The sequence below is a fragment of the Heteronotia binoei genome, chromosome 21 (assembly GCF_032191835.1).
Source record: "Heteronotia binoei isolate CCM8104 ecotype False Entrance Well chromosome 21, APGP_CSIRO_Hbin_v1, whole genome shotgun sequence".
Lineage (NCBI taxonomy): Eukaryota > Metazoa > Chordata > Lepidosauria > Squamata > Gekkonidae > Heteronotia > Heteronotia binoei.
Genome location: NC_083243.1, coordinates 199,309,247 through 199,381,335, shown reverse-complemented (window position 1 = coordinate 199,381,335; position 72,089 = coordinate 199,309,247). Strand labels below are relative to the sequence as shown.

Sequence of the window (72,089 nt, the reverse complement as noted above, 5' to 3'; positions counted from 1 at the left end):
GCGGCCATGGTCACCACCCGTTCCCAAAAGAAAAGAGAGCTGGAGGGGATCAGCCGGGAACGCATCGCCCTAGAAACCGAGAGGGAGGGAGGCGAACGCCCCGAGGGGGTGCAGAAGGGGAAGGACGGGCTGTGGTACAAAGGAGAAAAACTTTACATCCCGGAATGCTTGAGGAGAGAGATATTACAACTCTGTCATTCTTCCAAGCTGGCGGGGCATTTTGGCTACGTAAAAACACTGCACCTGGTAAACCGACAATTCTGGTGGCCACCCCTGCGGAAGGACGTGTCAGGGTTCGTCACGGGCTGCCCCGTGTGCATAATGGCCAAACGGAGGGGGGGGGAAACCACCCGGACTCCTACAGCCGCTAGAAACGGCAAAACGGCACTGGGCGGTGGTGTCCAGGGACTTCATAGTAGAACTTCCCCCCTCCCGGGGGAAGACAGTCATCCTAGTGGTAGTGGACACCTCTTCTAAACAAGCGCATTTCATCCCTGCCCCCAATTGCCCACGGTGAAGAAACTAGTGGCCCTATTTTTTGATCACGTGATAAAATTACACTCATTCCCTGACAAGGTCATTAGCGACTGCAGGCCGCAGTTCGTTGCCACCTTCTGGCGGGAGTTCTGCAAATTAGTAGGAATTGAGCAGGGGTTGAGTTCAGCGTACCATCCCCAGACGGACGGACAGACGGAGAGGGTGAACGGGGTGTTGGAGCAATACCTAAGATGTTTTGTGAACCAACGCCAGTCCGATTGGGTAGATTTGCTCCCCTTTGCCGAGTATTGCTATAACAACAGTGTGCAGAGCTCCACCAAAGCTTCCCCCTTCTCCACAGTGTTCGGCTATGAGGGGAAGCCGATCCCTTTGCTACCTGGAGGGAACAACCAGGGGACCCCCTCGGCTTTTGAACAATGGTGGCAGGGGCCGAGTAGCAGTTGGCCAACCATCAAGGAAAACTTAGAGGCAGCAAAAGAATCTTACAAAAAGCAATATGACAAATCGCACACCCCAGCTGGGGAGTTCAAAGTAGGGGATTCCATGTTCCTGTCGACCAAAAATCTGCCCCTAAACCAGCCCTCCAGGAAACCGGCTTACAAATTCCTGGGGCCCTTCCGAATTAAAAGGGTGATCAATCCAATAACTGTGGAACTAGACTTGCCACCCGCTTTGGGTAAAATCCACCCTGTGTTTCATTGCAGCTTGCTCCGCCGGGACCCCGGGCCGTCGAGTTGGCATCCTCCCCCATCAGGGGCCCTCACTGCCCTGCCGGTCGACCGCTGCCTCATCAACCAAGAAGCCGGGGATTGTAAAATAACCCAACCTCCTCCGCAGCCGCGCGCCATGGAGGGGGCTTAGGGGGGGCAGTATGTCAAGTCTGCTATAATTTCTGTGTGTAGCTAAGTTGCTTCTTTGGTTCAGGAAAAGGATCCTGGGTAAAAACCACACTGTATGCCAATGCTGCTAGCTCGAACTCTCCTCTCCTCCCTCCCACCCTTTGTTATGTAGCAATGCTTTGAAATGGGAATATGGGAACAAGATTGTAGAGCCTTCTCAGAGGAGCGTGGGGGAAGCTGGTGCCAAGAAGACGCTCAAGGCCAACTCAGGCCTGAGAACGAAATAGTAACATCAATGTGTGAATGTGCCCTGCATAGAGTGCCCCTCCCTCAAGAATCCCTTTGATGTATACCTTATATGATTGCTTTGTTTGTATACTTGCCAGTCTTTCAATCTCATTCTATGGTCTAACAACATGTTACAATAAACTAGAAACTTTTATCAAGAAGGTCTCGTTATTGAAACATCAGACTTGACATGTGGATGGTACGCTGAGCTCAGACCTTGTTCTATACCCATTAGTTTGCAAAACTCCCTCCAGAAGTTGGCAACGAACCGTGGGCCCCGGTCACTAATTATCTTGTCTGGGAAAGAGTGGATCTTTACAATGTGATGGAAAAACAAATAGGCTAGCCTTTTGGCCGTTGGCAATTGCACACATGGAATGAAGTGTGCTTGTTTTGAATTACGGTTTTCCCTTGTGAGGCTGGTAGCTCTACTACCAGAATTATGGTACTACCAGAATTACGGTTTTCCCTTGTGAGGCTGGTAGCTCTACTACCAGAATTATGGTACTACCAGAATTACGGTTTTCCCTTGTGAGGCTGGTAGCTCTACTATAAAGCCCACGGACACTACAGACCAGGGTCACGTGGCCGTTTCCAGAGGTTTCAATAGACCGGGGGGTTTCCCTCCCCTCCGTTTGGCCATCAGGCAAATAGGGCAGGAAGCCACGAATGCAGAAATGTCCTTTTTCATAGAGGGCCACCAAAATTGCCTGTTAATTAAGTGCAGTGTCTTCACATATCCAAAATGCCCCGCCAGTTTGTTAGAGTGGCAGAACTGAAGAACCTCCAAGTGAAGGTTGCCTTCTTGCCTCTGAATTCCAGAGCAAGAAGGCAACATCAGCCAAAGGCCTCAGCCTCTATGCCATGTTGTTTGCTGTCCAAAGGAACTGGTTGGCCACTTTCTGAGACAGAATGATGGACTAGATGGACCATTGGTCTGATCTAGCAAGACTTATGTTCTTAAATTTCTGTAACAGAAAAAAGCTATTGTTTGGGAAAAAATAAAGCAAGCATAAATTAAAACATTTTCCCATCCCAAAATCTTTTTTGCAGTGTAAAAGTAATCTCTTGAATTGCCCCTGCTCATGAACCTCGTAATCTTTTCTTCTAGTTATAAGTTGTTTCTGTGACTAGAATAGCTCAACATCATGTCCTGTTTTCAAACTTCTTCCTCTCAAAGCACACTGCATTTCATTTGTGGCTGAGCTGTTTGCGTGCTAACCAGAGTATTGGCCGGGCTGTGACAGCACCTTTCCAGTTTCCTGCACAGCTCCTGCAACCTCCACCCCCACTGAGTGTTCCAACCCCAGCCAGGGGGCTGAAGAGGGAGAACTGACTAGCTGGTGAGTGTTGCTTTCTCAGTGTTTTCCAGCCTTGCTGCATGTCAGCTCTGGGACTATCTTCAATTAAAGTAAGCCTCCAGGATGATCAGAAGGTAGCTTTATTGATAGATAGAAACAGTAGCAGTATATGATGGTGTCAGAACTGGCTCACCTGGAAGGTGACCAGTACTTTATACCCTCCCCAAGGCCATTATACAGCCCACCAAAAGTTACAGTGCAAAAAAGCCCACACAAAGCAATACAAATGGGTTCACACTATCCCTTCACCCATCCTAGACAGTAAGCAGTTTGAGCTGGCTCTTAGATGAGATAAGGTGACCTTGGGATGGCAGCTCCAATAAAGTGACCTTGGGGCAGCAGCTCTAATCTTCTCTACCAGGCAGAAATGGATACTTATGGTTGTTACACAGAGCAAAGCAGACACAGCTCATCCTCCCCCAGATTCCCAAAACAAATGAGCAAGTCAGTGTCAAGTCGGCTGAATTCAATAACGAGTCTCTTGATAAAGTAGCAAGTTTATTGTAATCAGAACTGTGGACCATGGCAGAGATTGAAGGACTGAAACACATATGCACTAATCCAGTATTTAAAGTATGAATCTAAAGGATTCCTACGGGGGGCAATCTATGCAACACATCTTCACACTAGGATGCTACTTCTTTCGTTCCCAGACCAAAGTCTTGACACCCCATACTCCCCACAGAGAACAAGGCTGGGAAGGCGCCACTATCTTGTTCACAGGTTAGCATTTCAAAGCAGGTTACACAACAAAGGCATTTCTAGAGAGGGGGCAGGAGAGTGAGCTAGCAGCCCCCGGTGTACACTGTAAAGTACCCAGACTCCTTCACTTCAGAACCAACCTTAATACAGATATTGAGTAACCCACAGCAGACTTGACATACTGCCCCCCCTAGGATCCCCCTCCTGCCGGGCGGCCTTGCAAGGAGGGCGAGTCACATTTATGGCTCCGGAACTCGGGCCCCGAGAGGCTCCGGCACTCCCCCTTCGAGGGGAGGGTTGATGAATCTTGTGAATGCCATTTGGACGGCCCCGGAGATCTGCGCAGTAGGCTGCAATGAAAAACAGGGTGGACTTTACCAAGAGCAGGGGGGAGGTCTAACTCTACTGTCACCGGGTTGATTACCCGCTTGATTTTGAATGGCCCTAAGAACTTAAAAGCCAATTTCCTAGACGGTTGTGCCAGAGGCAGGTTTTTTGTTGACAGGTACACGGAGTCCCCCACCTTCAAGTCCCAGACTGGCACATGGCTTTTATCGTACTGTTTCTTATACGCCTCCTTGGCCAGCTTCAGGTTTTCTTGAATGGCTGGCCAACATTGGCTGGGACCTTGCCACCATTGCTCGAAACTTGAGCCCGTCAATCCCTCCCCCCCTGGCAGCATGGGAATCGGCTTTCCCTCATACCCGAACACTGTTGCAAAGGGAGATGCTTTTGTGGAACTGTGAGCGCTGTTGTTGTAAGCGTATTCAGCGAAGGGGAGGAGGTCCACCCAGTCCGACTGGCGTAGGCTCACAAAGCACCGTAGGTACTGCTCTAGCACCCCGTTCACTCTCTCAGTCTGTCCGTCCGTCTGGGGGTGATAGGCAGAACTTAGCCCCTGTTCCATCCCTAGTAACTTACAAAACTCCCGCCAGAAGGTGGCAACGAACTGAGGCCCCCTGTCACTTATGACCTTGTCAGGGATGGAGTGATGTTTGGCCACGTGGTCGAAAAATAAAGTCGCTAGTTTCTTGGCCGTGGGTAATTGGCTGCAGGGGATGAAGTGGGCTTGTTTTGAAAACGTGTCCACCACCACCAGCATGACTGTTTTCCCCCGGGAGGGGGGTAGCTCGACTATGAAGTCCATGGACACCATGGCCCATGGCCGTTTTGCTGTTTCCAGAGGCTGTAGGAGTCCCGGGGGTTCCCCCCCCTCCTTTTTGCCATCACACACACCGGGCAACCAGCTACAAAGTCCGACACATCCTTCTTTAGGGACGGCCACCAGAACTGCCGGTGCACCAAGTGCAAGGTTTTTACATAGCCGAAGTGCCCAGCTAATTTGGAGCAGTGACATAGTTGGAGAATTTCTTTCCTTAATATTTCCGGGATGTACAGTTTCTCCCCCTTGTACCAAAGAGCGTCTTTTCTTTTCTGCAACCCCTCTGGCCGCCCACCTCCCTCCCGTTCGGCCTCTAGGGTGATTCGTTCTTTGCTTAGCCCGCTCAATTCCTTTTCCCTCTGCGAGCGGGTAGTGACCATAGCCGCCACTTGTGTGGGGGGGATCAGGGAATCTACCACTTCCTCTCTCTGGCTCTCATGCTGTGGGAGCCTGGACAGGGCGTCTGCTAGGAAATTGCGGGTCCCCGGGATGTGTTTCAGGGTGAAGTCGGATCTGGAGAAGAAGCCCGCCCACCTGATTTGCTTTTCACTCAATTTTCTTTTCCCTGTTAGTGCCTCTAGATTTTTGTGGTCCGTCCATATCTCAAAGGGCACCCTGGCTCCCTCCAACCAGGACCTCCAAGTTTTCAGTGCAAACATGACAGCGAAAGCCTCTTTGTCCCACACTGACCAGTTCCTCTGCTCCTCCGAGAACTTTCGCGAAATGTAAGCGCAGGGTCTCAGCTTCCCCTCCTCATCCCTCTGCATGAGAATGGCTCCTACGGCGACGTCGGAGGCGTCGCATTGGACCACAAACCCCTTCCGCTCATCTGGGTGGCTTAAGACCGGCTCGCTTGTGAACAGTTGTTTAAGCCGGTCGAAAGCCGCCTGACAAGTCGGTGTCCAATTCAGCCTGGCCCCTGGTCGCTTTGCCTCCTCCCCCTTCCCCTTCGTCTTCAGGAGGTCTGTTAGGGGCAGAGCGATCTGGGCGAACCCCTCAATGAATGTCCTATAGAAATTGGAGAATCCGAGGAAACTTTGGAGCTGTCTACGTGTCCTCGGGGGGGCCCACTCTAGAACTGCCTGAACTTTGGCTGGATCCATGGCCAGCCCATCCCCAGACACCCGGAAGCCCAAATAGTCTAGTTCCGTGCGGTGGAACTCACATTTAGACAGCTTGGCGTAGAGCTGGTGCTTCAGCAGGGTGGCCAGCACTTCCCTCACTAGTTTCACATGGGATTGTTCGTCTTGCGAATAAATAATGATGTCATCAAGGTACACCACCACCCCCTTGTACAGAAATTCCCGCAATACATCATTTATGAAATTCATGAACACCCCCGGTGCCCCTTGCAATCCAAACGGCATGACTAAATATTCAAATTGCCCCATCGGGGTGTTGAACGTCGTTTTCCACTCATCCCCCTCCTTGATGCGCACTCGGAAGTACGCGTCCCGCAGGTCAAGCTTTGTGAAAATCTTCCCCCCCGCCACCGTGCTTAGCAAATCTTTGATGAGGGGGATGGGGTAGGCGTTTGACATGGAAATCGCGTTAATCCCACGAAAATCCGTGCAAAGCCTAAGACTGTGGTCCTTTTTCTTTCTAAACAACACAGGGGCCGCGTGGGGGCCGTCGCGGGTCTGATGAACCCCCTTTTCAAGTTCAAGTCTAGGAATTTTCGCAGCTCCTTCTTCTCAGCCCACCCCATTTGGTAGAGCTTGGCCCTGGGAAGGCTTTCCCTGGGGATTAGTTCTATCGCACAGTCTGTGCTCCTGTGGGGGGGTAGCTGGTTGGCCTCCCGCTCACTAAATACCTCCATCAGGTCGCGGTAGGCGTCCGGGACATGGTGCACCTCTTCCACCAGGACGCACGCCCTCTCCCGAGCGGCTGGCGCTCGTGGCCCCCATGCTGCCTGCCAAAGGTGCTGGTTGCAACTTGGGTCGGGAAATCTGATGGTCTGGGCTCTCCAGCGGATGAGGGGCTCGTGCTTTTCCAACCACCCCACTCCCAGGACCACGGGGTAGCCGCAGGCGGGCGCGATCACAAACGTCTCTGAGTCCCAGTGATCCTCAATCCCCAGGGGGCACGGCTCAGTCTCTTGCGTGCAGGGTTCCCCCCCCATTACTGACTCATCCATCTGTTCAAAGTGCATGGGGTGGGGCAGTTGTAAGCGTTTCAATCCCAGAGCCTCCACCACCTTGGGGGAAATCAGCTCTCTATTACAGCCCGAGTCTATGAGGGCCCGGATCTGTAGGAACCTTTTTAGCTTTGGGTTCAACAATTTGACCACTATAAAGTACAACCTTCCCGTGGGTCTCACCGTGAGCGGTGCCTCCTCTCGGTCGACCTGCTGGTTGGCACCGTTCAAAGCAGGTCGGCGTCGTTTCCCGCCGGCTCCTCTTCCCACGCCAGCTCGGCCAGCTCCTCTGACAGACGCACCTCCTCCTCTTGTAGGTCGTCTTGCACCAGGAGCGCGCTGCTCTTCGCCGCGTCCTTAGGGCGGCCGGTGGGTTTCTTGGGGCCGGGGGTGCCCGGGCGGGTGGCTCCCTGCGGTGGGGCGGCCCCGGTGGCTGATTGGGGGCAGCCGGAGGCTAGATGGTTGGGGTCCCCACACCGAAAACAACGTCGGGGCCCCCCCGGGGCAGCCACCGCCTGCTTCTTGACTTTAGGTGGCTCAGCCTTCCCGGGGCTTGCTTTCGGCGTTCCCCTGCCGGCGGCCAGTGCTTGGCGCAGCATCGCCACTCGTTTCAGGTTGGTCTCCACCTCCCCCGCCAGCTGAATCCACCCCACCAGGGTATCGGGGCGGGCTTGCGTGAGCGCTCTATCCAGGATGCTCGGGTTCAGCCCATTGGTGAAGTGCTCGATCTTCATCACCTCGTTCCAGTTCCGAGCCCGGGCGGCGTTGGCCTGGAAGTCGGCCGCGTACTCCCGGATGGATCGGGCCCCTTGCTTCATGTTCCGCAGCGCCGCCAGCGCTCGGGTTTCTTGCAGGGGGTCCTCGTACTGGGTCAGCAGGGCCTGCACGAAAGTGTTTACGAAATGGAGGACCGGGCTGTTGGTTTCGCATAGACTCACATACCACTTCTTCGCTGCGCCCCGTAGCTTCGACCCGAGGTAGTCCACGCGGCTCATCTCATCGGGGAATGAGTCCCCCCAGTAGTGCATGTAGCTGTTTGCTTGGATCGCGAAGTAGTTCACTTCCTCCGGGTCCCCGTCGAACGTGGCGTCCAGCTCCTGGCCCCCCCCCCAGGTCTCTTTGTCTGACCGGGGCAGGGGGGGGCGCCGCTGGGGCTTGCGGGGCCGCTCCGGGTGGAGGAGCGGCGGGGCCCTGTCGAGCCAGGGGTCCCCGCGGACCCGCCGGGGCTGGCTGTTGCTGGCGAGCCCCGGTCACCCCCAGCGCTCTGCCCAGCTGCGCGGTCAGGGTCTGCATCTGGTCCTTTAGGTCTCTCACCGCCCCGTCGATCTCCCTGCGGACCATCGCGCGAAACGTCTCGTACTCCTCATCGGTCTGGTCCTTGGGGCTCGCCCCTCCGTCCTCCGCTCCGCACTCGGCCCCTTCGCTTCCACTCTCGAGGTCCTGCGCCCCCGCGGCGCTGGCGCCTTCGCTCGCCTCGCCCGGGTGGACAGCGGCGGCACATCACAATGGCAAGGCCCCTTGACATACTGCCCCCCTCAAGCTGGCCCCCAGGTTTATTTGCAGAGGTCCATCAGTGGCTATTAGCCACAGTTTATTGTTGGAACTCTCTGTCTGGAGTAGTGATACTTTGTATTCTTGTGCGGGGGGGCACAGAGGAAGAGCTTCTAGCCCCACTGGTGGACCTCTTGATGGCACTTGGGGGGGGGGCGGGGTTGGCCACTCTGTGATACAGAGTGTTGGACTGGATGGGCCTGATCCAACATGGCTTCTCTTATGTTATGTTCTTATGTGGATATTTAGCCTGGAATTTTTTTTTACAGGCAGGGCACATGGACATATTGGCTGTCGACCCACTCATTATGCAAGGGGGGAAATGAAGCCATTTGATTAAATAGTACAGAGTCCCCCTTTTGAACTTAGAATTCAAAATTTCTTCAACTTCATGATGAGTCTGATTCCCCACAATGATGGCTTCAGGAGCTTCTGGCTGAGGGTGCCAAGAGTTGCTCCCTGGGTCTTTCTTGAGCAAACTGGAATGAAACACAGGGTGCAGGTTACAAAAACTTTTGGGGAGATCTAGCTCCACAGTTACTTTATTGATCACTTGTCCCAACTGCTTACAGCCTGAAAACTAGGCAAGTTCTTGGTGGATAGGAACACGGAGTCCCTGATCTTAAGCTCCCATATAGGAGCATGTGTCTTATCAAATTGTGCCTTGTACATTTCCTCTATTCTTTTTAAATTCTCCTGAATTAGCTGCCAAGTTTTGGCCAAGGAAGTGTCAGACATTGTAACTTACCTGTTTAATGTGCCTTACCCCTTGCCCTGACTAACTCCATTTTGAATGATTCTGCTAACCCTGTAGATAGAAGCTTGCATTTCAAACACTTTTACAACTGTCACTAGCTCCCATGGGAATTCCTTGCATAGCACTAACAAATGTTTTTTCCCTGCAGCCGCTGTGGCCGGACCTGCCTGTCCCACATTGGTCTTGTCAGCCACCAGCGAGCCTGCAGCAAACGTGGACTATTGCACCCTTCTTAAATCTTCGTTCGCGAAGCCAAGCCGAGAGAGAGACTAACAAATGTAAGAGAGCTTTTGAAGATAGTGAGCCTCAAGGTAACCAGCAGGGTTCCTTCCTTGAGAAAGAGATAAGGAGGCCTGGGAACCGGCTATTGCCTCCCCTAGGTGTGAGAATGGTTTTATTGTTTAGCTTTTGATGTTAGAGGTTAAAATGGCATGCTCTGCTTTGAATTGTATCAATCTCAATCCGACCCTGTCCTAGACAACTAGTTCTCAAATAAATGGATTAAGGTGCTACAAACTATGGTCCATTTTACTTTGAAGTTCCAAGTCTGACAGGAAGTCCACCAAGTTGTAAAGTCCACAGGGAATGTTGGGATACCTCCTGGCAAGCTGGGAAAGGGTTTGCCTCAAGCCCATAACCAGAAAATTGTGGGTGGAAGGGCCCAGGAAAAAAACAATTGGTGGGAGGGAGGGCTGCGGGGCTTGACTGCTTCTTCCCTCCAGCTAACAGCCTGCCCAGCTCCAGTTCTCTCTCTCCCCCACCTCGCTCTCTCACTCTCCCCTTCCTCCTCCAGGCCAAGGCCTGGCTGGCTTGGGAAGTGCAGCATGAACACCTGGAGAGGTTGGGAGGAGGACCCCACAGCCCAGAGGTGATCGCTGGAAAAGAGCTCTGGAGCAGGGTGTTAAGCCCCCCATTCTTTCATCCTATTTGGTTTACAATTGCTGTGTGATTATTCAGGTTTTATTAACCCTTTCTGTGTTGTGTCTACAGAAGAATGCGATGTGTCGAAGTTATAGCCCTCCTCTGCATTTTCTCAAAGTCCCTTATCAGCCCAGAGCTTTTGTAGAATTGCTTTGTAGAAGTTTTGTAGTGAGCTATAGATGTTAATGTAATCCCTTAACCTTTAGGTTTGAAAAGTTACCGCCATTTGTTAACAGCTATCCCACATCTATCTAATGCTTCCCCTGGCTTTTGTTTCTTAATCTTCTCACTGATGTCAGTGATGACCTATCCTATCTGAAATAAATGAATCTATTTGAAAATAACAAAGGATCTCATTATTGTTAGCAAGGGAGACTTGACACAGGGGTGAATCTGGGGTGGGGGAGGCATGGAAAAGGGCCCAGGAAGATGGAGATAGAGAGCAGGGGCAAAGCATGGCCACCTCTGGGGGGGGCAGTGCACTGGCCAGCCAGGGATGTACAGCGGCAGAGCAGTATCTACTCTAAGTTATTAATCTTGGGGGACATCAATGCCCATGCTGATGAGGTGGCCTCCACTCAGGCCAAGGACCTAGGGTCTTCCATGGCAGCACTAGGGCTCTCCCAATTTGCAGTAGCCTCCACAAATCAAGCAGACCATGTTAGATCTTATTTTTGGACTGGTGGTAGACGTGGATCTAGTGCACGTGGATGCGGTGCTGTGGCCAGACCATTTCACTCTTAAGGTCCAGCTAAATGTCCCACAACCTCCCTGTTTAGGTGACGAGCTCATTTATGCTCATCCATTGAGACTTATGGATCCAGATGGTTTCCTGAATGCTCTTTGGGAACTGATACCCCCTGGTGGTTCATTGGATGAGCTGGTGGAAGATTGGTGTAGCCAACTTTCTAAAGCTATCGACAAAATCACCCCCACTGGTACTTCTCCACCCCCGTGCCAAGTTAGCTCCCTGGTATACCTCAGAGCTAAGGAAGATGAAATGGGAACCGAGATGGCTAGATCAAGTGTGGTGTCATACTTGTGACAAAGCTGCAAGAACATCATATAGATGTGAGACCTTTTGAGATGGCAATGAAAGTCACAAAGAAGGAATTCTATGTGACACTCATTGCGTCCATGAGCTCACACCCAGCCCAAGTATTTAGAACAATTCAGTCCTTGATATCACTGCCACAGGGCAGACAAAACAGTAGGGAATTGGATGTTGATTGTGAGACATTTGTGATTTTTTTCACAGATAATGTCTTGACACTCTGCTGTGATCTCCCTGCCACTATTGATACAATAGCAGAACTGGAAGCTTCCTGGCTGCCTTCTTGTCCTGTTTTGGACCATTTCAGCTGTCTCTCACAGGAGGAGGTTGACAAGGTCCTTGCAGCTATGAGGCTCACTGCTTGTCTTCTTGAACTGTGCCCAACTTGGCTGGTAAAGGCCTTGTGGAGACACATTGTAGACCCCCTGTTATATTATCAACATTCCTCATGTCAGGGCCTTTCGCAGCATGGTTTAAGAAATCAGTAGTGTGTCCACTCTTGAAGAAACTATCTTTGGATCCGATAGTCTTCCGTTTGATATTGGGTAACATAGTTGAGAGACTGGCAGCCAAGCAGCTGCAGATTTTTTTAGATGACGCCTCCATCTTAGATCCCTTCCAGTCTGGTTTCTGACCTGGCCATGGGATTGAGATGGTGTTGGTCACCCTTACAGATGATCTCCAGAGACAGCTGGACTAAGGCAGGTCAGCACTGCTGTTACTTCTTGACCTGACAGCAGAATTTGACATGGTCAATCATGATATTTGGCCCATTGCCTTGCCAATGTGGGGATTTGGGGGTCTGCCCTGCAGTGGCTCTCCTCCTTTCTCCAAGATCAAGGACAGAAGGTGACACTGGGAGAGAAGGTGCCTCTGCGGTTCCCATTGGACTGCAGCATCCCTCAAGAGGCGATTTTCTCCCCACTTCTTTTTAACATCTATATGTGCCCCCTTGTCAAGGTGATCCAGGGGTTTGGGCTATGGTGTCAGCAATATGTGGATGAAACCAAGCTCTATCTGTTAATGGATGACAATCCAGACTCTGCTCCAGACATTTTGAACAGGGCTTTGTGTGCTGTGGCCAGTTGGTTGCAGCGGAGTAGGCTGAAGTTGAATCCAATGAAGATGGTGTCAAGTCGGCAGATTCAATAACAAGTCTTTGTTGAAACAAAATAACTAGTTTATTGATATCGTTGTTCTCGACTACGTTGAGATTGAAAGACTAAAGATCAGGCAGTAGAATACAATCATATAAGGTACACTTCAAAGGGATTCTTGAGGGAGGGGTACTATGCAGGGTACATTCACACATTGATGTTACTACTTCGTTCTCAGGCCTGGTTTGGCCTTGAGCGTCTCTGGCTCCAACCTCCCCCAGTGCCAGGTCTGAGAAGGCTCAGATAAACCGTTCACATATTCCCATTTCAAAGCAGTACTACATAACAAAGAAAAGGAGGGGGGTATGGAGAGTTCAAGCTAGCAGCAATGGAATACAGTTTGGCTTTACCCAGGATGCTTTTCTCCTGAGCCAATGTTAGGTACAGACTTGACCAGAGTTTTAAGCAGACTTGACAGATGGAGGTCCTGTATTTGAACCATGGGCATTTGGAGAGGAAATATGGCTTGTGGCCTTGGGCAGGATGCCATTTCTGCTGGTACTGAGGGTGAGAAGCCTGGGTGTGATATCAGATGCTTCCCTAGCTACGGGGGCCCAAGTCATTGTGGTTGTCAAATCAGCTTTTTCCCATATTCAGCAGGTGCAGCAACTGGCCCCATACTGCTCCACCCATAACTTGGCTACAGAGATCCATGCAACAGTCATTTCCAGATTGGACTATTGTAACTCACTGTATGTGGGCCTACCATTGCATCTGACCCAGACATTGTGGCTAGTGCAGAACACAGTGGCACGTGTGCTGACAGTGATGTCTGTGCAGGCTCACCTACAGCCTGTGCTCCACAAATTGCACAGGCTGCCAATCTAATTCCAAACTCAGTTCAAGGTTTTGGTAATAACCTCCAAGGACATGGATGGCCAGGACCAACATACTTTCAGGTCCATCTCTTCCCATATGTGCCCCATCAAGCCTTGCTCTCAGCAGATCGATGTCTTCTGGAGATTTTGAGCCCATCTAGCCTAGGCTAAGACCAGGGTGTTTTTGGCCCTGGCCCCAGCCTGGTGGAATGACCTTCATTTTGCGGCTAGGGCTCCACGAGACCTTTTACAGTTCCACAGACCCTGCAAGATGGAGCTCTTCCACCAGGCTTTTGAATGAGGCAGTAGACATCATTTATCCATCATTTATCCATTTGGCACCAGGGACCGGTTTCATGGAATACAATTTTCCACAGACCAGGGAGGGTGGTGCTGGGGTTTTTGCCACCCCAGGCTGTCCACCCACCCAAACCCCTGTCCCCCATAGGGGTCCTTAAATGGGGGGGAGACTGGGTCTGTTTCTGCCGCCTCCCCTCTAAGTGGAGAGGTGGCAGAAACAGTCGATCTGCCTTCTCCTCCCATTTAAAGACCCCTGCCAATCAGTTAATTGGTGGGGGGTCTTTAAATGAGGGGTAGGTGAAGGTTGTTGCCACACTTCCTCTTCCACCCACCTGGGACCCAGTTGGACGAAAGAGGTGGTATGGCCTTGCTCCAAGGCTGCCTCCCCTTACAGAGGGAGGCCACATCACCTCTTTCGTCTATCCGGGTCCTTCGCTGGCAAAAGGGGTGGCAGGGCTGCTGCTCTGAGGCTGCCTCCCTTCCAAGGGGAGACAGCCTCAGAGTGAGGTCATAATGCCTTTTTCATCTGTCTAGGTCCTGAGTGGGCAAAAGGAATGGTGCAGCACCTTTGCCTCACTCAAGGCTGCCTTCCCTGAAAGGGGAGGGAACCTCAGAGCAAGGCTGCTCTCTTCTGAGCCCCACTGGGAAGCCGGGCTCAGAGAAGAGCACATGCTGGTGTGCCATTCTGCTACTTTCAGCTTCCCAGGTCTGCGACCCAGGAAGCCAAGAGCACCATGCCTGTGTGGCTAGGTTGCTAACAGGCCATGGACCTGCACCAGTCTGTGGCCCAGGGACTGGGGACCCCTGGCTCAGAATATATGGTGACTAATTTTGGTCACAATCATTGTATATAAATTATGGTTTTAGATATTGATAGTTATTTTATCTGTTTATATGGCTATGTTGTACCCTGCCCTGAGCCCACTCACAGGAAGAGTGGGCTAGAAATCAAATAAATAAAATAAAATAAGTTCTCATTGTATTCCCTTATTCATTTTTGTTACCACAAGTCATGTTGTCTCCCATTACTTTTTGTCTTGTGGGTGAGTCGAAGCTGCAGTTAGCATTTGAAAAAACAGATATTAAAGGTACCCTTAACTGTCAAGAAAAAACAAAAATTAATAAAGAAAAAGATCCCCCCTTCAAAAGTTATATTCTTATCTTAAAAATCTTAATCATCAAAAATTGTCCAATGTCCTTTTATTTTCCACTCTTTCTCTACATATCTTCTGAATTTCTTCCACTCCCGATTAAAAAGTTCTAAATCGCAGTCTCTTAGTTTTCTTGTTAATTTGTCCATTTCACTCCATGACATAACTTTTATAGTCCAATCCCATTTTTCTGGTATTTTTTCTTGCTTCCACAACTGCGCATACAATGTCCTAGCAGCTGAGAGCAAGTACCATATTAAAGTTCTATCTTCTTTTGGAAATTTTTCCATTTGTAATCCCAGCAAAAAAGTCTCTGCTTCTTTGTTGAATTCATATCCCAGGATCTTAGATATCTCTTGTTGAATCATTTGCCAAAACATTTTCGCTCTTTCACAAGTCCACCACATATGGTAGAAAGAACCTTCATGCTTTTTACATTTCCAGCACCTATCTGGCATCTTATTGTTCATCTTTGCTAAATTTTTTGGAGTCATATACCATCTATACATCATCTTAAAACAGTTCTCTTTAATACTTTGACATGTTGCGAGTTTCATAGAGTTTTTCCACAGATATTCCCAAGATTCCATCTTTATTTCTTTATTTACATTAATTGCCCATTTTATCATTTGAGATTTCACTACTTCATCTTCTGTAGACCATTGTAAAAGTAATTTGTACACTTTTGAAATTAATTTCTCATTATCTCCAAGCAGAACTCTTTCCATTTCTGTTTGCTCTTTCCTTATTCCTTCAGCTTTGATATCATTCTCCATCAAACTTTTTATTTGTTGCATTTGAAACCAATCATATTTATAATTCAATTCTTCTGCAGTTTTCAGTTCTATTTTCCCACTTTGTATTTTTAGTCGTTGGTTGTATGATAGTTGTTTTTCCTTAACTGTTTTGGCCGTTAACTTTATCACTTCAGCCGGCACTATCCACAAAGGTCTTCTCTCATCGCCATATTTCTTGTACTTTATCCACACATTTAATAAGCTGCTCCTTATATAATGGTGAGAGAAAAGACCGTCCATCTTCTTTTTTCCATAATACAAGTATGCATGCCAGCCGAATTTTTTTCCATGGCCTTCTAACACTAGAAGTTTTTTATTTAATAGCGTTATCCATTCTTTCAACCATACTAAACAAATTGCTTCATGATACAGTTTCAAATCTGATAATTGGAATCCACCTCTCTCTTTTGCATCTATCAGGACTTTCATTTTAATTCTAGGTTTCCTTCCGGCCCACACAAATTCCGAAATTTTTCTTCTCCATTTATCAAATTGCTTAACATCTTTCACAACGGGGATGGTTTCAAACAAATACATAATCCTTGGTAAGATATTCATTTTTACTGCAGCTATTCTGCCCAACAATGACAAATTGAGCTTGTTCCACTTTAGCATATCTTCTTCTATTTTACGCCATAGCTTTTCATAATTGTTCCTGAACAGATCAATATTTTTCATTGTTATCTCTACCCCTAGGTATTTTACCTTAGAGGTAACTTCACAACCCGTTAGTCTTTGTAGTTCTTGTTGTCTATTTTTCTGCATATTCTTACATAAAATTTTTGATTTTTCTTTGTTTATGTAAAGTCCCGCCAACTCCCCAAACTCTTGTATTCTCGTTAGCAACAATGGTGTAGCTTGTAAGGGATTTTCATTTATAAACATTATATCATCCGCAAATGCTCTGTATTTATAGGTATACCCTTTTATTTGTAGTCCTTCTAAATCTTTTTCATCTTGGATCTGCATCAGTAAAATTTCAAGAGTCATTATAAACAACAATGGCGAAAGCGGGCAGCCTTGTCTAGTACCTTTACTAATTTTCATTTCGTCTGTAAGATCTGCATTGATGCACAACCTTGCCCTTTGTTCAGAATATATTGCCTTTATCATTCTTATAAAACTTTCTCCAAGCTCCATTTTTTCCATCACTGCAAACATGAAGTCCCAATTTAAATTATCAAATGCTTTTTCTGCATCCGCAAAGAATAGTGCTACTTCCTTTTCTGGATGTCTTTCATAATATTCTACAATATTTACAACAGTTCTAATATTGTCTCTTATTTGTCTTTTGGGAAGAAAACCAGCTTGGTCCTCCTTTATAAAATTTATCAGATATTGCTTAAGTCGTTCCGCCAGAATTCTTGTAAATATTTTATAATCATTGTTCAAAAGTGAGATTGGTCTATAATTTTTCACATTTGTGACGTCTCTTTCTTCTTTAGGTATCAAAGAAATAACAGCTTCCTTCCATGTATTTGGTACCTTCCCTTTGGCTCTTATTACATTCATCAGCTTCTGTAATTTTGGTATTAATTCATCTTTAAAAATTTTGAAATATTTAGCTGTATAACGGTCTGGCCCGGGAGCTTTATCATTTTTCATCACATTGATTGCTGCTTCAATTTCTATTTTTTCAATTGGGTCATTCAAAATTTTTCTCATATTTTCAGTTAAAGGCTCAATTTTTATTTTCTGTAGATATTCATCTATCTTTTTTCTCTTTACTTCAGCACCTTTAAACAGCTTGGCATAATACTTAAAAAATTCTCTTTTTATTCCCTCTTGAGTAACTACATCTCTTCCATCTATCACAATTCTACTAATTATTTTGTTTTCCCTCTTTTTTTTCAGCTGCCACGCCAAGTATTTCCCCGTCTTATTTGCTCCTTCAAACGATTTCTGCTGAAGCCTTTTCAAATTCCATTCCACTTCTTTGTTTAGTAAATGTCTTAATTGAGTTTGCAATATTGAAATTTCCCTTAGAATCTTCTTTTTCCCTGGTCTTTTCCTCAGCTCTCCTTCTTTTTTCTTTGTTTCATTTTGAATATCCAATAGTTGTTTTTCTTTTTCCCTTTTATCTTTGTTGTTCAGAGTAATCAACAACCCTCTCATTACTGCTTTATAAGTATCCCAGACCGTCTGGAAGTCAATATCTTCTTTATCATTCACTTGGAAAAATTCCTTAGTTTCTTTTCCTAGGAAAGTCACTGTTTCTTTGTTCTGTAGCAAATCTTCATTCAGTCTCCATCTTCTCAATCTTTTGGACAATTTTGTAATCCACATTATTGGGTTATGGTCAGCACCAATTTTAGGCAAAATATCTATCTTCCTTGTTGCAAGGCCTAAGTCTCTGGTTCCCCACAGCATGTCAATTCTAGAAAAGGTCTTATGTCTTGCAGAAAAAAAAGTATAGTCCCGCACTTCAGGATTAAGCTTTCTCCATATGTCTTCCAAATTTTCCTGTTTAACTAATTCAAAAAAAGACTTTGGCAATTTCCCTTCTTTCCCACTATTTTTTTTCCCTCCGGATCTATCCAATGAGTTCTCAACTGTTCCATTAAAATCTCCCATTAAGAGTATTTGATCATAGGTCAACTCATCTAGTTGTTGTATAATGTCTTTTAAAAAAGCATCTTTTGCACCATTAGGTGCATATAGTCCCAATAACAGCGTTTTTTTCCCATTTGATGTTATTTCCACTGCTACAAATCTTCCATCTTTATCTTTAAACACCAATTTTGGCTCCAAGTCCTGTTTAACATAAAAAACTACTCCCCTTTTTTTCTGTTCAGCTAATGAAAAAAATTCCCTTCCCAGTTGTTTGTTCCATAAAAATTTATAATCCTTTTGTTTGATGTGGACTTCTTGCAAACAAATTATATTACAATTTTGCTTCTTGATCCAATGAAAAGTTGCCCTTCTTTTTTGTGGTGAATTTAGTCCATTAACATTCCAAGACAATAATTTGTAATCCATCATGGTGCAAATTCTTTATTTTCTTCAAAAAATCTCCTCAACTCTCTGGCATTTGTAATTGTAACTCTCTTCCCCAGAAGTTCAAAGCTCAAACCCTCGGGGATTATCCATCTGTACCTTGTGCCATTGTCTTTCAATTTTTCTGTCAACTTTTTATATGTTCTCCTGTCATTTATCACTTCTTTAGGTAGCTCCTTCATAATTCTCACTCTGCTACCTCTTACTGTCAATGACTGTTCAAAGTTTTTCTTCATAATCCTTCCCACCATTTCCTTTGTCATGAATCTTACAACGACATCTCTTGGTAAGTTGTTTTTTTTGGCATATAACGAATTGACTCTATACATGTGATCATACATGCTTTTAGTCTTGTCAGGGTCTTCATCTAAGAATTCTGCAATTATGTTTATCATATATCCTTTCAGATCATCATTCTCTTCCTCAGGTACTCCTCTCAAGCGTATCTGATTTTCCATTAATTTGCAGTCGTGGATCGTCACTTTTTCTTGGACTTTCAGCAAGGTGGTATCATGTATTTTAACTTTCTCCTCCACCTCCTGTACTTTCTTGTCTATTTTCCCAATTTGGTCTTTGAGCTCATCCACTTCTTTTTTAATTACTGTGACAAGTTCTTCCTTCATTTCTTCCATCATTTTCTTAACTCCTTTCATAATCCTGGCTTCCATAGCCTCCATTTGGTCCTGCATTTTTTCTAATGAGAGGGCTCTTGTTCGGGGCTGCCTGGGCTCTGACATTTAGGCAAGGAGCAGGGAGATAAAATAGAAATACCAAAAATTTCCATCTCGCAAATTGCAAATTTGGCTACCAAGTTCAAAAGGTCTGAATTTTCTCTCTTATTTAAACTTTGTTCTGTTTTCTTCTGAGCTTCCCAGGCCCAGATATAGATTTTTAAAGAATTTTTCCCCTTTAAAAAAATGATGAAATTTTTGACTTCACCAATTTGAAATCTGACAGTCAGATTCAATAAAGCAGAGCCTGCCCTTTCCAGCAAGCCTAATTTCGCTGGTTTCTGAGCCTCCAAAGCCAAGATATTTATCAAAAAAGTCTTCAAAAATTCCAAAATGGCGGCCGCGATTTTTTCCCCTTTAAATTTTTTTCCCTTTTAAAGTCACCCCAGGAGCCCACCAATAATGTAGTCAATAGTTCTTGTCCTCTTACCCTTTTTCCCGTCGATTCTGTCAATTTTTAAAGACCCAAATCTTTTTAAAACAATGTTTTAAATTGGACCTCCCAGCAATGGCTGCCGATGTTTCTCTATGATGTAGAGTAGGCTTTTTTCTTTACTGCTTCCTGTCTCTGTCACCTTCAACTCTCATGGAAATCTCACGATACTTGACGCACTTCCTGTCTTGCTCAGAAGTGTTGTAGAACTGTTCCAGTATATTCCAATGCAACGTGGCTGTTTACTTTTCACAAACCACAAACCGCAAGTAGACAAAACTATTATCTCTTTTCAATTTTTAGCAGTTTTTAACACTGTCTTTTGTATTAAAACAGTCCAAACTTCTCCATTTCCTTCTTCTAATTGCAAGCTTTATATTTTCCCCTTCTTCCCACCTTTAATACGTCCCTTTAGTCTGTAAATAGCTCCGGAGTGAAAAAAGAGCTTCTGTACCTTTTTTTCTCCACTTATCCAAGTTCCACTGGTCTTCCAAAGCTTTAGTTGTTTAGAAATGTCCCAGAAGGTTAGGATCCTGACGAGCTTATGCCAAATCAATGGCTCTGAAAGATCTTGCAGACGATAACTATGCAAACTTCTGAGACCCCTCAAAGCCTCAAAGGAACCCTCTACAGGGCTCCTTTTCAGCCAAGGTAAATCTCTTCCAAAGTTTTTAGTGCAAGTCTTGGACCTTTCTCTCACTGAGAAAGGTAGGCAGTGGGCTTTGATTTGCCCTCCACTACCCCGAACAAGACCTTCAGCTTGCTCCCGATGTGAGAGACAACTCAGCTCGCCATTTTCCTCCCCGGAAGTCCCCGTGATGACTCTGATTTCCAACTACCACGGGCTGGGGGGCGGGTGCTCGGGGATGCCAAGCCGAAGCCCCGGAGTCTCGACGGAGAAGGCTGCAAACAAAAACAGGGTGTACTTTACTAAGTGCCTTGGGCAGCTCTAACTCCACCGTCACTTGGTTTATGACTCTTTTGATCTTAAAGGGCCCCAGAAATCTGTAGGCTAGCTTTCTCGATGGTTGGTTGAGAGGTAGGTTTTTGGTAGACACGAATACTGAGTCCCCCACCTTAAAATCCCACGCTGGGACATGGGATTTGTCATATTGTCTCTTGTAGGTCTCTTTGGCAGCCTCCAAATTCTCCTGGATGGTTTTCCAACTCCCATACGGCCCTTGCCACCATTGCTCAAAAGCTGTTTGGTCTGAGGGGGGCTCTCCTCCCGGCAGCAAGCGCATGGGCTTCCCCTCGTAGCCGTGAACGGTGGAGAAGGGGGAGGCTTTGGTGGAACTGTGCACTCTGTTGTTGTACCCATATTCGGCAAATGGGAGCAGGTCGACCCAGTCGGACTGGCAGTGGTTCACAAAACAGCGCAGGTACTGCTCTAGAACCCCGTTCACCATCTCCGTCTGTCCGTCTGTCTGGGGGTGGTAGGCAGAGCTCAGGACTTGCTCAATTCCTACCAAGCTACAAAACTCCCGCTACCAAACTACAAAACTCCCGCTAGAACGTGGCAACGAACTGTGGTCCGCAGTCGCTAATGACCTGGGAATGAGTGGAGTCTGACCACGTGATTAAAGAATAAAATGGCTAGTTTCCTCGCGGTGGGCAGCTGCGCTCAAGGAATGAAGTGGGCTTGCTTGGAAAAAGTGTCCACCACTACCAGGATCACAGTTTTCCCATGGGAAGGGGGCAACTCCACAATAAAGTCCATAGAAACCACCGACCAGGGGTGCTTCGCTGTTTCTAAGGGCTGGAGGAGTCCCGGTGTCTTCCCCCCCTCCTTTTGGCCATGATGCAGATGGGGCAACAAGCCACGTACTCGGACATGTCCTTTTTTAGGGACGGCTACCAGAACTGTCTTCTGATCAGGTGCAGGGTTTTTACATAACCGAAGTGCCCCACTAGCTTATTGGAGTGACAGAACTGCAGCACTTCGGCCCGTAAGCTCTTCAGGACATACAGCTTCTCTCCTTTGTACCAGAGCCCATCCTTTCCCTTCTGCACTCCCTCGGGCCGTTCCTCACCCTCTCTTTCAGTCTCCGCGGCTAGCTTTTCTCTCTGCAGCCCCTCGAGCTCTCTCTTCTTTTGCAATTTGGTAGTGACTGTGGCGGCCACTTGCAAGGGGGGGAATTAGGGAATCTACTACTTCTTCCCTCTGGCTCTCGTGCTGGGGAAGACACGAGAGGGCATCTGCTAAGAAATTCCTTGTCCCCGGGATGTACCGCAAGGTGAAATCAAATTTGGAGAAGAACCTCGCCCACCGGATTTGCTTCTCACTCAATTGTCTCCAACCAAGACCGCCACGTTTTTAGAGCAAACATTACTGTGAAAGCCTCTTTGTCCCACACTGACCAGTTCCTCTGCTCCCCCGAGAATTTCCGGGAGATGTAGGCGCAGGGTCTCAACTTCCCCCCTTCGTCTTTCTGCATGAGAATGGCTCCTACGGCCACGTTGGAAGCGTTGCATTGCACAATGAAACCCCACTGCTCATCGGGGTGACTCAGGACCGGTTCGCTAGTGAACAGGCGCTTCAGTTTGTCGAAGGCCGCTTGGCACTTCGGAGTCTAATTTAGGCGGGCTCCCGGCCGTTTGGCATCGGGCCCCTTCCCCTTTGTCTTTAGGAGCTCTGTCAAGGGGAGCGCTATCTGGGCGAACCCCTCTATGAAGGTCCTGTAAAAATTTGCGAATCCGAGGAACGATTGGAGCTGTCTACGTGTCCTCGGGGGAGCCCATTCCAACACCGCCTGCACCTTAGCTGGGTCCATTGCCAGCCCTTTCTCTGACACCTGGAACCCTAAGTAATCTAATGCGGTCTTGTGGAATTCGCACTTTGATAGCTTAGCGTATAGCTGGTGCTCCAGTAGGGTGCTGAGCACTTCCCTCACAAGTTTTACATGAGACTGTTTGTCTTGCGAATAAATAATGGTGTCATCCAGGTACACCACCACCACCACCACCCCCGGTACAGAAATTTTCTGAGTACATAATTTATAAATTTCATGAACACTCCCGGGGCCCCCTGCAGTCCGAAGGGCATGACCAAGTACTCGAATTGTCCCATTGGCGTATTGAATGCGGTCTTCCATTCGTCCCCCTCCTTGATGCGCACCCAGAAGTACGCATCACTTAAGTCCAATTTGGTAAAGATCTTGCCCCCCAACACTGTGCTCAGTAGGTCCCGGATGAGGGGGATGGGGTAGGTGTTGGAGGTTGAAATTGCGTTTATCCCATGAAAGTCCATGCAAAGCCTATGCGAGCCATCCTTCTTCTTCCTAAACAGGACCGGAGTGGCGTGGGGGGCCGTGGCCGGTCTAATGAACCCCCTCTCCAGGTTCTGATCTAGGAACTTGTGCAGTTCCTTCTTCTCCGCCCACCCCATGGGGTAAAGCTTCGACCGGGGTAGGGTGCCCCCAGGGATTAGTTCTATGGCGCAGTCTGTGTCCCGATGGGGGGGTAGCTGGTTGGCTCCCTGCTCGCTGAACGCCCCCATCAGGTCCCGATAAGCTTTTGGGATGGCGTGTACTTCCTCTACGGACATGCACGCCCTCTCCTTGGCTACTGGGGCTCGCGGACTCCACGCGGGGTTCCACACATGCCTCACGCAGAGGGGATCTACGAACCTGATGGTCTGTGCCCCCCATCTAATGCAGGGCTCTTGTTTTTCTAGCCAATCCACCCCCAAGACTACCGAGTAGGAGCAGGAGGGGGCGATGACAAAGGACTCCTGATCCCAATGCTCCTCGATCCCCTTCAGGCAGGGCCGGGTACCTAGCTTGCAGGGCTCCCCCCTCATCGCTGACCCGTCCATCTGTTCGAATTGCATGGGGCAGGGCAGAGCCACGCTCTCGAGCCCCAGTGCTTCAACTATTCTGGGGGATATCAGTTCTCAATTGTACCCCGAGTCCACTAAGGCTCGTATCTGCATGAACCTTTTCAAGCTAGGGTTCAGCAGCTTCACTGTCACAAAATACAAACGTCCCGTTACTCTCACCCTCACTGGTGCCTCTTCCGGCTCGACCTGCTGGCTGGCACCCTTCAAAGCAGGTCGGTCTCATTTCCCGCCGGCTCGGACACCCAGGCCAGGTCTCCCAGCTCCGCTGACAGCAGCACCTCCTCGTCCAGTTCCTCCGCCATGGCGATGCTGGTCTTCACTGCTTCCTTAGGGCGGCTGGTCGGCTTCTTCGGGGTCGGAGCGCTGGTCTTCGTCCCCCCTTGTGGGGCCCTTGGGAAAGGGGGGTTCGGGCAGCTAGAAGCCAGGTGGTTCGGGTCGCCACACCTGAAGCACTTACGAGGCCCCGCGGCCGCTCCACCTCCTCCTGCCGTCTTCATCGGCTCAGTCTTGGGGGGGGGGGGCTGATTTCTGCTGGCTCTTCCCCGACTGGTGCTGCCGCTGCATTGCCACTCGCTTCAGGTTCATCTCGACCTCCCCCACCCACTGGATCCATCCCACCAGGATGGTGGGTCTGGCTTGGGTGAGGGCCCAATCCAGGATGCTGGCGTTCAGGCCTCAGGTGAAGTGCTCGATCTTCATCAGCTCGCTCCACCCCCGGACTTTCGCCACGTTGGCTCGGAATTGCACGGCGTACTCCTGAATGGTTCGGGACCCCAGTTGCATGTCTTGGAGGGCTGCCAAGGCGCACATCTCCTGGAGAGGGTCTTTGTATTGGGCCATCAGCGCCTGGAGGAACGTTTGTACATAGTCCAGTTCCGGGCTCATGGCTTCGTACAGGCTCAAGTACCATCTCTTCGTGGCCCCTCTCAGCTTCGACCCCAAATAATCCACTCTACTGAACTCGTCAGGGAAGGTGTTCCCCCAGTAGTACATATAGCTGTTTGCTTGAATGGCGAAGTAGTCCACCTCCTCTGGGTCCCCATTGAAGGTGGCCTCCAGCTCTCTGTGTCTCCTGCCATTTCGCGGGGCCACTGGGCCCGCTGGCCTCAGCCCTGGTCCCATGGTTGCGGAGCCGGTTGAGCCCTCCGGGGCACGCCTAGTCCCAGAGCTCACCCAAGCTGAGCGGTCATTGCTTGCATCTCGTCCTTAAGCCCCTTGATAGCCCCATCGACCTCCTTCTGCACCATCGCTCTGAACATGCGGGTGTACTCCTTGTGCATGTCTTTAGGCAGGGGATCGCCTTCCCCCCCTCAGGCGCACTCGGGGTCATCCTCCGGCACCTGGACGATGATGATGCTATCCACCTCACCTGGTTTGAGGGTACCCGGGTCGGCGGCCTCTGGTTTGGCCATCTGCACCCTCCAAAGGTGGCGGGTCATGATGGCATCCCGACGGATCGGGGCCTCATCCATGGCGGTGGTTGAGGTCCGCTGATGGTACTGCTGGGGGGGTGATCACCAACTGGAACTGCGGAGGGGAGGCAGCTGCTCTCCTGGTGTCTAAGATGTGCCAGGGTGCCTCCTGCTCCCCCTCTTCGTAGGGAAGCTCCCTGTCTCCCAGAAACTTTTCAGCCATCTGGTTACAAAGTTGCCAGGATGGTTGAGCTTCAGTTTGGGAGTCTTTCAAAATGTCAAGTTGGCAGAGTCAATAACCAGTCATTTGTTGATACAAAGAAACTAGTTTATTTCTACAGGTATTTGAGACAAAGCCAGCATTGAAAGACTAAAGAATATACCTTGATACATTGCATTTAAGGGGGTACTTCTGAGGAATTCCTAAGGGGGGGATTATGTAGGGCACATTCACACATTGATGTTACCAATTCATTCCCAGGCTGATGGCCTTGATCGTCTCGAGCTCTTGGCTCCTTCCTGAGAGCCAAGCCTGAGAAGACACAGATAAGGCTTTCACATCTTTCCATTTCAAAGCAAAACTATCCGCTACAGGAAGGAGGGGATGGGAAAGGTTTGAGCTAGCAGTATTTGGTTATACTTTGGTCTACCCAGAATGCTCTCTGGCTGAGCCAGAGTTTATGGACAGACTTGACAACAGGAAGTGACATCATAGAAATATCGCTAGACTTCTTTTTCATAGAGAATGAGACTTCGTGGCAAGAAAGGAAAGTGGTGACCATTAAGAGAAGGGAAAGAATAAACCTCCTAAGCCTCTCTAGGATTATAATCATAGAGAAACATCAGCAGCCATTATAAGAAGGTAATTTAAAAAAAAATTTTTTTAAAGAACGGCACTGTTAAAGAGTGGAGCCAGCTAAATGAAAACTAAATGAAAATGATGATGTCCAATATCAAATGGTGTGGGATGCATATAAAGCAGTAATGAGAAGCATTCTAATTACATTGAATAATAAGGATAAAAAGGCTAAAGAAAAACAAATGATGGATTTACAAAAGGAGATTGGAAAGAAAGAGAGGGAAATTACAATTCTACAAGAACAATTAAGACCTTTATTAAATAAAGAAGTGGAATGGAACTTAAAAAGGCTTCAACAAAAATCTTTTGAGAGTGCTAATAAACCGGAAAAGTATCTGGACTGGCAACTGAAAAGAAAAAGGAAAAATAAAACTATCATAAAATTATTTTGGGAGACAAAGAAATTGTGGCTCAGGAAGGAATTAAAAGAGAATTTTACAAATATTGTGCAAAATTGTTTAAAAGCCACGTGGTGGATAAAGAAAAAATAGAGACATTTTTACAGAAAATAAATGTAAAACCGTTAACTGGCAATATGAAGAAAATTTTAAACAACACAATTGAAAAGGAAGAAATAGAGGCAGCAATTAATTCAATGAAATTGGGGAAAGCTCCTGGTCCAGATGGGTTTACAGCAAAGTATTATAAAGTTTTTAAGGAGACTCTGCTTCCAAAACTCCAGAAATTGATGAATAAGAGCTGAGGGGAAGTTACCTAATACCTGGAAAGAAGCAGTAATCTCATTAATACCAAAAGAAGACAGAGATGCCACAAATGTAAAAAATTATGGACCAATTTCATTAATTAATAATGATTACAAAATATATGCTAGTGTATTAGCAGAATGCCTGAAGCAGCATTTGAATAATTTTATTGAAGAAGAACAAGCAGGATTTCTTCCTAGAAGGCAGATCAGAGACAATATTAGAACAGTAATTGATATAATTGAGTACTATGAGAAACATCCAGAAAAAGAAGTGGCTTTGTTCTTCGCAGATGCAGAGAAAGCCTTTGATAATGTACATTGGGAATTTATGTTTGCAGTAATGGAGAAATTGAGATTGGGTGAAGACTTTGAGAGAATGGTAAAAGCGATATCTACTGACCAACAAGCAAGACTTTGCATTAATGTGGATTTGACAGAGAAAATGGTAATTAGTAAAGGAACAAGACAGGGGTGCCCTCTATCCCAATTGATATTTATAATGACTTTAGAGATATTGCTTATGCAAATCCAAAAAGATATGGAGATAGAGGGTCTGAAATTGAAAGGTTTTTCTTATAAATACAGAGTGTTTGCAGATGATGTAATGTTTATAAACGAAAACCCAACTCAAGTTACACCGTTGCTGCTTCAAAAATTAAAGAATATGGTGAATTGGCAGGTTTTTATGTGAACAAAGAAAAGTCAAAAATTTTGTGCAAAAATATGTCAAAGAGTAAACAGGCAGAATTACAAAGCCTAACAAAATGTGAAGTGGTTTCTAAAGTAAAGTACTTAGGAGTAGAAAAAACAACAAAAAATCTTGATTTATATAAAAATAATTATGAAAAGCTTTGGCAGAAAATTGATGGCAATCTATTAAAATGGAATAGGTTGAACCTGTCTGTACTGGGTAGAATATCGGCAATTAATATGAATGTATTACCAAGAATCATATTCTTGTTCCAAACAATTCCAATAGTGAAAAAAGATACAATTTAATAAATGGCAGAGGAAACTTTCAGAATTCATATGGGCCAGCAAGAAACCAAGAATTAAAATGAAGATCTTGACTAATGCAAAAGAAAGGGGAGATCTTCAAGTGCCGGATTTAAAATTATACCATGATGCAGTTTGTTTGGTGTGGATAAAGGAAGGGATAATGTTATTAAATAAAAAATTATTAACATTAGAAGGCCATGGAAATATTTTTGGTTGACATGCATATCTGTGTTATGGGAAAAGTAAGATAGATGGTTTCTTCTCAAATCATTATATAAGAAGTAATTTGTTAAAAAACATGGCTGAAATATAAGAAATATGGTGATGAGAGGAAACCGCTTTGGATTGTGCCAACAGAAGTAATAAAGTTATATTCTGATATCAAGGAAGAAAAATGGATAACATACAAACAATTGCTAAAAATACAAGGCGGCAAGGTGGAATTAAAATCAGTGGAAGAATTGGATTATAAGTATAATTGGTTTCAATTGCAACAAATTAAAAGTCTGCTTGAACAGGATATTAGAACTGAAGGAATAAGACAGGATCAAACTGAACTGGAAAGAATGCTGTTGGGCAATAATGAAAAAATGATTTCGAAAGTATATAAATTATTATTGAAGTGGTCTACAGAGGAAGAAATGATTAAATCTCAAATGATGAAGTGGGCAATTAACATAAATAAAGACATTTAGATGGAACAATGCGAATATTTATGGAATAAACTCTATGAAAATATCGACATGTGATAATATTAAAGAAAATCGTTTTAAAATGCTATACAGATGGTATATGACTGCTAAGAAACTTTTGAAAATAAATAACCAGATCTCCGATCGATGTTGGATTGATGAAGGATCTTTCTATCACATGTGGTGGACTTGTGTGAAAAGGCTATATAATTTTGGCAAATGATTCAGCAAGAAATTTCAAAGATTTTGGTTTACAATATAAAAAAAGCACCTGAAATTTTTTTTGTTGGGATTACAAATGGAAAATTTTCCGAAACAAGACAGAACATTGCTTTGGTACATGCTTTCGGCTGCACGGACATTATATGCGCAGTTGTGGAAGCAAAATAAATTACCAGAAAAATGGGACTGGATTGTGAAAGTTATGCATTGGAGCGAAATGGACAAGCTTACTAGAACATTAAAAGAACTTGATATAGAAAAGTATAACAAGGAATGGGAGAAATTTCAAAAGTATGTTGAAAAACAGTGGAAGTAAAAGGACATTTGGTGATTTTTAACAATGGTTAATTTTTTTAATGTAAAGTGTTAACTATAGATAAATTAGAATTATGGAAATATATAGTGTTCTTTGCATATAAGGATTGTGCTTAATGGACTGTAATTAGGATAGATAACACCAAAAATTAAGTATAGCACTATTATAAATGGACTATTAATCAAGATAGATAACAATAGTAATAAGTCATTTTGTTCTTATTTGTATTTTATTATAGTTATAAGTGCTTTTTTGTCTGTTATTGTTTTTTTAATAGGTTATTAAAAGGTTAATATTACCTTTTATTCTTTTTATATTTTAAGTTGAATGCACCGGGGAAGTCACAAAAAGGGGGGGAGGGAGATGGGAAATGTGATGCAATATTTTTGATGTTTATTTTTGGATGATAACTGATTAATGTTGCTGAATAATAAAAATGGTTTTACACAACATATTTCCTCACAAGTATATACCTCCTTCACATATACTGCTATGCCTCCGCCCTTTCTCATTTGCCTGTCCCTTTTAAATAAGTTATACCCCTGAATCCCACCAAGTTTCAGTAAGGCCTATTATAGTCTCCTTCCTTTATTAGGACTTCCAATTCCTCCTGTTTGTTTCCCATACTCTGTGCATTAGTGTCGAGACATCGGAATCCACGTTTTATGCATCCTGAGGGCTTAGTTTCCATACAACCTGCAAGTTACATTTACCTAGCGTATGCACCACTCCTTACAAATCTTTACTGTTTTTATCCCCAGTTTCTGGCATCATACAAGGCTTTGCATTATTGTCTTGCTCTCCCATACAATTTAGTTAAAAGCCATCCTTATTAGGTTAACAAGGGTGTTACCAAACACCCTTTTCCCTACCGCCGTAAGGTGCAAACCATCTCCCGATAGAAGACCACCATCTCGAAAGCGTAAACCATGGTCCAGAAATCCGAATCTTTCCTGATGACACCATCGACATAGTCAGTTGTTTACTTGAAGTATTCTTTTTTCTCGTCCTAAATCACAGCCTTCAACAGGAAGCACTAATGAGAACACAAGCTATATGCCCAGCTTCTTCACCTTCTGACCCAGAGCCACATAGTCTTTTCTAATACGTTCAGGGCTATGACGGGCAGTATCATTCGTTCCCACATGGATCAGCATGAAAGGATAGTAATCCATGGGTTTGATAAGTCTTCCAATCCTTTCTGTCATGTGCTGGATGCATGCACCTGGCAGACAGCAGACCTCTTGGGATGACAAGTCCAGTTGGCACACTTTGGGCTCCACCCCTCTGAGCAAGGAGTCTCCAATCACCACCACCTTCCTCTTCCTATATTGGGGAGCAGAAGCTCCAGGCTTCTTATCCACAGAATCCTGAGAAACTTTGTTCAAGCTTTGTGGAGGCTGGGGAAGTAGCCCTTGTTCCAGTGGCTCAGAATCAGTTACTGTGGGGAGATCCTGGAACCTATTGCTGAGCAGCAGGGACTCAGAACATCTCCTGATTTTCTTTCTCCTTTGGGTTACATTTTTCCAGGAACCCTCCTCCTGTGTTGGGTCCTCTTCTAATTGCTGAGATACTGTTTCCTCTTCCTCCTCTTGTCCTTTCAAGAGAGCCTCATACATTTGTCAAGAAAATGCTCATCTTACTTTATACACTGCAGTGTGGACAAGCATGCCTCCAGTCCCTGTATCTTCTTATCCAGCAGGGCTATTAACTTACACGCGCTGCAAGTGTAATTCATGCTATTCTCAGGTAGAAATACAAACATCCCACAGTCTTTACACGTCACTGCCTTTGCTCCCTCACCAGCCATACTGCTGCTATCCATGTCAAAATTTTCTTTATCTTCACTTCTCTTTAAATCTCACTACCAACTGCCACTTGAAACTACTTTTGAGTAACTACCCACCTTTCTACAGAAACCCTAGGCTAGAGCCACAGGCCAAGAGCCCTTTGGCTCTTGCCCTTCGGCTCACGCCAAAGACTTGTGCCTCTGGCAAGGATGAGCCTTGCAAATTAAAGGCTCACCTCTGACTCAACAGCCAGAACAACAGCAGAGGGTGGGGCAGCAATTACTCCCAGGCAAACAAGCTCTCTTCACTCAGCAAAAGACACACAAAAGCTATCAGAAACCCCTCTCCAGCAGGCACCAAGCACTCCACAGTTACTCCCACAGCAACCCTAGGTAATGCTCCCCAGCAGTTTTAGAAAAGCAAATCAAGTCTCACTCACCTTGCCAGCAACTCTGTTCTAGATCCAAACAGCTTCTTCTACTGCAGCTGAGCCACTTCTGCCTCTGGCAAGGATGAGCCTTGCAAATTGCAAGGATAAACAAGGATTGAAAGGGAATGCAATAGTATTATTGTAAAGCTCTATTTTTGAATATAGTAGAGTGTGCGTGAATGTATTTGCACTCTAATGAATTATATGTAAAATATTACAAGGTGCATATTGCTTTGTTCGTCAGTAGATTTTTCATTATATAACCAGTATTTTCTCATTATATAACCAGCTAGATGGCATATATTGTCTGGTTTAGGATCTTTTGAAGTTATCTTTCAAAGATAAGTCCAGGTCATAAATGTTGCCAGACTGGCATTTTTTTCAATTGTGCCTGGTCAGACAACTAGCCCTGTACCTGTTTCATCCTGACCTAGCCACTGTGATCCATGCAACAGTCACCTCAAGGCTGGTTTACTTTAACTCACTCTATGTGGGCCTACCCTTGAGGCTGACCAGAAAACTCCAAATGGTACAGAACACAGCAGTGTGGGTCCTTACAGGGACATCATGCACAGCACATGTCCATCTTGTGCTGTGTGAGTTGCATTGGTTTCCAGTGAAGTACTGGATCATGTTCAAGGTCCTTTAAGGCCCTAAATGTTTAGGGACCTATGTACCTTTGGGACCGTCTCTCCTGGTATACACGCAAAAGAGTGTTGTGCTCTGCAGATCAAAATCTACTGGTTGTCCCTGGCCTGAGAGACATCCAGCTGTCCTCAACCAGAGCCAGGACCTTTTCTGCCCTGGCTCTAACCTGATGGAGCTCTCTGCCTTATAACATTTGTGCCCTGAGAGACCTGCTAAAATTCCGAGGGCTTGCAACTCAGAGATGTCCTACCAGGTGTTTGATTGAGGACAGCAATGGTTCTATCCTGGCTCCTGGCACTCCTACCCCATTGCCTCCTCCTGTAAAATAGCAGCACTACTGTTTTTGTGCTATCTTTTGCTACCCTCATTTGCCACTAGTTGTAATCTGTTTTTAAGTGGTGTTTTACAACTCTGTTGTACACCACTCTGATCCTGGCTTGCTGGGGGAAGGCAGATGAAAAATTGAAATAAATAAATAGAGAGCTATGTTTACAATTAAAATACACCAGATTTAATGCTCACATAAAGTCTTGATAATTAGCATACAGATTAATATGTGGAAAATGGCACAAGTTTAGTGCTCCTTCCAATCAAAACTGAAAAAATTGCATTTGTAATTGAACAGTGTGTGAATATTAACGCACATAATGCTCTGAGTCCCTACCTCCCTGATGCAATTATTTTCTATTCATGTTAATTGTTCCTAACAGATGACATTAATGACTTTGAATTAAAATGTGTGCAGAGGAGGGCTTTGCAAGATCAATGTTGTTCAGACTTTTTTTTAAATTATGAAGGCTCTAATAAGTGCTAACTAAAAATAAAGTTGATAGTATACTGTGTTAATATCTCTTTTTCTTATGATAAGCATCAGTGCCCATCTCTGTAGATAAATGCATTTGTACTTGTATTAATGACATCATTGTATCTAAAGCAGTGATCAGCGATAAACTATCATAAACTTGAAAAACTGCCTTTGCTCTTTCATGAATAATCAGCTCCTCTTTATGCTGCAAGCCCTGGACTCAAGAAACAGAGAAATTAGGACAAATTATTTTATTGTAGAGATCCCTTTTCTTCCTTGCAATTTATCTGCAGTGGTTGGGTTTTTCAAACTTGCTGATCTTCTGCATATCTGTTAAATGTTTATGTTTTGGTCATTCCATTATTTCCCTCCCGCACCCTCCAGAAACTTCCCTCACACATCTTAGATCTGTCATCTGGGGATTTCCTTTCCAAGGAAGAAACTAACAGAAGTTTGATACCATTGCAAAGTTGATGTTCAGGTTCATGTGAGGTTTTTCTTGTATTTGATTTTTTCACGACTGGTGCTTGCACAGGGGACCACCTTTACCTTTTTTTTTTCAATCTCTTCATGAAGTATGATTTAATTTGAGGGCCAATAAAGCTAACCCTTAACCTGAAAGATAGTGGAAGGAGAGATAACAATATTTTCTTCTCTTTCAAGAAGTTCACTATCTTGTCCCTGGCTGATATAGGAAGTAAAAAAGTGCCACTCTATGCAAAAAGCCATAAATCTTGGCAGTGTCCCCAAGATACCTTTTTTGGGTATTGATTAAAACTCAAACTTTCTGAGAAATGGTCAAGGAGCTTTTTATTAAAGTCAGTGCATCATATTATTAAGCCAAGTTTTATGATATATTATTTATGAACTTTAAAAAATTCATGGGCTTTGCAAAAAAAAAAAATCTTTTTAGATGGGCTTAGCTTTGTGCTTATTTGGCAGGACCTTAACTAGTATGGCTTTCATGTTTCATTGAAAAAGCAAAACGTAGCTGTGAAAAACAAAGAAGTTATATTATAATAAAAATGAAACAAATGAGAACACAAAGACCCTCTTCTGTATTTTTATGTTATGCTGTAAGAGAGTCAACAGAAATATAATTTGCTATGGTATTATAATACATTAGGAGTAAGGCCTGTTGTGAAGAAAAATACAATGGACTCTAGAAGGAGGCTCTGGGCGAGTGCCTGCCACTCTTGCTGTCTTCCCCCCAACCCAAATGAAGGCATTGATCCCACACACACACACCTCAAGGGGAGCTAATGTCTGTCATGTAGAGAACAGTTGTGAATCTGAGGGCGTTTTCGCACTTACCTTTTACTGGCGCGAACACCCTCCTCACGCCGGCGGATCTGCAGGGATTTCCCACCAGAAGCGCCGGCGCAGCCAAAAGAGCCGGCAGCTTCCGTCGCGGAGCCAGCTCAAACGTTTTCCTGCTTCTTGGCGGTTTCCGTTTGAGCTGGCTCCACGACGGAAGTTGCCGGCTCTTTTGGCTGCGCCGGCGCTTCTGGTGGGAAATCCCTGCAGATCCGCCGGCGTGAGGAGGGTGTTCGTGCCAGTAAAAGGTAAGTGCGAAAACGCCCTGAGTGATCTCCTCTTCCTCCTCTTTCTTTTCCCTCCTCCAATTCTCCTGAAATTCAATTTACCTGGCCATCAATGATGGTTGCTCCACATTGGGCTGATGCCACCTGGCTAGCTGATTGTGCCATCTGGCTAGCTGAACAACAGTTTATTTATTTATTTATTTATTTATTTATTTATTTATTTATTTATTTATTTATTCGGGATTTATATCCTGCCCTTCCCACGAATGGCTCAGGGCGGCTTCCAACATTTAATCAAACATAAAATTTAACCAGTTCGAGTATAAAACAATTAAATATTTAAACAATTAAAACCTTAAAAAACAGAGTAATTCAGTTTCTTGTAAACAGATGGCTGGCCAGTTACAACATGTTGTTATCCTTGCTAAAGGATAGGCTAGGTATAGGCTAGCCGGAAGAGGGTCGTCTTACAGGCCTTGCGGAATTGCGTCAAGTCCCGCAAGGCCCTCACCTCTTCCGGCAGCTGATTCCACCATACGGGAGCCATAACAGAGAAAGCCCTTTCCCTGGTGGCTTTCAGACGAGCTTCTTTTGGCCCAGGGATTGTGAGGAGATTTTGTGTTCCTGACCTCAGTGCTCTCTGGGGAACATGTGGGGAGAGACGGTCCTTCAGGTAGGCAGGTCCCAGGCCATATAGGGCTTTAAAGGTAATAACCTTTAAACAGTGGATGGATGGAGGACAGTATCTCTTTTTCTTCTCCTGGTTTCTTTTTCTGCTCCCCTTGGTACAGTGTCCAATGCAGTAGGTACATCCTAAGAAAGGTATACCCTGGCTTTCTCAGCATATTTGGACACTGCCAAAACATCAGGATGGAATCTAAGAAAGAGTTGCTGCATCCACTCACTGACTTCAGGAGTGGAATGGAGAAAGTGTGTTTGAGGGGGGTGTTGAGGCAGTTTGTGAATGTATTCCAAGATTTGGAATTAGACTTCAAGAAAAAGAAGCTATTTGCCATTTTTGGCATCATAGATTGATTTGTGGATTTGAACTGCCATAAAATTGAAGCCAATTTAAGACGACTTCATAGGGTTTTCAAGGCAACAGGCGTTCAATAGTTGTTTGCCATTGCCTTCCTCTGCGTCCAGTCTAATCCTGAAGCAAGAAAGGAAGCCATTCTCAAATTATGCCTGCTAATTGTGGTATTTATTACTGATCAACACATGTACCCAAGGTAGGGTTTTCCAAACATGGAATCAGTGGAGGACAGGGTATATACTAACTCACCAAGTGATAACACTGCTGTTGTGTGTGTAACTAGTGCCAGATCACTGATTCAAAAATATTGTGATTCCATTTACTCACATGCCTTCAGTCTAGAGTTGCCAGACCCCTACCATGCACCACAGGGGGTGGGAGGAAACATTCTGGGAGTGAGGGAGGGCAATGTCACTGCATGTGATGACATCACACAGATGTGACATCATTGCACCAGGGAAATCATGTGGCAGCATTCTGGTTTTGGTGCAAACTCTATGGTAAAGCTAGATTCAAACCATAGAGTTTTGCCTCAAAACCAGAGCATTGTCATGCACCATCCCCAGCATGATGAAATCACTTCTGTGTAATATCATCACCTTGGGGACATCATGCAGGGTCATGGCTGTTGGGGACAGGACATCCCCTGGACAGGAGCCCACAACATTGAGGGATCCCCTGCTCCCACCTGGGGACTGGCAACCCTACTTCAGTCTTGAGCCCATGGGCTCAGGTTTCTTTGAATATTGTCATATTATCTTATTGACTTGAAACAAGTTCCTACAGCAATTATTATTGTCTGTTTTCAGTCTGTCAACCAGTTCTTTCTTGACTCTGACTTTATATACACGGTACACCATTTTGATACCTGCTGCCTTGAGGCCCATATCTGCACAATTTTTCCACAGTTTCCTTTGAGAATGGAAATCCAAAGACAATCTGAGTGTTCACTTCCTGTATGCAACAATAAAAAGCCTGGTCCCATCTGCTTAGTCCCTTATGTTTGTTATCTCTAGATGGCAGAGATCAGTTCCCTTGCTTTGCAGGGTGGACTCTGTGTCATTATACCTTGCTAAGGTTGCTTCCCTCTTGCTTTGGTCCCCACTGAGAAGAAAGACTGTACTTTTCCTAGGTAGAGGCGATGGGGGGAGATGGAAAGTCAGATCAATTCCCCTACAGAAAACTGGCACCTTGAAGCGCATATTCTATAATATACCATAACAAAACCAAGCCAGGCAAAAAAAATCCCAGAAAACAACAGATCAAGCTCACCTTGATGCTAAACACTACAAAGCTGGATATGACAGGAAAAGGTGGCAAAAATGCACTGCGAACAAAAGGAATGCTGAACTTTGACATCTGTGTGACTATTGTCATGCCCCTCCTGCACTTTTCATGATTATTCTTCCTTATCTCCATTCTGGGCCTCTTTCGGAGGTTTGTGCCGCCGCAGCACAGGGGGACACACACATGTGGGGTGGGGGGAGTCAGCATCTGTTTCAGCTGCAGGGTAGGCAGGACGACAGCAAGGGGGGATGATGGATGGCTAAGCATTGGTGGGTGGGTGGGTGGGAGGGTGGGAAGACAGTAAGAGTGGGGTGGGGAGTAGTGGTGTTCCAAGGGTGTGGAGGTAGTTGAGAGGAAGAGGTGGGTGAGTATGGGTGGTAGTTTGAGGGGAAGGGTGGGAAGTTGGGAGTGGGGTGGGAAGACACCAAGGGTAGGGGGAGTGAATGCCTTTACTTGGGTGAGTGGGTGAGAAGATAGCAAGTTTGGGAGGTCTCTACACCCAGGGCCCCTTTCTAGAGCCCACTGTATTTGTCTTCACAATGGGCCTTATTCCTGGTCTGGAAATAAATTAAACTTGTCTGCAAATGTTTAATATTTTAACTAAAGAACCACCCACTATTCTCCAGTATTAATTCCCTCAAAGCTGGCATTTAGTCACAGTAGCTGAGATTGCATTTGGAGAAGCCCAATAACTACCCAAGTACTAAAGGCAGCCATAAAGTGTCAATAAATAGCATAAGCAGAAGGGTTCATCTGTCAGATGGTGACACCAAGATGGATGGCGCTGCATCTGAGAGTTTCTTAGACAAGGCTTTGTACTAGATAGGAAAGCAAAATTAGACTGTAATGGAGAGGTTCTATTCTCCACAGACATTCTGGATGGGACACTAAATTAATTTACCTTGTCCACTTTGTACGGCCTCATCTGTTACACTGTGGGAATATAATGCAGTTGTCAAGATGTGCTCATACTGGTTTAACTTTGTTTTCAGTATCTTTCTGGAGCACATTGCTAATAAACACAACGTATTTGACACAAGCTGTCACTGAAAGGCCAGCTTAGTGTGCATATTCTTTTAAGAGAGAGAGAAGGTAATAATTGGGAAGTAGTTAGATTTTAAATCTTATAATGTGGGAGAAATATGAGCATTGTCATTTTAATATTAATTCCTTAATTACACTGGATTTGTATGTGCATGAGTAGCAAAGGTGGACTTTGTTTGGCTGAATATGAAGATGCTTTCGGTACTGTTGTTTATTAATCACTTAAAATAGTTTCCTCTCTTCTCATTGTTTAGGAAGGCCAGCAGAATATGAAATCTGGAGTGCCTGTCCTGAAATGCCAGCGTCAATTAAATCTGACAGGGCCCTACCGAGTTTATCCTCAAAGCAGCTGCAGCAGCAGTGAACTCTCTCTGCCAAGTGCCTGCAGTGAATATTCCAGTGGTTTCTCCTACACTTGGAACAATGGAAGGACATGCAATAAAAAGGTATGGCCAGTCTTTTGCTAGGAAGATTATTAGTTGAGAAGGTTGCAATTTCTGAACTGTATCTCTTCTGCATGTATTGCTTAATAGTTTGACCACATTAAGAGTTAAGAAAAAGATAGAATCTGGAACATTTAGTACTTGGATCCTCCATATTTTGGACAACAATAAAGCACTTCAGTGCTTTCCACTTAACAGGTGCTCAAAGAAAAGAAAAACTGTTTCTCAAGTTAAGGTTAAACCAAAAGATCCCATTGTGCAAGCAGAAATTTGATTGTGTGCATGGGCAGTTCTAAAATTTATATGGACTTGAGATGTGGGCCCTCCCCCTGCATGGCTTCCAGTGCTGTTTCTGAAGGTCTGCTAATTCTCAGGAGCAGCTTTCTATGTGGTGTCAGGCAATTAGATCTCAAAATAACCAGTCCTTGAAATGATACAAAGTTAGGCTTTATTTGATAATCCATATGCATGGTGGAAGGCCTGATCCAGGAGGCTGGCATTGAGGCCGTGTTGGTACACCTCGATCTTCATCATCTCGCTCCAACCCTGGACCTTAGCGCATTGAGCCCTAAATTCCGCTGTGTACTCTCTCACCAATTTCGACCCTAGTTGCATGTCTCGCAGCACGGTGAGGGCTCGAGTCTCCTGGAGGGGATCTTCGTACTGGAGCAGCATGGCTTGTAGGAAGCCTGCGACGCTGTCCAGCTCTGGACCTCGGGCTTCATACAGGCTCACATACCACCTTCTGGCCGCCCCCTTCAGCTTGGAGCCTAGGTAGTCCACCCGACTGGGTTCATCAGGGAAGGAGTTCCCCCAGTAGTGCATATAGCTGTTGGCTTGTATGGTGAAGTATTCCACCTCTTCTGCATTGCCATCAAAGGTGACGTCCAGTTCTTGACTCCGTCCAAATTCTCGTGGGCTGGGGCCTGGGGGCCCCGGTGGCCTTGGTGCTGCAGGGACCACCGGGAGGGGTCGGGTATCACGAGTGGTGCCGGCGGGCCCTGGGGTGCTGCTGGGGCATCCGGGATGACCGGTCCCATCGGGGTTGGGGCAGGCGAGGCTGGTACCATTGGTTGAACTCGTCTGAAGTCACGGAGCAACAGCCGATCGATTTGCCTCGGCACCTCCTGAGCCATGAGGGCGGTGTTGGCATGGATCTCATCCCTGAGGTCTTTAGCCATGGCTCTCATCTCCCCCCTCATCTTCTCCAGGATGTCTGTTTCTTTTGGAGGGCTCCCATCTTCCCCTTCAGAGTCGGCTCCTCTACTGCGCTCCTCGTCTGACCCAACTTGGTCCCGCTCATCGTCGTCCCGGCCCGGGTCGCCTTCGTCTCCGGGGTTTCCACCCTTCTTGCCACTTTGGGTTGGCCTTGTAAGGAGGGTCTCGTGGCGTGCCGGGGCCTTGTCCATCAGGGTAGTTGAGGTTCGCGGTTTCCACTTCTGAGGGGTGATGAACAGTGTCTGAATGTGCAGCGGGGATATGTGCCCTCCAACTCTCCGAGCCCCGGTGATGTGCCGGGGGGAGTCTTCACTCTTCCTAAAGGTTCAGAAGGTTCTCTGTTATCCGGAACTTTTTCAGCCATCCGGCTTAAAAGTGGCCGGTTCAGATAAGCCTTTACGGGATCAGTCCCAAAATGTCAGGCAATTAGATCTCAAAATAACCAGTTCTTGAAATGATACAAAGTTAGGCTTTATTTGATAATCCATATGCATCGAATGAAAAGGAATTGGGACTGATACCAAATAATGTTGCAGAGCATACTTAAGCATACTACATCAAAGGTTTCCCAAACAAAAGCTGCTGTTCTAAACAATGGGGAGTCCAAGTGTGAAGATTCACTCGGTAACCTTCCCTTATCAGTTTCCTGTGGTCTTTCTTCCTGGGACTCGCTGGCATCTTGTCTCTGGAGGCATTTTATCTTCAAAGGAACACATTCCTACATTTGTTAGTAATTGCAAAGCGAGTTCAAATGGTACACTGGCAACATTATACTTTGATGTGCATAGCATTCTATAGTGTTAGTAACATTGATTCAACATGGCTACTAGGTTTTAATAAGCATCTTGAATTCAGGTGGATTGACATTGCCTGACATGTGGGACACAAGGGCTGTGGAAGGAGATGGGAAGGATCATTCCTGCAAATTGAACTCCAGAAGTGAACAGAACTCTTAGTCCTTTGAATCCAACCCATAAACTCTAGCATTGATGGCTATACAGATCACAGCTTAGATTTGTCCCAAAGGATTTCATATGAGAAGAACATTTTATACAACTTCTTTTGTGATGTTCAGAACACAGACAAAATAATTAGTTGTTTAACAGATTGTATTTTACTAACGTCACATTTCTGCCCCTAACTCCTTCTCCACCAGTAGCAGAATTCTACAATGACTGTAGAAAAAGTGCAGCAGGAATTCACTTGCATATTAAGCCACACACCCTAATGTAACCAGAAGTGACATCACCCATTCAGTAAGTTACTTTCCGCATATTGATACAGAAAATTACAGTGCCATCAATTGCAATTCATGGATGTGTGTTCTCGCGCAACCCAATGAGAGATCTTGTTTTGTTCCCCCCAAACATGGTGGGAGAGAAAGCCATGTGTGGTGAAGCGGGCAGTGGCAGGCCCAGCTTCTCCCAGGAGGGGGCACTGGTGGTTGCCTCCATGTCTCTCACTCTCTTCACAAGCCCGTTGGAAGACAGAGCTTGTGGTCTGGGAGCATGTGGCTGCCTAGCACATGGCTCTACATAATCCCTCTCCCTGCTGGGTAAACTCTTTGCTCTGGAGGTTGGAACCAGGTGGCCACACCCACCCACAACCTCTCTGTCAAGTCCTGGCCCTCAGGAGAAGAGTTGCCCCCTGCTCCAGTGCAGAGGCCAGCATCTGGTCCAACCTGCAGATCAGGGAGAAGGCTTGCTCCAGGCTGTGAGAACAGAGAATGTTGGTGGTATCCTGGAAGGTCTTCAGGACATGCACCATTTGGGAGAGGGTCAGCCACTCATTGAAACATATTCTGACCTCCTCTCTCCCCTGCATGATGGGCATCAAGGAGATGATGTCCTGCATGGCAGTCTTCTGCTCCAAGAGACCTGCAGGACATCATCATTGTGTAGGTAGAATTCCAATGGGTTGGAATGTTCTGTATGAGCTTGTGTTCGAGAACTCCCCTCCACCTGCTTCTTGTGCAACCAGCAGGCAGACTTGACATAGCACAAAAAGTAGGTAGCCAGGCATTGGCAGGTCTCCAACATGGAGTGTGTCTCCAGAGTGGCCATGTCCCATGTGGGCTTGACTGTTCTTCCCATCCCTGGCAGTCCAGAGGTCCTCCAGTTGCCACCAATGGGTGTTAAGGGAGTGGTAGCCATACTGCTGGCTGCTCCATAGATCTGTTGTGAAGTGCATGATCCACCCTCATGCTCATGGACAGCTCTAATGCAGACTGGTGCATGGAGGACAAGATGGTTACTTAACGGTTTTTCTATTTATTGCTGCAAAGTGAAAGCAGCTGTATATGAGCTGGGGGTATACATATATTCTAATCACATAGAACAGAATGGGAGCTTTCTTGAGGACATCCAGAGTTACCTGTCAAGCTTTGGAGGATCATATAGTTGTTTTTAGTGCTGCAGAAGGGGTGCAGAAGTCCACCCCCCCATTGACCTGATAATTAATGCATCAGTGCCAGTGTGTCTGGATCACAAACCAGCACCTTGAACCTCACAAACTCCATTAATAACAGAGCAGTTCATGGCAGATGCAATCTCACAAACCAGGGCTCACAAACTACAAATCAGCCAAGTTTGTGCCCATCTCTAGTTCTAATCAAGCAGTCAGGTTGAAATTGTCAGGTTCTATGCAGTTCTCATCAACTCAGCCTCTTTGATTTGGATCAAATAAGGACTTTGTTGAAACAATACATGTTCACTGCAAGATGTTCCTTGTTAGAACTGATCTCATAGGGTAAGGCCAGACACTTATACTCTATGTATGACATCATTAATGACATCAGCAACATCAGGTGAGCAAAAGCAGCAGCAAAAACATTTGAATTATTATGTGCTCAATTCCCTTGCCCTGCCCCCCAGTCACTCAGTGTCTTTCTGTGAGAATAAAACTCCAGCCATTCTTTCCAACAATTCAGGGCATTTCAAGGCCAAGTGAAGAGGGAGGCCGTGGCTCACCTGTGAGCACATCTCAGTTCACTCTAAAATTACATGGGCTAAATAATGAGCACTGGAAAGCAAAGCAAATCATAGCTATTCAGCAGATGCATTATAAAAAATAAAATGCAAAAGACATACCAGGGGTGGCCAACGGTAGCTCTCCAGATGTTTTTTGCCTACAACTCTCATCAGCCCCAGTCAGCATGGCCAATGGCTGGGGCTGATGGGAGTTGTAGGCAAAAAACATCTGGAGAGCTACCGTTGGCAACCCCTGACATATACAAAAGACAGATGTTATATGAAATGCAGATTTCACAATCACAGTATTAGTAATCAGCATTGGCAATTGGCTGACATAAAATCAGTGGCATAAAATCAATGGCAAGGAGCCTCTTCTTGTCAGGTACACCATAAAACGACAGATATCTTTGATTAATCTGATGTGGGAGCTCTAAAATATCAGTCTGTTTAGGGTAGGACATAATTCTTCATTAGTTTTGAAGACAACAACCCCCTCAAAAAAGGAAAGATTTTTATGGAGATATAAAGCTGGTACAGCCTGTTTTATAAACATAGGAGAAAAGGATAAAAATAATCTTTCTTTAACACTGTGAAAATGTATATATTTTTTATCACTAATAAGTTATTTTATATTTAGTAAAAAAAATTCATATACATGTTTATTAATCATGTGGTAATAAAGTTTTTCTGTCTTTTCATAAAATTAGTCATCCGTTAATTGGGATAAAAGAATAAGCACTGGTTCCTTGCTCCCCAGCAACCTTTCTAGTCCTGCTGAAGATCTACTTTCAACCCAAATCAAGGAAAACCATATTTTCCAAGGGCTGAAGAAGCTATAAAAGCAAAAAAAAAATAATCTTGAGCCATCTTCCATCATATCCAAATGGGGATACAATGACTGCATGGATTCTAATGAAGGAATCTATTCCCCTGGAATTAAGTGCAGCAGTTATAAAGAAGAGGCAAATTGCACAGCAGAGGAAATGGACACTATTTTCATGGAGAACCAGAAAACCTTCACATATGATTCTGATTTGCATGAGGATGCCGAAGACAAGTCTTCCTCTTTAGCACTGCTGTATGAAGTATCGAGCAAAGACTGTAAGCACTACTGTAATAAATTAACTCACAGTGGTTCTGACAGCCTATTTGGTCTGAAGCCTGATAGAAGACATTTACCAGAAAGAGGGTTTTGTTTTAATTCAAAGGAAAGGCCTGAAAAACTGACTATTTTTGTCAATGAATTTCAGTCAGAGACAAAATCATGCACAAATGTGGAGGTATTTGTGTTACAGATAGATAAAAGTCTTGCTAATGTGGGCTGGAGGGACCTTAATTTACACATCTCAGATACGGATGAGAATGAAATCCTTGATGAATTGCATATAGAAAGTAATTATGAGGAAAAATCCATCAGATTTGTCATTAATTCCCTTAGTTGTCAAGCATGCAGAGAACACCGATGGGCTGGTAAGGACAAAAAATTCCCAACTGGTATCTTCTGAAAAGCAAGCGAAACAGGTACCCCCTCCCTCAAACATTAAAAAACAAAAAGTTATCAAGAAGACTTCCTCGGAAGAATGTGTTACTGTTATTTTTGATGCTGAAGATGGAAAACCAGTTGAATTTAACTCACATCAAACTGGAGTTGTCACTGGAACTAGAAATGAACTGTCAATAAACCACCCATACACTGGACCCAACAAAGAATACACTGAATGTTTACCTCAGAGAATAGCAAATTTGCAGAACGAAGCCTCCAGAAGCCCGCTGCGTGCAGTGTGGCTGAGGAGGGAATTTTGCCCCCCCTTGGAGGGAGAGCGGATCCTTCGGCGCGCTTCTGAGCGCGTTCGGAGTGGGCGGGGCTTCAGCGTTGTTTCTGAAGCCCCGTCCGACGCCGTGGCAGTCTTCCCGGCGTTTTTGGTTTGAGCGGAGCGTGCTCACACGCTCTGTGTGCCTGGCGGCTGCGTTTGCAGCCGGGAGGCTGGGTCGTCGTCTGATCGTCGTGGGACGTTTTAGACTTGAGGCTGGGTCGTCGTCTGATCGTCGTGGGATGTTTTAGACTTGACAGTTTGATCTTGTTGTTTTTGCTTACTCGTTTGCTTGCAGTTTGCTTGTGTCCTGATCTTCAATTGGCTTCTTTGACAGCACTTGGTTTTGGGGTGCCTTCTGGGTGGTTGGTGGCCCCTGCATTTAGGGCACCTGGCCTTTGGGGTTTTTTCTACCCCCCCCCTCCTCCCCCCACTTGCCTACCAGCGAGACATTTGGGGGTTCTTCTTTTGAAGGCTGGGAGGCATTGAAGGCTGCAGGTCCAGGGCTGGGTGGTTAGCTGCGCTGGTCTGCCATTCTGGGGTGCTCCTCTTGAAGGCTGGGTGGTGTTGTAGGCTGCAGATCCAGGGCTGGTGGTTAGCTGGGCTGGTCGGCCATTTTGGTTGGGAGCCATTTCTTCACTAGTGGGAGGTTGTTGTTTGTCCTTCTTGCTGGTGCAGGGCAGCCATTTTGGATCCTTTCTTGGTGGGAGGCGGCGGCCATTTTAGAGGCTTGTAGTAAGGGTTGTGGAGCGGCGGCCATTTTAGGTGCAGGTTTTGGCCTGTTCGCCCTTCACGTCCCCCCTCCCCCCCTCTCAATTTTTTATTCAGGCCGCCGCCTTGAGGTGCGCATTTCTTTCTTGCGCTTTAATTGTTCTGCGCTCTTTAGCACAGCATGTCGGGCCGTAAGGGTTCTGGTAAGCCTAAAGGGAAGCAGCCTGCCCCTAGGGCCCCCAAGCTGCCGCCGAAGCGTCCTGCGCCACCCTCATCTTCGGATGATGAAGGCGATGACGATGTTAATGCAGTCATTTTTCAGCGACTGCAGGCTTTGGAGCGGGCTTCGGGTCTTCTCAAGTGCCCAATAAGGGGCAGGTTTCCAAAAGGATGTTTCAGGCCGATATTCTGACATGCTTGTCTCTCCTTGAGGGTAGATCAGCAGCGGCGGCTGGTGGTGCTGTGGGGCTTGGAGGCCTTGATGTCGGTGCTGGCCCTTCGTCTGGTGCTGGCGGTGCTGGGTCTGCGTTGGTGCCTGCTGTGCCTTCAGGTAAGACTGGGAATGGCTCCCTACCACACATGAGGCATGCATGGCCATGGGGTGCCTGGGGGTATGCTGGCACTAGTGGGGTTTGCTCCTCGTTAGGGGCTGCTTCTGCTGGGGGCTTAGAGCAGCCTGTTAGTTGGATGGGGCCTCAGAGTCAGTGGGGCATGTTGGGTCAATGGCCTGGGGCCGGGCAGCAGGGGATAGGTGGGGCCTTGCCTGGCGCTTGGGGTTTTCCTTCGCCTTATGGGGCGGTGCCATTCAGTGCCATGCCTTCTGGTGAGGTCGCCTTACCCTTAGGCGATCACTTGCTGCCTGCCACGAAGGAAAAAATCTTAAAGGGAGAATATGTGGACGTATTCTCCCTTTTATATAGAGAGCTGGAAAAAAAGGACAAAGAGGAGCTTGACGACAAAGATAAGGAGAAGCTTAGGAAAAGGAAGGTTGACCGGACCTGGGCCAATTGGCTTCCTGGGTTTCTGATATACGCGGGAGTGATTGCGCGGGCACAGCCCTGGCGGGCGGCCGCTCTTATACAATATTTGGACATCATATACAAAGGGTATACGATGTTCAGTGGCCCTGCCTGGAGCCAGTACGACCAGGAGTTCAGGATGAGGGCCGCATTGTACCCTTCACTCCCGTGGGATCGGATCCACCAGCAGTTGTGGCTGCAGGTGATGTCACCTGCGCGGCCCAATTTGGGGGATCGATCCGACAGCGGTCACCTTGTCTCCAAGGGTTCCGCTTCTCTTTCAGGTGCGTCCTCTTCCTCCCGCAGTGTTGCGGGGCAGGCGGTTCAACCCCGCCTGCTCTGTTGGGAGTTTGGGTCCCAGGGGGCTTGCAGTCGAAAAGACTGCCACTTTAAGCATGAATGCCCCTTGTGTGCCGGCCCAAAGTCCGATCTCGCAAGGGTCAGAAAAAATCGGGGGGGGGGGTTCTTTGCCTGGAAAAGGGTCCCAGCCCGATAAGGGTGGGGCCTCTTAGTGATTGGCTTCGTAGATACCCTCGTAGGGAGGAAAGTTGTTATCTTTTGAATGGTTTCATGTTAGGTTTTAGGATTCCTTTTCAAGGTCCTCGGGTACCAACTAGGTCCAGGAACCTTAGTTCAGTTGTGGGTTTGGAGCATATAGTTAAGGAAAAAATTGCTAAGGAGTTGGCTGCTGGCAGGATTTTGGGCCCATTTGCTAGCCCTCCGGTGGTTAATTTTAGGGTCTCCCCGTTAGGGGTTGTGCCAAAGAAAGCACCTGGTGAATTTCGTTTGATTCACCACCTTTCTTATCCTAAGGGTTCATCTGTTAATGATGGCATACCGGAGGAGCTTTGCTCCGTTCGGTATTCCTCATTCGATCAGGCCGTGGGCGTCGTGCGACGCTGTGGACAGGGGGCTGAGATGGCGAAATGCGATATCAAGTCGGCATTTCGCCTTCTCCCTGTCCACCCCGATGATTTTGAGCTGTTGGGCTTTTCGTTTGCAGGGCAATTTTACATGGACAGGGTGTTGCCTATGGGCTGCTCTGTTTCATGTTCTGCTTTTGAGTGTTTCAGCACCTTTCTGGAATGGGCTGTGTGCGAAAAAGTGGGTTTGCAGGAGGTCGTTCATTACCTGGACGACTACTGTTTGTGGGCCCTGCCGGCTCGGGTCGTTGCGCTCAGTTGTTAGCCAGCTTTGTTGAGTTGGCTGCTGAGTTGGGCGTGCCTTTGGCCGAGGAGAAAACTGAGGGCCCGGCCCAACGCCTTGTTTTTCTGGGGATTGAGCTTGATACCTTGGCTCAGTCATCCAGGATTCCCGAGCAGAAGCTGTTGGATTTGAAGGGAAGGATTCATTCCTTTCTGGGTAGGAGGAAAGTTACGCTGCTTGAGCTGCAGCAGCTGGTGGGGCACCTTAACTTTGCTTGCAAAGTGGTCACCCCAGGTAGGCCTTTTCTGCGTAGGTTTTGTGATGCTATGGCGGGCCTTCGCCTGCCACAGCACAGAACTAGGGTTACTAGCAGCATGAGGGAGGACCTGCGGATGTGGCAGGAATTTTTGGAATCCTTTAATGGGATTTCTTTTTGGAGGGAGGACATGCGGCTGGAAGCTGAGCTTCAGGTCATGTCAGATGCTGCTGGGTCACTAGGGTTTGGTGTCTACTTCTGTGGACACTGGTGCATGGAAGAGTGGCCTGAGTCGTGGGTACAGGCCGGTTTGATCAGGGATCTTACCTTTTTTGGAGTTTTTTCCGATTTTAGTTGCGGTTTGGCTGTGGGGGGAGGATATGGTCAATTCCACCGTTCATTTCTGGTGTGATAACATGGCGGTGGTCCATGTTATTAATTCCCTCACATCCAAATCGCAACGGGTTATGAGGTTGGTTAGGGCCTTCACTCTGCGCTGCCTGCGGCTTAACATTTTGTTTTTGGCCAAGCATGTCCCTGGGGTGAATAACGGGGTGGCGGACGCTCTCTCTCATAAACAGATGGAGAGGTTTCATCAGCTGGCTCCAGACGCCGATATGGATGCGGTGCCAATGCCCCAGGAGCTATGGCTGATTGGAGAGCCGAGGCCTGCAGAGCGATAGGCTTAGCCATTGCACCCAGCACCAGGAGGTCTTATGAGCGTGCCGTGCGGCAGTTTGAGGACTTTAGGGCTGAGGTAGGGTATCGCATTGTTTGGCCCATCCCAGTGGAGCAGTTGCTCCATTACTGTGTTGCTTTGAGAGGTAAGGGTTTGGCCGTGCGATCTATTCGGGGATGCATGTCGGCGTTGGCCTTCGTTAGTAAGGCTTTGGGGTTCAAGGAGGAGACAGCAGATTTTCATCTTCGAAAGATGCTGGAGGGGTGGTCCAGGGAGGCTGGGCCTAGGCCTGATACTAGGGCCCCTTTGTCTCCTGAGATCCTTAGGGGTCTCAAAGGGGTGTGGAGCGCGGTGTGTGCCTCCCAATTTGAAGCAGTTTTGTTTCACGCAGCCTCCTTGGTGGCCTTTTTTGGTGCTCTAAGGATTAGTGAAGTGGTGGCAAGCTCCAAGAGTGATGTTTCAGGTAGGGCATTGTTGTTGAGGGACGTTATGTTGCTGAGAGGTAAGGCGGTCCTCACTGTCCGGCGGTCTAAAACTGACCAAGAAGGCGCGGGGACGGTGCTGGAGCTGGGTCCGTGTTCAGATGGGGAGCTTTGCCCAGTTGCCGCATTGGCCGCTTACTTGGCTGTGCGGGGAGGCTGCGAGGGATTGCTGTTTTGTCATGCGGGGGGCAGTCCCCTGACAAAGCATCAATTTTGGGCTGTGACATCAAAGGCTTTAGCCATGCTGGGTTTGACTGGAATGAGGTTTGGTACCCATTCCTTTCGAATCGGGGCAGCTTCTACTGCTGCTGCCTTGGGTTATTCAGCTACGGCCATACAACGCCTTGGCCGTTGGCGCTCTCAGGCTTACAAAAGCTATATTCGCCCTTTGCTCCGCTAGTGAGTTTTTGGTAAGGAGCTGGGGGTACCTTGATGTTCTGGTTGTATAACTTGTGTGTTTCTTCTTTTTAGATGCTGTGGTTCCTGGCCGGAGGAGCAGAGTTCTCATCTGCGGGCACAGTTATGTGTTTTGGGCAGCACATCAAGCTCGGAGAACTGCTGTTGGCTCTCAGCTGGGGCTCAGCAAACATGTCACTATTGAGTGGAGGGGGCGCCGTGGTCTTCAGTGGCCTGGCTTGCTCCCCCTTTTGTTTCACGGGGCGGGGGCCCCTCCTCCACAGGTATTAATTATTCACCTGGGAGGGAATGATCTCGGGCTAATTAAAGGCAAGGCGTTGATCTTGCAGGCCCGGGATGATTTCAGGTACATAAGGAACAGATGGCCTGGTACCATTATTGTTTGGTCGGCCATGATTCCATGCTTGGAATGGCGGTGTGCCTGGAATCCAGCTGGGTTGGAAAGGGCTCGTTACCGAGCGAATAAGGAAATTCGCAAGGTTTTGGAGGGTGGCTTGGGTCACTATTTGCCCCATCCGGACATTTCTAAGGAATGTCCCGACCTCTACAGAGGGGATGGAGTGCATCTCTCGGAAAAGGGTAATATGCTTTTCCTGAGAGATTTACGGCAAGGGCTTTTGTCAGTTTTGGGTCTTTCTGTGGGTGCTAAGCCCTAAGTAGAGACTTGGCCTTAGTTATGGCAGGTTCTACGGGGTTTATGGCACCAGGCGGCCTGGGGAGGACTGGATAGCCTCCCCCTTTTGGGGAGTTAGGGGTCTGTCAGGATCTACCTTTGGTGTGGCCCGAGGTATGTGAATGCAGACTGTCCTGGAGACTCGATTGGATGGGTGCCTTTTGCTGAGACTTGCGTCTGGTGTTTGGGCCCTCCGGTTTGAGCCTCCCTGCTGGGCCTGCCTGACGGGAGCTGTGGCTCACAGCTCCGGCCGGGGGGCCGGGTCTGTCGCCCGCTTAAAAAGGCAGGGGAGCGGTCTGAGGAGACCCCTGGCCCTGACTTGGCCACAGCTCGGTTGCCCTTGCCATTCTTGGTTAAGTTTAATAAAAGTGGCCCATAGTTTCACCAAATCATTTGTGTCCGTCTCTTTATTCCGACTTGGGGGGGCAACGAAGCCTCCAGAAGCCCGCTGCGTGCAGCGTGGCTGAGGAGGGAATTTTGCCCCCCCTTGGAGGGAGAGCGGATCCTTCGGCACACTTCTGAGCGCATTCGGAGTGGGCGGGGCTTCAGCGTTGTTTCTGAAGCCCCGTCCAACGCCGTGGCAGTCTTCCCGGCGTTTTTGGCCCACCCGCCCGCCCTGTTTGTTATGCAGGCAGTTTGCTGGTCGCTTCAGTTTGGAAGGGCCGGATAGGAATTTTTTCACTCCCCGGCTATTTGGCTTTGGTCTGGGGGTGTTTTTTGCCTACCCTGCATAGCACTTCAGTGGATTGTGTAATTGGCTCTGGGTAGGTGCCTTGGTAGTGTCGGTCACTTTTTAAGGCAGGTTCTACGGGGTTTATGGCACCAGGCGGGAGGACCGGATAGTCTCCCCCTTTTGGGGAGTTAGGGGTCTGTCAGGATCTACCTTTGGTGTGGCCCGAGGTATGTGAATGCAGACTGTCCTGGAGACTCGATTGGATGGGTGCCTTTCGCTGAGACTTGCGTCTGATGTTTGGGCCCTCCGGTTTGAGCCTCCCTGCTGGGCCTGCCTGATGGGAGCTGTGGCTCACAGCTCCGGCCGGGGGGCCAGGTCTTTCGCCCGCTTAAAAAGGCAGGGGAGCGGTCTGAGGAGACCCCTGGCCCTGACTTGGTCGCAGCTCGGTTGCCCTTGCCGTTCTTGGTTAAGTTTAATAAAAGTGGCCCATAGTTTCACCAAATCATTTGTGTCCGTCTCTTTATTCTGACTTGGGGGGGGCAAAAGAACTGATACTCAGAACTGTAGCATTTTGCAAATACCTGACAATGAAACTGAGAGAGAGATTCATCAGTATAATACAGAAAATGAATATGTAGTTGTTCCTACTACCTGTAGCAATGAATCTTCTACATTTTGAGAGACCCATTTTTCAGATTTGTAAGTTGTATTTGTGAGTTGTATTTTTCCACGGGCAGCTCTCCTTCTTGTATATAAGCAGGTATTAATAAAAAACAAAAAGTTAACTAAAATACCCAGCAGAAGTAAGTTTTCACCACATAAAACAAAAGAAACAGTGAGTGAAGACTTTTCAGGAAACTCTTCACATTGCCCTGCAATCTGGGAGAAATTTTCCCTGTCACCTGTAAAATATTTGACATTTAAAAAGACAAAAAGCCCAATTTGGAATTCTGATTCACAAGGAGATATGAACATCCCAGAGTCTCCATTGCCTCAGTCTTTTATAGAGGCTATTGATTGTGGAGAACTTCCAACTAGAGATGTTAACTGTGATTTTCCTCCTGCAGAAACTATATCTATATCCCTTCCTCGCCCTCCTGGAAGGTCAGTGTCACTGCTCATAAGACTAAACTGTGAACATCATTCATCACTTATACCTAGAAAGAAGGGGCTAAATTCTTCTATTGGAACAGCAAAAAATGTATTTAAGTTGTCACCACGGAAAGGAACGTCGAAGTGTGCTTTTCATAGTGTCACTACACGTGAAATGCAAACCAGCAAACTCCCTGTAACAGCTAACACTGAATTAAACCACTTTTATGAGAGGGGGGAAATAATTACACAAAGCAAAGACCTGTCTGAACACATCCCTGGAATATCTCAAGGCACTCCAAAAGTTTATTCAAAGAAAATTTCTCCAAAAATGACAAACCAGATGGTACCCTGCAGTAATCAAGAACTTTATCATTCCAAGGATGTCCTCTCAGCAGGTACACCACAAGATATAAATCTACTGAAAAATGGGTCATTGTTTAAGGACATTGGAACACCTCAGAAACGTAAGATTGCAAGCAGCTTCCCTGTATCAGCAGATTGTCACACAGTAATGATCAGCGAGCCTTCTATTCCTCAGATTAGTCACCCCCCATCATCTCAGGACAGTGATGCTGGAACCAAGCCAGACAAAGGACTATATCCATCTCCCTGCTGGACTTAGATTACTCATAAAATCTCCTCATCTCCTCAGAAAGAGCAGTACGATACCAGGAAAGCAGGAAAAAGATAATATGAATGTAGCCTTTAAAAGCAGTGTTGGTTCTGGTAAATCAGGCAGGCTAAATCTGTGTCACAAGCCACCTTAGATACAGCAGATACTGAATTAAGGAATCCTTGTGCAGAGACTGACACAAAACAAAGTTCTGCTAAGGAACTTGGCACATACGGTATATATTTTTTTCACCTGAGACCTTTAAAAGACAGAGGAGATAGCTTAGAGAACAAACCGTTAAAAAATCTGTTTCTTCTAGTAATAAAACATACTTGAAGCCAGCCCTCGGAATGAATGGAGCAAAGGCCTGTAGTCTAAGTTTCAGTATTCACATGGGAGAAAAATTGCCTATGCCTGCAGTAGAGGTGCTAGGAAAGGTATGGACACAAATTATCACAAATGCATCTGAAAGAGGGAATTCTTTAACAAGGCAGACCTGGAGGGGTTTCAAGTGAAGTCTGTTTCTGTATCAGTGGTGGAATCAGATACAGTTTTAGACACAATGAAAGTCCCACAGATCACCTACTCTAGACAGGGTTCTTATGGAAGCATGAGTAGTTGCAGTAGTCAGGTAAGTAGTCCAAGCAAACAACTATTTCAGACAGCTCCAAAGAAGGATTTATGTTACAGCATTTCAACAAATAAGGGCAACAAATCACCATCTCAGACAAATGTCCGGAATAGATGTGCTGATGATGAAAAGGGCATTGAGATTTCTAAACATCAACCAGTAAGCAAAAAATGTGTCACACAAGCAGAAATAGTATTGGAGTCATCAACCAATATTTCATCAGAACAAAAATTGCCACTTCAGAAAAATCCCAACAGTGTTCTACGTCTTTGTAAACATGAAAGAAGCAAGATGGTTCTGCAAGAAGCCTGCTTAAAGGAGCCTAAGGCCTCTGAGAAGGTTTTGACATCCTCTGTTTCACAGCCTACAATAGAAGAGAAGATTATGCTGTGCATCCAAGAAAATATGCAAAAAGGACAAGGGCAAAGTGAATCTCCTACCACCAAGATAAAACAGAAGAGTGGAGGATCTTCTATTTCTAACTGGTTTGGATTTTGTAAGAGTAAACTCCCATCCCTGAGTAGGACAGCAGATATTTCCAAAGTAAAAATGGATAAGAAAGAAGCAAGAAGTTCTGAGTTTGGAAGTAAGCAAGCAAAATCAGAAAGAAGGAAAGACAAAAAGAAAACTGAACTGTACTGCAAAGCAGAAAATGAGCTATATAAGAAGAGTCGGAATTCCAGTATTTTAGATAGTATTCCAAGAGGGAAAAAAATAGCTAAACCCACACAAAACATTCTCAACAAGACTAGCTGCAGAAGAATGGCTCAGCTACCTCGGGAAAAGACAATTTTATGAAAAAACTTTTAAACAGGAAAGGCTTTCTGGGTGTGTAGATTCATACTATTACTGATATTAAGATTCCTTTCAGCAGTTTTAGTTGCTTATATATTTACATAATATACTTTGATCAAGCAGGTTCCTTGTGTGTTGACAATAGGACAGCGTTTTTCTCTCTGTGTGTCTCTCCAAACAGCATCTCTTCATACATCTTTTGTCATAGTACTGTAAACTCTCTCCACTAAAAAAACTAGGGGTGTGAATTTGGTATATACTGAGCCAAATAAATACCCCAATAATACCTTACTGATATGATTTGGGTATTTATTAAGCTGAATCAGATTCTCTAACTTGGCTACAGAATAGGGAGTCCCGAATAAAAGCCAAAATTAATTAGTGGTGGCATGACTTGGTGAATGAACTCAGGCATTTAAAGGGACCGTGTCTTTTTACATGCCTTTCCCCCCTCCATTGGAAACAATGGAGGAGGAGGGTGCCTTCTTTGGAGGCCCATAGAATTGGAATCCCTGGTTGAATTATTTTCAAACTTGGCAGGGGGCAAGGTAGAGATACCAGCAGCTATGCTGTAAGCCAAATTGCCCTCAAAAGAGGTTGGAGAATTAATAGGTGGGCAACTATGGCTCAGCGGAATTCAGAATCTATGTACACAGGATACTACTTCCAGAAACTCTCACTGAATTGACAAGGGACACTAATTAAGTAAAATAATTATTCTTTTATTACAGAACAATATAGAACACACATACAAGTTAATGGATACATACAACACACATACAAACCTAAAAAAACAGAGAAATATACAGAGGTAACACAAAGATGGACAAACGGTGATAATTACCAATCGTAGTCTTCAAGGAAGGCTCCAGTGATGATGAATGAGGGAGATGGGAGTGGAACCCTCAACTAATCAGGTATCGGGGGCGTATCTAAACAGCAGGGTAGGGGTACTGTCAGATGCACACCTGTGGGATGTTGGGTCAGAGGTTATAAGGACTACCTTGAACCGTTAGGGAGTAGGAGGTCCAGAGGCTTATGACATGAGGTTAGATGGGGCATGATGCTGTACCACATGGTACATTACCTCAGAGAAAGGGGAGGCTCCAAACTGACAGTTTTGGGCAAGGCTTGGGTGGAGGGAATTAAAACAAGCTATACAAACTTATCTAAAAGTGACAATAGAGGGCTGTTGTGTAATGATGATAGTCCAAATTATTTCTAATTGCAATTTGTATATGAGGATCCCCAGTTTCTCCAATATGTAGAAAGTTCTTAAATGGAGGTATGTAGTAAAATACTGGAGAAGGAGTTGAATAAGGTGCAGGTCCAAGTGCAGGGTAGGTGCAGAGTAAAGTGCAGAGCATGTGCAGAGTAAGGTGGAGAGGTAGGGCAGCGTTAAATGCAGCGTTACGTGCAACGATCGTGCAACAAGATGTAAGGGGGCAAAGTATATCAGGCATAAGAGCAAGCCTGAGTCTAATTCCCCTGTGCAACCTGGCAGGCCCGAGGAGAGTGCCCCCCCCCTTGTGCCCCCCCACTACGCAGTAGGTTCCACAGTTCTAGTCGTGGAATTAACCGGCCCTCTGTTTCGCCTGGGCACTCGCTGTTCCGAGCCTCCTCTCTGCCCAGTAGCACCCCAATCACCGCTGCCAGTTTCCTTGTCGACTCTCCGTTCCCGGAGCATTAGAGAGAAGCAGGAGGCCTACGCATCCAGTAACATCTTCATAAGGCAATCACACTTATCTTAGGCGTAGATCCTGTCGGACTGCTTGGGCTTTTGTCAAACTGCTTGGGCTTGGGCTTTTGTCAAACTGAAATCTGAACAAAGGAGGGTGCCAGCCAGAGGAGTAAGAAGAAGAAGACCAGCCTTACCTAGAGCCACAGCTATTGTGTAGATCGGGCATTGGAGCACCCAAGGCTGGTGATCCTGGGCGACTTCAATGTCCATGCGGATGACTCGGCCTAGTCAGGCGATGGACCTAGTGTCTTCCTTGGCGACGCTAGGACTCTCTCAATTTGTTACATCCCCCACCCACCAGGCCAGGCACATGTTACACCTGATCTTTGTGGCCAGGGTTACGGTGGACAATATAATCGCAAAAGCGGTGCCATGGTCGGACCACTTTGCCCTTAGGGCTCGTGTGGATGCTCCACTCCAAACTTGTCTAGGCGATGGGCTTATTATGGCTTGCCCACAGAGCCAGATGGACCCGGAACGGTTCCAAATGGCCCTTCAGGGTCCCTGGCCCTCTAGCGATTCCCTCGATGATCTGGTTGATACCTGGCATAGCCGGCTCTCCAGAGCCATCGATGAGATCGCACTTCGACGCCCTCTGCGACCTTGTACTAAGCTGGCTCCGTGGTATACCCCAGAGCTACGCCAGCTGAAACAAGGACTCAGACGGCTAGAGAGGCAATGGTGGCATACTCATGATGAAGCGACTAGAACATCCTATAGGGAGATTATGAAGTCCTATGAGATGGCAGTCAAAGCCACAAAGAAAATACACTTTGCGGCTAGGATTGCGTCTGCAAATTCACGCCCAGCACAATTGTTTAGAATAATTGTTTATAATAATTCAGAATCTTGTAACTCTGCCACAGGGTAGACCAAATGTTAAGGAATTAGAGATTGGCTGTGAGGCTTTTGCAGAATTTTTTGCAGACAAGGTCAAGTTGCTCCACCACGACCTCCCCGCCATATTCAATACAGTATGTGAACTCGAGGCTCCATTTGATCCTGGATTGCTTTGACCCACTCAGCCTGGAGGAAATTGACAGACTTCTCTCTACTGCACGCCCAACAACCTGTAATCTGGACCCATGTCCCTTCTGGCTAATTAAAGCTTGCCAGGAGGAGTTAAGATGTCCTATACAGGACATCATCAATAGATCTCTGTCGGAGGGTTCTTTTCCAACACCTCTGAAAGTGGTCTCAAATTTGCCCTTTTTGGGCAAAATTATAGAGCGGGCAGTGGCGTTGCAGTTGCAGAGTTTTCTGGATGATGCTTCTACCTTAGATCCATACCAGTCCAGCTTCCGCCCGGGCCATGGGACGGAGACAGTGCTTGTCGCCCTCATGGATGACCTCCAACGGCATCTGGATCAAGGTGGCTCGGCAGTACTGCTGTTGTTAGACCTATCAGCTGCGTTCAATATGGTCAACCACCAGCTGCTGGCCTGCCGCCTCGCCAACGCAGGGATTCAGGGGTTAGCCTTGCAGTGGCTTTCCTCTTTCCTTGAGGGTCGGGGACAAAGGGTGGCAATTGGGGGAGAATTATCCCAGAGACACCCACTTAACTGTGGAGTGCCTCAGGAAGTGGTTCTCTCCTCGATGTTATTCAACATCTACATGTGCCCCCTTGCCCAGATTGTCCGGAGGTATGGGCTGGGTTGTCACCAGTATGCTGATGACACCCAGCTCTATCTATTGATAGATGGCCGGTCTGACAATGTCCCTGTAAATTTGGACCAGGTGTTGCAAGCTGTGGCGGGCTGGCTTAGGCTGAGTGGGCTAAAGTTAAATCCAGCAAAGACAGAGGTCCTTTGCCTGGGTCGTGGCGGTCCGGGTGGGGAAATCCCCTTGCCGGTTTTTGATGGTGTGCCACTAGTACCAGTGCACAGGGTCAGGAGCCTGGGAGTGCTACTGGAGTCTTCCCTGACAATGGAAGCCCAGATAGCAGCCACTGCTAAGTCCACCTTCTTCCACCTTAGACAGGCGAGGCAGTTGTCTCCCTACCTGGAGCACGGTGACCTGGCAACAGTGATCCATGCAACGGTCACCTCAAGACTAGACTACTGTAATGCCCTCTACACCCTAATGGTGGAACCAGCTGCCAGAGGAGGTGCGAGCCCTATGGGACCTTAATCAGTTCCGTAGGGCTTGCAAAACCATCCTTTTCCAGCTGGCATATTAAGATGGAACCATCGCATCAATAAGCTATGTTTACATGTATATTAAGAATGTAGCACCATTAATTTATACTGTAATTTAAATTTTAATCTAATCGCTGTTTTTAGGAAATGTATTTTAATGGTTATGTTGTATCTATTGTTATATCATGGCGTGACCCACCATGTCCTGTAAGCCGCCCTGAGCCTGCTTCGGCGGGGAGGGCGGGGTATAAATAAAAAAATATTATTATTATTATTATTATTATTATTATTATTATTATTATTATTATTATTATTATTATTATTATTATTATTATTATTATTATTATTATTATTATTATTATTATTAATGGCATCTGGAAATACATGAAGATGGTTGCTGGTGGGGTTAACCTTGCAAAATGGCTTTCGTTGCAAGAGAGCTGGAAACTGCTTGACGGAATAGCTCATGGCAGCACGACTTCTTCCACTGCAATGGCCAATATTGTACATGCACGGAGTGGCTGAGAGCTTGTCTTCGCTCCTGGCTAGCACCCATTTAGAGATAGAGAGCGCTGCTGTAAAGTTGGGGCTGTTAGTATCCACATAAGTCCCTTAGAAAATGGCGGGTAAAACCCACATCTTAGAGCAGAAGTGTGTGAGTTGAAACTCTAGGCACCCTGGCAACCAAACTGGTGATAACGATGTCCGTATACAAGTAAAATAGGGGGCTTTTGCTCACAATGCTACAAATTCAGTGCCAGCCCCTCAAAAAATAGCCCCTCTGATCCCCAGATTCCCTCAGATCAATTCTTCATTATGGTCCCCATAGGCTAAAATGGATCCAAATAAATTTGGGTTTCCTGATTATTTCTCAAATTCCAATACCATACCTATATTGGGATTTGGGAAAATCGAGAAATACTGATATTTTTCAGGTTCGATATGTCCAAATCCAAAAAAAAATATGGAATTATTTTGGTACACTCCTAAAAATGCCATTTGCAGTTTGGCTATCCAGTGATGTTAATGTAAGTTCTGCTCAAGATTAGCCAGTTGTTTCCAGGAAAAATGGACACACTTTCTATCCTCACCTTCTCCATCAACAGAGTTCACTTGTGGTTAATTGGATTATGCCCCCAGAGCAAAAAGTGAGCTAGGAAATGCACCACCCACTGTTGAAAATGATAGAACCACAAAAACAGCTACCGTATTTTTCGCACGATAAGGCGCTCCAGACGATAGGACGCACCTTCCTGGGAGGGGGCGATCTGCTGCCTCCGATCCCAGTGCTTCCCCCGCGCCTGCCTGGCTCCAGCTTTTTGCAGCAAGCGCTCCCCTGCCTTGAGTGCCTGGTCGAAGTTGGCTGGAGCCTGTTCACATTGCCCTAGGAAAGGAGAGGAAACATCCAGCAGGTTGTTACCTTCGCTAGGAGGGCAGCAGAGTACGGTAGTTTACAGTGGAATCCTCTTGGAAGCTGACAATCTGCTGGAGCCCTGAAGCGGTCTTCAGCCTCCCTGCCCGCCCCCTCACCCGCCGGCTCCCCTGCCTTGAGTCCTCAGTCGGAGACTGCCAGGCCCCGAAGGGTAGCCACCTTGATCCTGGAGCTCTGCCCTCCTTCCCTGCCCGGTCCCACCCGAGGGCCTCCTTCCTCCCTCCAGTTAGTCTCCGGGGCGCCCGGGGGGCATCGGCCAGGAGCCGGCCGAAGAAGGAAGGCCGAGGAGGAGGAGGAAGCCCAGGTGAAGCTCCCGGGCTGCAAGGGTGCTGCAGGTCGAGGGCCCAGGAAATCCTTGCGCCACATCCTCCCCCCCCTCACTTCCCCCGGGCCGAAGGGCAGCCCAGCCAGCCGGGAGGAGGCTCGCCCTCCTCGCCCAGCCCTTGCTGGCTGCGTGTCTTGATTGGGCATTTCTCCGCTGGTGTTCTCCCTGCCGCCCCCCTCCTCTCTGGTGTGCCTCCTTCCCTTCCTCTTGGGCTCCCCTCCCCTCGCCGGCGAGTATCTGGCCGGCTGGGTGCGCGCCCCCTTTGCCGCCGCCGCCTCTTTCAGCCGTCTGCTCTCCCCGCTTTCTCATGCTGACAGAGAGGTCCCCCAGTGACCCGCTGCGGGATGCAACACGTGGCGCTGCAGCCGGAGCAGAGGGCGTCGGCGAGCTGGATTTGGGCTTAGGCTCCGGCAGCAGCAGCCACAGCGGCCAGGCTGGGCGGCACGGGGGGATGGCGCTCCCGGGGGAGCCGGCCTTGCTGAATGGGGTTGCCAAGGAGACCGGCCTTGGACACACCACTGCCTCTTTTAACCTAACTGGGAACGTCCCTTATGACAGGGGCACATTAACAATGTCAACCAAAGGGCTCCAGACATCAGCACCACATGCTTTGACAAGCCAAGATGGGCATGGGTCCAGAGGACAATTAGCAGGTTTCACTGCAGCCAAGATCCTATCCACATCTTCCGGAGAAAGTCAACTGAAGTGGTCCAAAAAAAAGGCCAAAAGACAAACAACGGGCTTTCAGTTCTTATACTGTATCAACTGTGGCTAGGCGATCTTGGTGGAGAGTCAGGACTTTATCTGCAAAATAGGTCACAAAAGCCTCACAGCCAGTGTCCAATTCCATAACCTTTTGGTTGCCTGTTGGCACTAAGTTAACAACCAAATTGTCCTAGATAATTGGGCTGGGCATGATATAGCAGATGCAATGGAGGCCACACAGAATCTTCATAAACATTCTATAAGAAGTTCTTGATTCCTCATTATAAGAATGCTATCAAACTCGCTCTAGCCATCTAATTTGCTGCTTCATCCTCTGCAGCTTCAGGGAACACCATGGAGCCACTTTGGCGTGGCAGCAAAGAGGGCGCTGGGTGGGGGATGTCATCGATGGCTGTAGAGAGCCGGGAATACCAATCCTCCACTTGCTCATCTAGTGATCCGCTGGGGGCTCTGGATCTTGCAGAGCTTCCTGAAGCCACTCAGGGTCCAGTTGGCTCTGCAAGCAAACATAAATCTGCTCACTACCTAAACAGGAGGAGGGCTGCAGGTCCAATGAGACTTCCAGGGCATAATGTAGATTACAAAATTGTCTAAAAAGTTGAGAAGATGGAGATTGAATGAAGATTTACTACAGAAAAAGAAATAGTGACATCTCTAGAAAATGAAACTAAACGATATAGAAGATATAGAATTTCAGACAGTGTGGGATGCTTATAAAGCAGTAATGAGAGGAATATTGATTACATTGAATAATAAAGACAAGAGGGCAAAAGAAAAACAGGTGCTGGACATTCAAAAATGAAATAAAGAAAAAAGAAGGGGAACTGAGAAAAAGGCCAGGGAAAAAGAAAATTATGAGGGAGATTACAATATTACAAGCACAAATGAGACATTTGTTAAATAAAGAACTGGAATGGAATCTGAAAAGGTTGCAGCAGAAATCTTTTGAGGGAGCAAATAAACCTGGAAAATATTTGGCCTGGCAACTGAAGAAAAAGAGAGAAAGTAAAATTATTAATAAAATTGTGGTGGAGGGAAGAGAGGTGGTAGATCAAAAAGGAATAAAAAGAGAATTCTTTAAGTATTATGCCAAATTATTTAAGGGTGTTAAAATAAAGAAAGAAAAGATGGGAAAGTATTTACAAAAGATTAAAATAGCACCCTTAACAGAAAATATGGGAAAAGTTTTGAATGACCCAATTGAAAAAATAGAAATTGAAGCAGCAATTAATGCAATGGAAAATGGAAAAGCACCTGGGCCAGATGGATATACAGCTAAATTTTTTAAAACCTTCAAAGAAGAGTTAATACCAAAACTTCAGAAATTGATGAACACGATAAGAATAAAAGGGAAAATACCAAATGCGTGGAAGGAAGCTGTTATTTCGTTGATTCCAAAGGAAGACAGAGATGTCACGAATGTAAAAAATTATAGACCAATCTCACTATTAAATAATGACCATAAAATATACACAAGAATCTTGGTAGAACGGCTTAAACAACATTTGATAAATTTTATAAAGGAAGATCAAGTGGGGTTTCTCCCCAAAAGGCAAATAAGAGACAATATTAGAACTGTTGTAAATATTGTAGAATACTATTTATTTATGATTTATATCCCGCCCTTCCCACCAAGGTGGCTCATGGCGGCTTACAACAGATAAGTCAAACATAAAATATTAAATTGGTATTTAAATATATAAACATTTAAAACATTCAAAACATTTAAAACCTTAAAAACATTAAGCATTGTGGCAATATGGATCTGATAGAGCTACATCTAATTTCCTATGTCAGTTAGGTGTAAGCTAGCCGGAAGAGGGTTGTCTTACAGGCCCTGCGGAACTGAATAAGGTCCCGCAGGGCCCTCACCTCCTCCGGCAGCTGGTTCCACCATGTAGGGGCCATAACAGAGAAGGCCCTGTCCCTAGTAGATTTTAGGCAGGCTTCTTTTGACCCAGGGATAACGAGAAGATTTTGGGTTCCCGATCTCAGTATTCTCTGGGGAACATGTGGGGAGAGATGGTCCTTCAGGTAGGCAGGTCCTAGGCCATATGGGGCTTTAAAGGTAATGACCAGCACCTTGTACCGGACTCGGTATATTATTGGCAGCCAGTGCAGAGCCCAAAGACCTGGCCGAATGTGCCCCCATCTTGGGAGCCCCAATAACAGCCGAGCCGTGGCATTCTGCACCAGCTGCAATTTCCAAGTTTGGCACAGGGGCAGCCCCATGTAGAGGGCATTGCAGTAGTCCAACCTCGAGGTGACCGTAGCAATGATCACTGTTGCTAGATCGTCGCGATCCAGGAAGGGAGCCAGCTGCCTTGCCCGCCTAAGATGAAAAAACGCTGACTTGGCAGTGGCTGCTATTTGAGCCTCCATCTTTAAGGAGGGCTCCAATAGTGCCCCCAGGCTCTTGACCCTGTCCACTGCTATCAATGGTGCACCGTCAAAAACTGGCAGGGGGATTTCTCCCCCCTGGTCCCTGACGACCCAAGCAAAGGACCTTTGTCTTCGCTGGATTTAGCCTCAGTCCACTCAGTCTGAGCCACTCAGCCACGGCCTGTAATGCCCGATCCAGATTTTCAGGGGCGCAGACCGGTCAATCGTCCATGAGCAGATAGAGCTGGGTGTCATCAGCATACTGATGACACCCCAGCCCATACCTTCGGGCAATCTGGGCAAGGGGACGCATATAGATGTTGAATAACATCGGGGAGAGAACCGCCCCTTGAGGCCCACCACAATCGAGTGTGCACCTCCGGGATAGCTCCCCCCCAATCGCGACCCTCTGTCCCCGACCTTCAAGGAAAGAGGAAAGCCACTGTAAGGTCAACCCCTGAATCCCCACGTCGGCAAGGCGGCAAGTCAGTAACCGATGGTCGACCGTATCGAACGTAGCTGATAGGTCCAACAACAGCACTGCCGAGCCACCCCGATCCAAATGCTGTTGAAGGTCATCTACCAGGGCAACCAACACCATCTCCGTCCCATGGCCCGGGCAAAAGCCGGACTGAAGTGGGTCAAGGACGGAAGCGTCCTCCAGGAAAGTCTGTAACTGCATCACCACTGCCCTCTCGATAAGTTTGCCCAAAAAGGGCAAATTTGAGACCGGCCGGTAGTGTGCCAATTGGGCTGGGTCTAAAGATGTTTTTTTATGAAAGACATCCAGAAAAGGAAGTAGCATTATTCTTTGCGGATGCAGAGAAAGCATTTGATAATTTAAATTGGGACTTTAGGTTTGCAGTAATGGAGAAAATGGAGTTGGGGGGAAACTTTATAAGGATGATAAAAGCAGTATATACTGAACAACATGCAAGGCTACGTATAAATGCAAATCTTACAGAAGACATGATAATTAGCAAAGGTACAAGACAAGACTGTCCGCTTTCCCCACTGTTGTTTATAATGACTCTTGAAATCTTACTGATGCAAATCCAAGAAGATAAAGAAATAGAAGGATTAAAAGTAAAAGGATTTATTTACATATATAGAGCATTTGCAGAAGATATAATGTTTATAAATGAAAATCCCATACAAGTCACACCTTTGTTGTTAGCTAAAATACAAGAATATGGGGAATTGGCAAAACTGTGTATTAATTAAAAAAAATCAAAACTTCTATGTAAAAATATTCAAGTAAATAAACAAAAGGAATTGCGGAGGCTAGCGGGTTGTGAAGTTACCTCTAAGGTAAAATATTTGGGTGTGGAGATAACAATGTGGAGATTTGTTCAAAAATAATTATGAGAAGCTATGGCGTAAAATGGATGAAGATATGTTAAAATGGAATAAACTTAATTTGTCATTGCTGGGCAGAATAGCTGCAATTAAAATGAATATTCTACCAAGAATAATGTATTTGTTTCAAACTATCCCAATTGTGAAAGACAGAAAACAATTTAATAGATGGCAAAGAAAAAATTCAGAGTTTGTGTGGGCTGGGAAGAAACCAAGGATTAAAATGAAAATTTTAACAGATGCAAAAGAGAGAGGCGGATTCCAATTAACAGATTTAAAATTATATCACAAAGCAGTTTGTTTAGTGTGGATAAAAGAATGGATGATGCCGTTAAACAAAAAACTCTTAATGTTGAAAGGTCATGGAAATAAATTTGGCTGGCACCCTTATATGTATTATGGGGAAAAAAAGATGGATGGTTTTTTCTCTCACCATTATATAAGAAATAATTTGCTAAATATATGGATGAAATATAAGAAATACGGAGATGAGAGAAAACCGTTATGGATAGTGCCAGCGAAAGTAATAAAAATAACAGCTGAGATGGGTGAAGAAAAATGGTTGTCATATAATCAACTATTAAAAATACAAAGTGGCAAAATAGAATTGAAAGCTGCTGAAGAGCTGAATAATAAATATGATTGGTTCCAAATGCAACCAATAAAGAGCTTGGTGGATAATGATATTAAAACGGAAGGAATAAGAAAAGAGCAAACAGAAATGGAAAGAGTTCTGCTTGGAGCCAATGAAAAATTAATTTCAAACTATATAAATTACTTTTAAAATGGTCTACGGAAGATGAAGTAGTGAAATCTCAAATGATTAAGTGTGCAATAAATGTAAATAAAGAAATACAGGTGGAAACTTGGGAATATCTGTGGAAGAACTCTATGAAGCTTTCAACGTGTCATACTATTAAAGAGAACTGTTTTAAAATGAGATCAGAACCAATGCTATCCCAACCCCAAAACCCAAATCCAGTGTGTGACCAGCCTGGTGAGTGGGAGCCGATGGTATATGACTTCTAAAAAATTGGCAAAGATGAACAATAAAATGCCAGACAGATGTTGGAAATGTAAAAAACATGAAGGTTCTTTCTACCATATGTGGTGGACTTGTGAAAGAGCAAAAAAGTATTGGCAGATGATTCAACAAGAAATTTCTAGGATCTTGGGATATGAATTTAAGAAAATTGCAGAGACTTTTCTGTTGGGATTACAAATGGAAAAATTTCCAAAAGAAGATAGAACTATAATTTGGTACTTGCTTTCAGCTGCTAGGACATTATATGCGCAGTTGTGGAAGCAAGAAAAAATACCAGAGAAATGGGATTGGATTGTAAAAGTTATGACATGGAGTGAGATGGACAAATTAACAAGAATTTTAAGAGACTATGATTTAGAAGTTTTTAAAATGGAGTGGAAAAAGTTCAGAAGATACGTAGAAAAAGAGTGGAAAATAAAAGGACATTGGGCAATTTTTGATAATGATTAAGTCTTAGAAGGAAGAACAATGTACATTTTTTTTATTAGTTAAGGGTACCTTTTAATATTAGTATTATAAGTAAATAACACCAGCGGGGGTCAAGTAACGGGGGAAGGGTGGTTAGAAAGTAATATATGGGATAGATAAAAAGAAGTTATTAATGATGCAGGAATAAGATATTGTTACCATATGTTACTAAATAAAAATTGTTTTAACCGAGACTTCCAGGGCATAATGATCTGACCATGGAACTGTATCAACAGCTATCAGATCCAATGTTATCCAACCCCAAAACCCAAATCCAGTGTGTGACCAGCCTGGTGAGTGGGAGCCAATACAATCTGAATGAGTCCTAGTGTCTCCATGGATGACACTAGGTCCTGGGCCTTCAAAGATGCTGCATCATCAACATGGACATTGAAATCCTCCAGGACCAACAGCCTGAGGAAGTCCAATGCCCTGGCCAATACCACACCCAGCAGGCAGGCAGGCTCTCTGGGGGTGTGTTATGTGGTCGGTACACCGCCCAGATAGCCAAACTCTCCTCACCTCCCATACCAGGCCAACACAGTCAATGCCAGGTATATTTGGGGCAGGGAGTGCCCTGAAAGAAAAGGAATCACAAATGAGCACGAATGAGCACTGCAACCCCTCCCCTCCCCGTCATCCAAGACTGGTGGAGGACCGAGAACCCAGGTGGGGTAAGCTGGTTTAGGGCGCAGTTTTGCCTTCCTGCACCCAGGTCTCAGTTACATATGCCAGATCTACGATGCAATCACGTAAAGTATAGATCTTATTATTTATAGATATGGCATTAATCAACACCAACGCTGGATCTGGGTAAACATTCCTAGCCCCACAACCAACATACCAAGGAATAGGAAAGAGGTCTGAGCATTCCCATATCTTCAGCCTCTTCCAAAACTCTGAAATCTAGTCCCACCACCATACTTCCCCCATGCCCACTGATTTCTCCCAGTCTAAATACCTAATAATAAATTTGATCCCAGCTATCAATACAATCCTATTTAAATAGCCAATTAATTCTAAAAATTCCCTCCCCTAAATGTTTGATCTTTGTAAAATGCCTTGATTTATAAAAATATAGCTTGTTAAGCATTTCATTAAATTTTGTGTATGTGTATGTATTTACAGAGAAGAGTAAAAATGTGATCTGTTCATAATCTTTCATAAATAATCTAAAAAGGTAAAATCAGCGTGGTTAAATAATGTAAAGCAGTGGTTTCTACTTTGGGGAGCTATGCCACTGAATCATAAGAAACTGCTGTAATTTATCAGGAATGTAGTTTCATTACATACTCAGAATGACTACAAGAAGTGGGTTGCATCGTATCTGCTAAACACCATTTATGCTCATTCTATAGTTACTCTGTGAATATCAGTTTCACTCATGTCCATTTCAGTCATTTGCATTAAAAGCAGCACTTTTAGTGGCATGTATTCATTTCACATTTTTCTTAAAATAATTATGGCTGCACAACTGTTTTAGTACTGTAATCTGAATCATTCCAGGATTTAGGTCTTCTTTTTGTTTATTTAGAAAAATCATATTCCCACCTTTTCTATTAAAATTATATTGAGAGCAATGTACAAAATTCTGGGCAAAATACACCAAAACACAATACCTAAAAACAATTCTGAACATAAAGCAATGGGCAAATAATTTAATATAACAATCTGAAAACAAGAGCAGGAAATGACAGCAGCAACAAATACTCAAATGTTTAGCAAGGAAATAACTACACACATTTGTTGTGATAAACGCTTAAGATACCCTTTAGGATTTAGTTGTCAGGCATCCTTATATAAAATGTGCTATCTAATAAAGCTTTGATGTCAGTTTACAAAATTTGTACAAAAGTTGTGCTTCAAAATCGACAAAAAACCCTCTATAGTTCTGCCAATTAAACTCTTAAAATGCCACACCTGAAGAAGAGTTTCTTTGATATTTCTGTTCTTGTGGCTCTGAGGGAAAAAAAGTGAGTAAATAACATCTACACCTACTACTGTTTTGTGTGATAATGTTTGAAATATAAAGTAATTAAACCTTTCTTAGAGACATAATCTAAAGCTGAAATGAGTTTTCAAAAAGCTTCATGAGAATTGAAAAACCTATTAGCTTAGTATTGATGTTGGGTTCTTAAAGTTTAAAGCATCACAGACTTACTTTCAAATTCAGGCTAAGGTGTTTTTTTAACAGGTAAATGAAGTCTTTACTAAAGATTATGCAAGGTAATTTCCTTTGAAATGATTTGAAATCATATTCTGAATGTATGTGCATTAGAAAGCTTTTCCATTTTTTAAAATCCCCTTTTGGGGCCTGTAGCTTCTATAGCATCATCTTTTCTTTGAAAATGTAGATGTTCCCTGCATTATAAAACCACAAATTATAAGCATATCCAAATCTGCCCTTGTAATGTCACTGAAAGGAATGAGAGAGAATGCAAGTCTGCAAATGTGCAATATGCAGGAAATTCAATCCAACTGATCTAGAACTTTGATAGCAAAGCGAAGGCCCTTATCACAGCCACTCAATTTAACTCTGCCCCATTTAATATAGTGCTGACAGTTTAGAGTATATCTTCACTGGACAGAAGTATTTAAAAATGCTGTTTTTACAATTTCTTTTTTAAACTTTCTTATTATTTTCTAATTGTGCACTGATTTGCAGAATTTTTTGTCTCATTTTGTGAAGTCTTTGCAAATGTAACAATAATAGCCATTTAGGGCTCTATCTTCGAAGACACACTTCATTTTATCGGGGGAAGTACAAAGATGGATTTGAATATACATAAATAATAGAGAAATGCTAATTTTCTCTGTAACTTCTAAGGGCAAATTAGTCTTATGGGAAAGTCATTACCTTTTACTTTTCAAAACTGTACTTTTTAAAGCTGAAAATCAAAGTGTTATGAGGACATTGTTTTGGAAGATAGGATTACATTATATGCTTAATCTTTGTGGGTTTTTGAAATATGGATTTTCTTGACTTTTATTCTAGAAATGAAATAACTAAAATTAACATTGAAGACATTTGGAATGAAAAAAGATGAATGCCTATAATTCGTACTTAAATCTCTTTCTCTTTTTTCAAAGATTGGGAAATTGTAGGGGATTTCAGCTCTGTCCTCCAAATTCATGCAATTCAATCTCTGTGAATGCCTAGCCCCTGCATTTATTTCCTAGTCTTGCAGTGCAGTCCTAAGCAGAGTTATACCCTTCTAAACCTATTGACTTTAAATGGAATTTGACAAGTGTAGCTCAGTTTAGGCATGCACTGTTAATAACTCTCCCCCCGCCCTTTCTCTTTGTGGACTGCTTGCTTTGAAGCAGATTGCAGAGAATTCAGCAAAGAGAGACTGTCGTGATTGAAAACACTAGCATGTGGTAGTGTTTCCCACTGTGCATTCTTTTTCTTTTAAGGGGAGGGTGATGCCTTTTGAGAAAACAGCATAAATCCTTTCAAAAGCTCAGTGATGGGGTGATTTCCCCCCCCCCCCGCCCCCATAACAAGGTGAAGTACATTTTAAGATGAGGGTCAAACCAGTAACTAACACTTGCACTTTAAAACATAGTATGGAATGTCCCTATTTCATTTCATCTTGATGGCAAAAGCAAATGTGCTTTTTAACTTTAATGCATCTCAGAATGGCTTTTCCAAAATGTCTCTTTTGTATCCTGTAGAATTAATTCTTTTCTTTCTTAGTGCACTAATTAAAGGCTTAGGGGCCTATTATACCATCACTTAGACAACACTTATCTCTTGGTATTGTGCAGTCTGTACAAGAGAGAGTGCCATTACCTGGTATTTGTACTTCTCTTTTTTTATCACCCACATTCCATTAGCAACAATGGAATACATCTACCTTGAGAAGCATATATCCGCACCACAAAGGATTTGCTTAGGATGCTAGGTTCTTTTTTTGACACATATAGCAAGGGTATGCTTCCAAATTGTCCTATTCTGAATTTCTTTCTGAATGTTGTTGTCAGGGGCAGCCAGGACAAATTCATCTAGACCAGCATGCTTAGGTAGGAAGCCTTGGGCAAGCAGTAGGGGACTGCATTTTGATATTTCTAATATGAAACAGAGCCCAAAATTCCCTGTTTTATTTTGGATTGGAAACATCCTAAAACAAAGCAAAGCACTCTTGGAATATTGGGATATCTGAAAATTTCTCCTGAAATTCTGGGATTCTTTCAGCTTATTTTGGCAGTTTTTAATGAGTGGCAGACTGGCATCCTACTCCTATTGAAAACAGCGGAAGTGTACCCAGCTTCCAGAGGTGGACATGAGAATCAACAGGGGCAGACCCGGACTCCAGTTGCCAGGTCTATCACCTTCTATTGAAAACAGTGGAGACCAGGTTTATCACCACTTGATATTACCAAGCACAGTAAATTTACCTAAAATACCCTTACTTCAAAACATTTTAGCGAAATGATTTATTATTTATTTAGTCTTCTATCCTACCCTCTCTACAAGCGGACTCAGGGCAGCTAACAGTCAATACAAAATAATGACAGTTACAATTTAAAAAAATAAATAACAATTAAAATACATTTCATGGCACTGTTCAATGTCAATATGGGCAGGATCTTTCTTTCTTCTGACAGTGGTCCTATGATGATCATAGTTTCTCAGCAGTGTAAGGTGGCAGTCCTCTCCTGGTCTAGGTGTTGAAGGCCTGTCAAAATAGTTCAATTCAGGCCCTGCAGAACTGAGAGAGGTCCCACAGGGCGCTTATGGCCTCCAGAAGGGCATTCTACATTTCTGGTGCTGCCACTAAGAAGGCCCTAGCCCACGTGGAACATAGTCTGGCCTCCCTTGGTCCGGGGACAGAGAGTAGCTTTTGTGGTCCTGAACACAGTGCTCTCTGGGGAACATATAGAGAAAAGCGGTCCCATAGATAGGGAGGCCCCCGACCATATATGTCAGGCTCTGTTCATTAATGATACTAGATAATGCTGTTACTAACCGTATTCAATGCTGCCTTGAAATGCTAACTAACTTAGAAGCTGGGAACAACCAGGAGGGCGGGGGGAAAAGTAGAGGCCGCTTCCCATGAATATCAAAGGTTGCTGAGATCCCTTTGAAGCCTGCAGTATGTGCCAAATTCTCACCTCCACTCTGAAGGCCCAAGGACATTGCCGCTGGGAATTGTAACCACCAACGGACAAGATAGGGGGGGGGGGGGAAGCGTTGGGAAAAATCTCACATGCAAAGCAACCTTTTGTTTTGGGAATCAGGGGGTAGAAACCATTGCTTTGAAGTAGAAAGATAAATGCCAATAGTTAGAACTGATCTTCATCAGTTCCAATAGTCGCCATGCTGGAGTAACACTGAAGTATGCAATAAAGACAACTTTGTTTCAAAATATCAAAGTCTTCTTGCTTGTAAGCTTCAATGAACCTACGCCTGATAATATAGGGCTTTAAAGGTCAGTAGCAACACCTTGAAGCAGACTCAGAACACAACAGGTAGCCAGTGCAGCTCGTTTAGCACTGGTTATGTGCTGCCATTGAGGGAGCCCCATTAACACTGTGCTGCAGTGTTCTGCACTAACTGTAATTTCCAAGTCAGGGTCAAGGGTAGAGCCACGTAGAGAGCATTTCAGTGATCTATTCTCCAGGTGACCGATAATTTTCCCCCTCTGAAATAATTAAATAAAATTAAAATGCAAATTTTTGAAGATCACACCTTCAGCAAGCAGTTTCATTATAGGCACGCAAGAGGCTTTCGCAGTCATCCAACTCTACTGGGCTGGCCCAAGATGCAGTTACCAGAGTGACCACATGTGGAACAATGCTGTACAGTTAATTCAGGTGGATTCAGGTGTTTTGGTCTGAAGCAACAGAAGAAAGTTTGAGTCCAGTGGCACCTTTAAGACCAATGAAGTCTTATTTAAGGTATAAGCTTTCATTTGCATGCACATAGTATCTAATGCATTCATTTACATGCACATGAAAATTTATACCTCAAATAAAATTTTGTTGGTCTTAAAGGCGTCACTGGACTCAAACTTTGTAGTGCTGTACAGTGGTGCTTCAGACTCAGATGGATTAGAATCACAGAATGGAAGGGTCTAGTCTAACCCCCTGCACAATGCAGGAACTTCACAGATAACTCCCCCCCCCCCACACACATACATCCTGGAGTCCTCTCTCCCAATGGAGGCCCAGGTAGCAGCCCCTACCAGATCTGCCTTCTTCCATCTTCGGCGGGTATGGCAGTTGGCCCCCTTCCTGGAGCATGCCAACTTAGCAATGGTGATCCATGCTACGGTCACCTCGAGAATAGATCACTGTAATGCTCTCTACATGGGGCTACCCTTGACTGTGACTCGGAAACTACAGCTAGTGCATGTCAGACAATGTAACTTTTCATGAAATAGAATGCTTAGCTGAACTGCTGCCATCTTGAACCAATGTTACTAACCATGAGAAAGACCTTGCATATCAAAGTAAATGTTGTAGATTGTTGCTAGTGCTTGATGTGAACATTTCTTTCCCTTGATCCTAACAAAGGCAAGAATTCCCCTTTGAAGATAAAGTGCCTCCAGGGACAGCCGCTTGGCCATCCCCGGAAGACAAACCATAACAATAAGGAGAGGTGACTACTCTCCTTTTTACCACACTGGGTTGTTTTCTTAGGATATTGGATAAATTTTAAATCCTTATAATTTATTATTGATAATTTAGCCTAAATTTTATCATGATTTGCATAATTTTATTGTTGTATTGAATGTTTTATTGAGGGTTTTTTATCTATTGTGGAGTCTGGTTGTTGGTTGCTATGCATTTTGTTACTAATGCAATAAAGATTGATTGATTGATTGATTCTGGTCCTATTTTGGATAAACTCATCCCTCTCTCCCAGGATGACAGGATTCTTGCCTTTTAGATCTGTGCCTGTCCTGACTGGTTAAAGCCTGAAAAGGAGGGGTACAGCCCCCCATCTGAGAATGTGAACTTATCCCCGTTATAAGGGATTTTCCCAGGGGGGTTAAAGGAGGCAGTAGGGCATCCATTTTTAAAGAAACCATCTTTGGACGCTACAGTCCTGTCCAACTACCATCCAGTACCAAACTTTCTGTTCTTGGCTAAGGTAGTTGAGAGACGGGTGGCCATACAGCTGCAGGCTTTCCTGGATGACTCCTCCATCCTGGATCCCTTCCAGTCCAGCTTTCAATCTGGCTAACGTGACCAAGACAGCATTGGTTGCCCTTACAGATGACCTCCGGAGGCAGCTGGATTAAGGTGGGGTGGCACTGCTTTTACTCTTGGATCTGACAGCAGATTCAGGATACTGCACTACTATGCCTTTCCTCCTTTCTCCAGGGTTAGGGACAGAGGGTGGCACTGGGGAAGAGGGTGTCATTGTGTTTCCCATTCAGGGCGCGATCCTCTCCCTGATGTTATTTTACATCTACATGCATCCCCTTGACCAGCATATCTAGCTCTATCTGTTAATAAATGGCCATCCAGACTCAGCCCCAGATATCTTGGACAGGGCTTTGAGGGTTGTGGCTGGTTGGCTACAACAGAGGCAGCTGAAGT

General features: G+C 45.5%; 1 protein-coding gene across 1 annotated transcript; it reads left to right on the top strand.

Annotated features, from left to right (window-relative positions):
* The first annotated feature begins 24,965 nt into the window (after positions 1 to 24,965).
* NCKAP5 (NCK associated protein 5) lies at positions 24,966 to 43,847 on the top strand. The gene is given in 4 exon segments (XM_060262459.1): positions 24,966 to 24,980; positions 37,540 to 37,731; positions 42,626 to 43,321; positions 43,323 to 43,847. Coding segments are annotated over 4 exon segments (1,428 nt in total).
* The last annotated feature ends 28,242 nt before the right edge of the window (positions 43,848 to 72,089 follow it).